This window comes from Phragmites australis, chromosome 19 (genome assembly GCF_958298935.1).
Source record: "Phragmites australis chromosome 19, lpPhrAust1.1, whole genome shotgun sequence".
NCBI lineage: Eukaryota > Viridiplantae > Streptophyta > Magnoliopsida > Poales > Poaceae > Phragmites > Phragmites australis.
The window spans coordinates 1,102,847-1,172,690 of NC_084939.1; the positions used below are offsets into that span (position 1 = coordinate 1,102,847).

General features: G+C 42.2%; 6 protein-coding genes and 1 pseudogene across 6 annotated transcripts; 4 read left to right on the top strand and 3 right to left on the bottom strand.

Moving 5' to 3' along the window:
- Positions 1-274: 274 nt before the first annotated feature.
- Positions 275-1,974, bottom strand: LOC133899975 (uncharacterized). The gene is made up of 2 exons (XM_062341026.1): positions 1,698-1,974; positions 275-770 (listed from the first exon to the last, which is right to left on the bottom strand). The coding sequence occupies exons 1-2, from the start codon at positions 1,830-1,832 to the stop codon at positions 534-536; spliced, it is 372 nt and encodes a 123-aa protein (XP_062197010.1). The 5' UTR covers positions 1,833-1,974; the 3' UTR covers positions 275-533.
- Positions 1,975-6,745: 4,771 nt separating this feature from the next.
- LOC133900417 (uncharacterized) lies at positions 6,746-22,858 on the top strand. Its single transcript, XM_062341550.1, has 27 exons — positions 6,746-6,964; positions 7,055-7,172; positions 7,259-7,374; positions 8,826-8,942; positions 9,048-9,188; positions 9,349-10,040; positions 10,408-10,529; positions 10,682-10,773; positions 10,897-11,152; positions 11,242-11,293; positions 17,674-17,822; positions 17,909-17,979; positions 18,062-18,235; positions 18,534-18,602; positions 18,756-18,860; positions 18,938-19,027; positions 19,522-19,597; positions 19,676-19,778; positions 19,869-19,938; positions 20,036-20,215; positions 20,829-20,951; positions 21,030-21,113; positions 21,203-21,387; positions 21,479-21,617; positions 21,702-21,761; positions 21,997-22,101; positions 22,187-22,858. Exons 1-27 carry the CDS (start codon positions 6,887-6,889, stop codon positions 22,298-22,300), a joined length of 3,681 nt encoding a protein of 1,226 aa, XP_062197534.1. The 5' UTR covers positions 6,746-6,886; the 3' UTR covers positions 22,301-22,858.
- A 2,937-nt stretch (positions 22,859-25,795) lies between these two features.
- LOC133900142 (auxilin-related protein 2-like) lies at positions 25,796-32,090 on the bottom strand. Its single transcript, XM_062341281.1, has 8 exons — positions 31,303-32,090; positions 28,724-30,125; positions 28,501-28,636; positions 28,301-28,398; positions 28,047-28,112; positions 27,733-27,822; positions 26,704-26,880; positions 25,796-26,278 (listed from the first exon to the last, which is right to left on the bottom strand). Exons 1-8 carry the CDS (start codon positions 31,971-31,973, stop codon positions 26,240-26,242), a joined length of 2,679 nt encoding a protein of 892 aa, XP_062197265.1. The 5' UTR covers positions 31,974-32,090; the 3' UTR covers positions 25,796-26,239.
- Positions 32,091-36,560: 4,470 nt separating this feature from the next.
- On the top strand, positions 36,561-38,774 carry LOC133900634 (translationally-controlled tumor protein homolog). The gene is made up of 5 exons (XM_062341829.1): positions 36,561-36,720; positions 37,058-37,131; positions 37,734-37,859; positions 37,943-38,100; positions 38,437-38,774. The coding sequence occupies exons 1-5, from the start codon at positions 36,693-36,695 to the stop codon at positions 38,552-38,554; spliced, it is 504 nt and encodes a 167-aa protein (XP_062197813.1). The 5' UTR covers positions 36,561-36,692; the 3' UTR covers positions 38,555-38,774.
- A 4,914-nt stretch (positions 38,775-43,688) lies between these two features.
- LOC133900834 (WD repeat-containing protein VIP3-like) lies at positions 43,689-46,554 on the bottom strand. Its single transcript, XM_062342086.1, has 2 exons — positions 46,085-46,554; positions 43,689-44,453 (listed from the first exon to the last, which is right to left on the bottom strand). Exons 1-2 carry the CDS (start codon positions 46,427-46,429, stop codon positions 43,830-43,832), a joined length of 969 nt encoding a protein of 322 aa, XP_062198070.1. The 5' UTR covers positions 46,430-46,554; the 3' UTR covers positions 43,689-43,829.
- Positions 46,555-48,311: 1,757 nt separating this feature from the next.
- LOC133901002 (magnesium/proton exchanger 2-like) lies at positions 48,312-50,714 on the top strand (annotated as a pseudogene).
- A 7,198-nt stretch (positions 50,715-57,912) lies between these two features.
- LOC133900594 (palmitoyl-acyl carrier protein thioesterase, chloroplastic-like) lies at positions 57,913-63,137 on the top strand. Its single transcript, XM_062341786.1, has 7 exons — positions 57,913-58,051; positions 59,440-59,996; positions 60,131-60,264; positions 61,677-61,790; positions 61,882-62,068; positions 62,146-62,214; positions 62,417-63,137. Exons 2-7 carry the CDS (start codon positions 59,499-59,501, stop codon positions 62,669-62,671), a joined length of 1,257 nt encoding a protein of 418 aa, XP_062197770.1. The 5' UTR covers positions 57,913-58,051; positions 59,440-59,498; the 3' UTR covers positions 62,672-63,137.
- The last annotated feature ends 6,707 nt before the right edge of the window (positions 63,138-69,844 follow it).

A 69,844-nucleotide genomic window follows, 5' to 3' on the forward strand; every position in this document is an offset into this window, starting at 1 on the left:
GGTCAGGTATTTACTCTGAATTGATATTCCATGAAGAAAAGAAAAATCCACCATACCTATTTGGCACACATGACCAATTGACTTACAGCATCGAGCGCATCTGAATTTGGCAAGTACTAATTTGACACAGAAGAACAACAGTGCTGTACTAGATCTCTGTTCCAAAAAATCTATGTTCAGTTGCTCTAGGTAGCAAGCTCTTGCCATATAGCCGGTGACCAACAGCAAAACAACACATACGAGTGGAATGAACAGCAGAAACCATACATGCAACGACAATAAATATGCTGGCTTCGATTATAGAGGTAAGGCAGGTCCCAGTCGGCCAGTACACTCCATAATATTGCCCAACAATATATTCACGCCCATCTGGTGGCTGCCCAATTTATCAGCTGGGCACACAAAACTGAAGAACTGGCTTAAGGGCAGGCACCATGCATACTACCAGTCCATACCACAAGCCTACTACTACTATCAGGGCATCAAACTGCACATACTAACTAAACAGCGCCACTTATCACTCACTCATTGGCTTATTTCTCAGAAGCCAGTAGTTTGGTAGAAAGATCACTGTCACTTCCAGGTCGCCGCTTCGTGGCATAGAGCTGAATATACACGTCCTTCATCTTGGGTGTCAGCCAGAGCGTCCCTATGAAGATAGGGGATAGGATAAGAACACCTGACCACGGATCCCACCAGTTGCCGGAAACCATGACCATCACTGCCAAGACACCAACGAAAAACAGCAGATACACCATGAAGAAAATGTCCTACAAGCAGCAAGCTCAAAGATTAACAGACAGAACAAATACAATGCTAGCTCTTGTGCGCAAAAAAAAGTGCACATTAATTGACGTGAAGGTAAACTGTATGGAATTCAATTATGAACAGGGCTATATGTAGCAACATATTCTCGATTAGATGGGGAAACAAGTTCAAATGTCAATAGAATAAGGATTTCTAGTAAACACGGTGAGGGATCAGACAACTCAAATACCAAGCACCAGATAGAAACACAACAAGGTGAAAATATTGGTATGCACTTGCTACAAGCACAGGTTCTGACAGTAACCTTGGGAATATTACCCAAAATAGCACAAACATCTTTGGATAAAGCGAAAAGATTAGTATGTATACTTCGATAGGGCACAAAAATCCACTGGAACCATTTATTTGCACTAAATCCATTTAGTAGTGTATCGAAAGGGGGTTGTGGAAAGTGGAAAGTTTAGTTTATAGTAGCATGGTCATCAACTTGAGAGTAGTTACTTAACATTTAAAAAGTAGGATGCGCAGATCAGTACATAACACATATATATATCCAGGAAAGTGATCTGCAGGCCTCAAGTACGTAATTTAGCGATACAGCATTTTGATCGATCAGCACAAAATTGAGATTGAACAGAGTTTTTTTTTTCAATTAAGTTCAACCAGGTTCCTTCCATGTATCATCATCCACGACGTAAAGGAAGTAGCCAACAGCATTCAAATTTCCAGTGAGATTAGAAAGGAATACTAGATGTTGGACCGCACTCCAGATTTGCAAGATCTGAACACTCAATTTAAAGAACCAGCAGCAATCAAGCATTACTGAACATCCCAATTCGCAGCTAGGAGATTCATACGGACAAAAAGAAAGAGGAAATCGGGGTAGGGAGATTCATGTAGCTAGGAGAAGGGAGGAACAGTAGCCTCACTAGCGAGCGCCTGATCAAATCGGCCTTCCGCGGGTCCACGACGGCCAGCTCCTCCTCCCCTGCCGCCGCTTTCACCCCGGCGGCTCTTTTCTCGAGGTCCACCGGATCGGAGCTGGCCCTCGAGTTCGCCGACATATTTCTCTCGCTGCGACGACGACGACCGAACGAAGGCGCAGGAGACCGTCGACCGTTCGACCGGCGGCGGCGGAACCCTAGCGTCGTCAGAAGCAGGAGCGATTCAATTCTAGTGGCCCAGGTAAGCCCGTGAGCTTTTTTTTTCTGAGGTGCAGTCAGTGAATTTTTTATTTATATATTTTTTAAATCCGAAAATTGTAAATATGCATATCCGTTTTCAAAAATATAAAAATATAAAAGAATTGTGCAGTCAGTTCTCTCGGCCAATAGCAAGTTAACAGGTAGTGCAACATCTTTTCCTGCAATTGGCAAAATCGATTGATTGTGTTTTGCATTACAGTCAGTTTTTTCATGTCAAACAGCAAGGAGGAAATCGAGTGCATTTTTGTTGGACTGCGGCCAATTTTCTTAACAGTGCGCCGTGAAATGAAGTATGTACAAACAGACGGAGATAGAGCGCAACATGGGTCACATTGTAGATCCATTCGACAGGTAAACATTCGCAGGCACATACATCACTGCACCAGAGATAGCTTTGCACGACTGTTGCTTTAACATGTCCTAGTGGGTGACTGAGATCAGACAGTGTTGGAGACTGCAGAGTAGCACATTATTGATGTGTTCATGTGAGTGGCGACATGTCGAGGGAGGGCCACTGTTAGACGGTCGCCAGATGATATATACAGGCACATGTTCATTCCTGACAAAATCTAAGCAGCTTGATTCAACAGTAGTGCCACTTGATCCAAAAACAGACGTGAGCGTCTAGTCTAATCATGACGACGACTCATGCTCATCATCAATAGCTACTGATGCGACATGACATCAGTTAATTCTTGACCTGATTGAGAATTTGCTTCATTCCCCTGCTACTAATCCCACAACGTCAATCACCACGTCCCCATCAGCTGGTAAAGCAACCCCCTGCGCAGCAACAATCTCGTCCTGACGGAATCACGGAAGCACGGTGACCAGATGAAATTCTTCAGGCACTGTTGCATGCAGTAAAATCTGTTAGAAATGTGCCCCCACAAAACTAGAACATAGGAGGTAGAAAAGAATCAGTGTTTTCACCTTTGGGTGCTTGAAGATGAAGCCCCGCATTACAACCATGAGAACAATCAACAAGAGAGTTAATTTTTCTTTTTCATTGAAATGCTCCGACGTATACTATATATGAACGGAGGATCATCCGGTGAATTCATTTTCTTCAGTATCGGTTCATCCGGTGTGTACAATTTTTCTGATATCAATCAAAAAATATAAACTCCATTTTCGTTGCAACTTTGACTAATCATGATCGTAATTGCAGTACATATACAAACTCATACCATCTAAAAATCATTAAACCAAATTAACAACATCTCAACTTAGTTTCTCGGTTACGAGCATGTATGTCCCTGTTGCTCTCCTTTGAGCACACTACTACAAAACTAGTCATAAGTATTGTCTCATCAATATTGTTTCAGTTAAAATCGATATTGATAAGATATCAGTGCTAGTTGGTAGTAAAATAAAGCATCAATCCATCCATTTAGATAAAAACCAATGCTGATAACTAGTATCAATGCTGGTTCCTCGTAAGAACCGACATTAATACTACAATTAGATCCAAAAAAATTATGCAATATAATTTTAGCTCACGATCTAGCGTCCGCTCGGCTTGGTCCACCTTATCCTCTCGCTCTCTCGCGTCCTCACTCCTTATCCTCTTGCTCTCTCACCATCAACCTCTCCTCTTCCTCTCTCCTCACCTCGTGGACCACTCCGTCGCCAGCGACCGATAGGCCATGGAGGCGGCCATCCACGCACCCTAGCAAGTCGTCTCACCGCCCGCGATGCCGGCGAAGAAGGTGCCCACGACGATGCCAAAGTCCAGGTGGATCCAAGTGCAGTGGCAACAACCGAGCGGGCGCGGTGACGGCCGGTGGATCCAAGTGCGGTGGCGGCGGATCCAAATATGGTGCGGCTAAGGGATCTAAGTGTGGTGGTCGACGGATCCCAGTGCGGTGGCGATCGAGAGATCCAAGTGCGATGGCAGTAGGATTCAGATGTGATGGAGGCGGCCGAGCGGGTGTGGTGGCAGCCAAGGGATCCAAGCGTATTGCACGTGCAGCAGGATCCAACATTGTACTGTGGTTGCGGCCTTCAAACTGCCGTGTTATCTTGATTTGCAGGAATGCCCAGCAATGCCCGACGGCGGGAGCGGCATTCGATTCCAAGGCGGTCCAAATGCTACTCCCGCCATCGTCAATTTTTTTTTATTCTTACAAATAGTAATTATAATATCTATCTATTCCGTTGGAGATATAAAAAACAAACACCCACGCTCAGGGCCGGAGCGCGGACCGTGGAATTTGTGCTGGGATTTTCTGGACTGCAGATTTGGGTGGACCTAGGTGAGCTCACCTCTTGGGCCAAGAAATACCGGGCCATCTCAGCTGGATGAACTATATGACAAGCATTTTTTTTTCTTTTCTCATGTTCCTTTTGCTACTTTAATTAATTAATTTTTTCTAGACGAAGGAAGTACATTTTTTCTAGCCGAAGGAAGTACATCTTACAATTACGAAATACATGGTTTTTAGATATGGGGATGTTCCGTTAATCAGACATGGATTGATAATTGCGTCGAGAGCTATCAATCGCTTTGCCCGGATGTACGCCGTGATCTTGCTGATAACCCAAGCATCATCTCACGCGCTCTCTCCCCCTGCTTCCATGACTATGCATTCGCTAGATATTTAGAGCGATATGTTTCTCTCCCATTTTTTTTTATCATTATTCTATTATATTATATTATATTATATGGGTAAGCAGAGATAGCTGATTCGTGTTGTGCAGTGGTAGATCCAGAGCCAAAAAGTAAGGAATGAGTTTACTCTTTTCTTATTTTATTTTTTTTCCTATTCCATATAACAAATTGAAGAGGCTCCCTCGGGACAGGAGGCTTAGCGCACCGCGCCCCTGGTGTTGTGCATGATACGGTGCACAATACCTATGAAGCAAAACATCTGTACTTAGAGAAGTAAATTTTATAGAACCCTGTTCAGAAAGACTCTCGTGACATCTCATCCATATTATTTATCTCGTAATTCAATGGTTGAACTAAAGAGCAGAGACGAAATAGGTACATGTCATCACAGTAGAAAAGATCTTTTATAAGATTAGATCTATAGAATTTGTTTTTCATACTTAGGGAGTCAATGTTGTTGGTGCTATGTGGAACCACACCGATCTACTCAGCCACAACGCATTTTCACAAAAGAAAACATTGAGAATATATTGCATGCTCACTTTTTTCCCTCCACGCTGAATCCAACGCTACGTGCCGTAAATAGATTACCAGAAAAGGGAAAATAATATGCGTGCCCATGTTTAGCTTTCTCTGTATATACAAAGTTCACACTGGGACTCTTTTCAAAAGAAATGAAATTCACACTGCTGGGACAGTGACACAGGAAGAGAACTTCCGGACTTGGTCGCTGGAGGGCTGTTGTGCAACTACATTCCATTTGGAGGGGTGATGTGGAAAAGGCACGTCTAAACTAGCAAAAAGCTTTGTCACAGCTTACAACAATGTCAGAGCAAGTGTAATCGAGTATCGTTGACCTTACCCTATTTAGATATTGCCACAATGAGAAAAGGTAAAAGAAAAAAATAAAGACTTTTACCTCTCTTCCTATAAATACCTTCATGTCTTGTTCCTTTTTTTAACTTTTGACATGCATAAAATGCTTTTTATGCTATTGTAGCCTAACCGTGTCACGAGGGATCTCTCCATGTTCAAGCAAGATGTTAAAATAAATACAAAAATGATGATCCTAAAATTTTGATAAAGTGATCACTTGTCTAATTAAATATTCTTTTGCATCAAATTCAACCTACTTGTTTACTTTAGCATCTTTTTACATAAGAGTGACACTACACCTAAGAAAACTTGACTCGACCTAGCTCAGACCCGAAGCTGGACTTGGAAAAACACGTCAAAAAGGCCTGATAATACTTACTAGATGAGCCTATGCAGAGGATAACATACCCTAAACTCTTTGGGCCTAGCTCGAATAATTTTCTTTACACATATAAATGATTGGACGTCAAAAAAATCAGACTCGATAGCTACCGTGGGTGGGGCTGGGCATATATTTTCGGCTCAAAAAAATCAAGCCTTTTGCCAGCCTGACCTGACCCATAATTTGCTCAAGTCTAAGTGAAACCATGATGCAGCACAACTAAGCTCGAATGCTATCAGGTGTAACTATCATAAGGGTCCAATTCTTCAAAGATTTCCAATATTAAAACATAGATGTGTTATCTCGATAAGTATTACGTGAAATCATTCCATTGATAAGTTTAATGTGGAAATAGTCGCATTGGTAAGTGTCGTGTGAAGATCGTTCTATTGGTAAGTGTCACGTAGAAATGTTCCATGGTAAGTGACGTGTGGCGATTGTCCTATTGGTAAGTGCAATGTGGAGATTATCCTATTGATATGTGCTATATGGAGAGTTTATTGGTAAGTGTCGCATGAAGGTCATTATAGTAGCTAGTGCTAAATGGAGATTGTTCGATTGGTAAATGCCGCTTGAAAATCATTCTATTAGGTAGTCACGTGAAGATTGTTCGATTGTTAAGTGTCGTGTGAAGTTCATTCGGTTGATTGGTACCGCCACACAGAGATTATCTTATTGATTGTAAGTACAACGGAGCGAAACATTTGACAATTACCGAATACCTAAAATACAAACACAATTTTGAGACGAAGCTTAAATACAAAGCTATCTATATGTGAACACACAATACCTATCCTATTCAAAATCGATAATCAAACAGTAAAAAGTGCACAATCATACACCACAAGGCAAGAAAGAAAGAGAAATCTCAAAATCTTATAAGAGGCACCTCTTCCTCTCCTCTCGTTGACACAAAAAAGCTAAACAAAACCATTTCCATCGGGAGAGAGAGGAAAATAAAAAAACCCAAAGCCAAAAAGTTCCTCTCGCTCGAAGGGTGGAAAAGAAGAGGAGCGGAAACCCTCGCCTCCGGCGAACGCCATGGTGGAGACTCGCCGGAGCTCCGCCACCAAGCGCCCGTCCCCGTCCTCCTCCGTTCCTCCCCCCAAGCGACCCAAGGTGAGAGCCCCCCGCGGATCGAAGAATCTCGAGTCACCGCCTTCTGATTTGACCGCTCGGCTAATCGATCTGAACCGTGGCCCTAATCAGACGGAGGCTTCGGCGTTGCCGGCGGCTTCCGCGCCCGGGAGGACCGAGGAGGATTCACCGGCGGCAGCGGCAGCGACGAGGAGCACTGGCTCGGCGGAGGACGCGACGGCGCAGAAAGGTAGGGGCTTTCGTGTGTTTCGGCCCCTAGGGTTTGGTTGGATGGGTTTGTAATTGAATTCATGGGGTTTTGATGCTTTGGTGCAGGTCAAGGAGGGGATAAGCCAGCTGCTGCTGTGGCCGAGAGTTCGAAGAGGAAGAAGGAGCAGGAGCAACAGCAGCCGGCTGCGCCATGGGCGAAGCTGCTGTCGCAGTGTTCACAGGTGCGGGAACCGATGGTCGATAGTTCAATAGTCTTGTCAGTGTAGATGTTTTAGGATTCGAAGTTGGCAACTTTTATGCTGGGCTTCATAAAGATTCAATCTTTAGGACGTTTAGGTTGAAATTTTACTCTCCCGTTGGTATCTTGCAGTTTGACTAGACTATCTAGTTCGGAATATTACCAGTTTTGCTGTTTAGAGCTTGGTTCTGAGTACAGCTAGCCAGTTTTCTAAAAGGCGCTCTTAGGGGAGGGTAAGGGGCACATTTGGCTGACTAGGTAGGGCATATTAACTACTGTCTACCGTCCACTAGTTATCCTTCAGTCTGCATATTCGCATTAGCAGCAGGGGCCAGGCAATACTAGTGTTCTAGACTAACAACTAGCGTGGCATTCAATCAATGGCAAGCGGCGTGCCTCTGATGGAGATGAGCCAGTGACAGTGAGGGAACAGGGAAGAAGTGGGGCTGAGACCTGATCTATAGTCTTTTGTATCCCTCACAGTGAGAAGTAGCGGCGGGAGGGTGGCATCGAGCGCCTATGGTTAGGCCAACCTTTTGAACGCTGGAGTTTACAATTCATGGTACCAGGTTGCCTGGTTTTTATGCTTAGGTCCATTTAGGCCAATTTATAGCTGTTCAATGGATTTAGCACATCTGATTTGGGGTGCATTAATTTTTTTTTCTGTTCTATAGCTTGTAAGGATCGAATAGCAATTTGAATTTGTTGCTCTGGAAGTTTTTTACCCTTTAAGAATTTGGGAAACTGATTTTTCAGCAACTGTATGAGAACTTGCCCCTTGTACTATTATTACTTTTATTTTTTTTACTATTACTCGTACCTTTATTATCATTATTGTTTTCTCATCATCTTTTTAGTTGGATCTTGTGGGTTTCATCTCTAGCCTACCCCAACTTGCTTGGGACAAAAGCTTTGTTGCTGCTGCTTCTGTTGTTGTATTAGAACTTGTCCAAAATGTTCTCTTAACTTACCATTTTTTAGTACATTTTCATTTGTTTAAGGTTTTCTGCCATCAATTCAGAAGTAGTCCTGGGTATTGTAGACTTGTAGAGTCGTAGTCACATTTAAAGTTGCTACTATATCAAATTCAAACCATTTAAAGTCATTGTTGGTTGTCTTTGTTAACATGTCTTTCGGTAATGTTCATCTCCTGAATTTTAAAATTCAGTATTTACTTGATTGAAGGCATCCCTTGAATTTCCTGTACAATGATCATTGTCCTATCTATGGGTACTAACTATTACAGTTGAGCAAGGCGTCACATTCGATGTAGCTAGTAGGACAAAATTTCAAAACTTTTGAAATCATTGCTGGTTGCCTTTGTTAATGTATATTTTTCAGTAATGTTTACTCACATTGTCACTCTAATGATATGGAATAATGCATGAAACGTTCTGATACTTCATACTGATAACAAACATATGTGGGCTACAGACTCCTCACCATCCCATCAGTGCCCCTCAATTTTCCATTGGTCAGAGCAAAAACTGTAATTTATCGCTGAAAGACCAACCTGTAAGCAAAATGCTTTGCAAGCTGCGGCGCCTTGAGGTATGTCCTTGTTTTCATGGTTCAATTTCATTATGCGATGAGTGCAGGAACATTCTCACATGTTTGCTTGTAAGTAAGTAATTGGTTTTGATGTTTTACTTTCAGCAAGGAGGTCAATGCGAGTTAGAAGTAACAGGCAAGAAGGGTGTGGTCCAATTAAACGGAAGGTCCGTAAGTGCAGGCACGAAAGTTCCTCTTACAGGAGGGGATGAAGTTATATTCAGTTCGTGCGGCAAGCATGCTTATGTATCCTATTATCATTCTTGTTCATCGAGTCATGCAATTTTCCTTGTATTCTTTTCCATGTATCCCTTTCTTCACTACTCTAGATATATGCAGTATGCAGTTTAATAATGTCAGATCTGTCATATCTGTTACCTTTTTTTTTCCCTTAACCAACTCACAGATTTTTCAGCATCCTTTGAATGACAAAGTTCCTAAAACGGTGCCATCATCTGCTGTTAGCCTTTTAGAGCCTCCAGTTGCTAGTGCCAAGCGTATCCGTACGGATAAGAGAACAGGAGACACTTCAGCTGTTGCTGGTACAGAGATGTTGGCATCTACATCTAATCAGTCGAAGGACCTACCAGCAATTCCTCCTGCATCTGCCGGAGAGAACAGTCAAAGAGTAGTGCGGCCAATGGCATCATCTGCTTCTGATAAATCGAAAGGGCGCGCTGTCAGCCCTGATAAGGAATGTGAGAATGGGGAAAATGCTAATGAGGTTAATTCCAACATTGAAGACTCTTCAATAGATGTGGCTGCAGCCCCTGTATCTCCTGATGTTGCTACGAATGATACCTGTCAACATAATGGCTTTGGGCCTGAAGCTCATCTTGGTGCGGAAATCGGTAAGATTGCAACCTATAAGAGAAGGCCGGTTCTGAGGATGATTGCAGGATCAACTATATCTGAGTTCGATTTTACTAGTGATCTTTTTAAAGCTCTTGAAGATCAGAGGGATCTCATCAGGGATCTTAACGCTTCAGCCAGTGTGCCTCTGAGTAGATGTCAAGCGTTTAAGGATGGGATGAAACAAGGAATTATTAGTCCAAGTGATATCGAAGTTACATTTGAGAATTTTCCTTATTATCTCAGGTGATATGCTTTGGATTTATGTTCCTTTGCTGCTTTGACATTATTCTGTTTATGTGAGATTCTTATCATGCTGTCTATTTGAAATTCTGCATACGACTTCGTTATTTGTCTGCTACATTATAATAACGTAAGGCCACTCATCTATTCTGCTTTGGTTAGTTTTGAGGTTGCAAAAAATGGTGTATCTTTAGTTCTGTATGTCTCATGCAAAACATTTTGTTAGATTATAGCCACATGATGTTTGGTTTTTATTTTTTCAAGTCAAGTTAGGGCAGTTTGCAGACGTACCTTGAAATGCAGCATGTTTTTTGTTGTTTGCTCACATGTCCATATCTTTGTATAATTTATCAATCCTCATATTATGCAGCGAGAATACAAAAAATGTGCTCTTATCATGTGCATTCATACACTTGGAAAAGAAGGAGTTCATCAAGCAGTTCTCTGAAATTTCATCAATAAACCAGCGAATTTTGTTATCTGGTCCAGCAGGTACTTTCTTTTTTGCTGCGTATCTATTGTTTCCATTGATTTAAATTGAGGTCATTGAGCCTTGAGGTATGGCAGTGCCCATGCTTGTTTGGTAATTGTTCCGATGCCTGTGTTAAAGTACTTGTCTAATTTTTCTACTGCAATGCATTTAGGTTCCGAGATTTATCAGGAAACATTGGTAAAGGCACTTGCCAAGCATTTTGGTGCTAGACTCCTTGTTGTGGATTCACTCTTGTTGCCTGGGGTAAGCTCACCATGTATTACTGATACTTACTCCTGCTCATGAATACTCAGAAGTTGAGCAAATGTTGAAGTATTATGTGTTCCAATGTCATTTTCTTATTACTAAAACAAAAAATCCATTTAGGTGCCATCAAAGGATCCAGAATCCCAAAAGGATGTTGGGAAGACTGATAAGTCAGGGGATAAGGCTAGTGGTGAGAAGTTCGCAATTTTTCAGAAGCATCGTACTTCCTTGGCAGACACTGTGCACTTCAGGAGACCAGCTGCACCAACTTCCAGTGTGAATGCTGATATTGTGGGAACATCCACTCTGCATTCTGCGTCTCTACCCAAACAGGAATCCTCAACAGCTACATCCAAGAGCTATACTTTTAGAGAAGGTTTGCTAGCTTTTCATTATTATGTAACATGTCCTTCAAGTTCAGTTATATTTTGCTCAAACGTGATTGTACTGCCACATCTTATGTAGGTGATAGGGTAAGATATGTGGGTCCAGCTCAGCCATCCTCGTTGTCACAAAGGTATCTTTATTGCTAATATCATGCTCTTATTTTAACTTTATTCAATATCTGCTTCTTAGATTTCTGCATTATTTTTCATCAGAACTTCGTTGCTGTAGGCGCTATCGTTTGAGTGGCATGGGAGTTTCATGGAGAGAGAATCTCTGTACTACATTTTGTAAAAGAAATATCGTATGAAGTTTATTGTTTGAGTGATATGAAGTATCTGGCGCACAAGCCTATATTACTGAACATATGCACATACTCAATCTAATCCAATCTGGGCGGTACAAATTGGAGGTGGAAGTTCCCCCATCCCACTTTTGCACCTTTTCATTTTACCAAGTCAAATTGGGCCAAGCCGGCTCAAGTGGGATGAGGGAGCTTCCATCTTTGACTTGGGCTGCCCAGATTGGATCAGGTGGACTGAGATTGAGTTTGTGCATATGTTCACCAATGCCTGTGCATCTTTTACTTCATTTTGTAAAAGAAATATTTTGTTGGGTCCATGGGTGAGATATTGTATCCTTATAAATTATAGGATACTATACTTGGAGGAAAAACCTTTTCCTCGTGAAATACGTGTCTGTAGGCCTGTTGTACATCGATGCTTTCTTAGACAGCGGATCCTCTTAATGCCAATACAATTGTTTGGTCATACTTTCTAGTACTTCATTGTTGCAATTGGGGAATTGAGGTTTTGGACTTCCCGGGCACCCCCCCTCTCACTCTTGTATTAGCACATTTGTGGATAGGTCCCTGTACTACTACATAATCCAACACATACACATCAACACTCCCCCTCAAGATGGGCTGAATAGATCAATCATGCCTATCTTGTTACATATTGTGATACTCTCTCTAGGGCCTAACCCTTTTGTAAGACAATCAGCTAGCTGTTCACTAGACTTTACATGCTCTAGCTTCAACATCCCATTGTTTAGCTTCTCTTTGACGAAAAATCGATCAATCTCGATATGCTTAGTACGATCATGTTGCATCGGGTTGTTGGCGATGTTGATTGCAGATTGGTTATCACAATGTAGAACTATAGTGTCATTCCTCAGCATCCTAAGTTCTTTCAAAAAACCTCTCATCCATATCATCTCACTTAGGCTCAATGCCATTACTCGATATTTAGCCTCCACTGTTGACCGAGCCACAACCTCTTGCTTCTTGCTCCTCCAAGATACAAGATTGCCTCCTACAAACACACAATATCTTGAGGTTGACCTTTTGTCATCAATACTACTAGCCCAATCAGCATCACAATAACCCTCTATATCCAGGTGTTGATTCTTCTTGAACCATAGACCTTTTCTAGGGCTACTCTTCAAGTACCTCAAGATTCGATATACAGCTTCCAAATGTCCCACCTTTGGATCATGCATGTATCGACTTACCACACTCACTGCATAAGAGATATCAGGTCTTGTCTGACACAAGTAGATGAGACGTCCAACTAGCCTTTGATAGGCTTCTTTGTCCACTGGATTACCTGACTTAGCACAGAGATTGTGATGCTTGTCAATCGGTGAAGCTATGGGTCGACATCCAAGCGTTCCTGTCTCAGTTAACAAATCAAGGTCATACTTCTTCTGAGAGAGAACTACACCTTTGAGGACCGAGCAATTTCAATCCCAGGGAAGTAGCGTAGCTGTCAAGATCCTTCACCTCAAAGAATTTTCCTAGTCTCCTTCAAATGCTTGATCTCTTCGGCATCATTTCCTGTGATCACTATGTCATCAACATATACCGCCAATATAGTGATTAGTGATCCCTTGTGCTTATAGAAGACAGTGTGGTCTCCATTGCACTGCAAGTAACCCATATCAGAAATTGCATGTCTGGATTTGTCGAACCACGCTATTGGAGACTGTTTCAAACCATATAGAGACTTCTTGAGCTTACATACATTGCCCGCTGTTTGTTTATTTATGAACCCTGGTGGGACCTTCATGTAAGTCACCATGGAGAAAGGCATTTTTAACATCCAGTTGATGAAGAGGCCACCCAAAATTAACTGCACAAGATATTAGTGTCCTTCCTGTGCTCATTTTTGCCACTGGTGCAAAAGTCTCGTCATAAACAATCCCATATGTCTGACTATAACCTTTTTCAACCAATCTTGCCTTATATCATTCAACTTTACCTTCAGGGGTTTGTTTCACGGTGAACACCCATTTGCACCCGACTGCTCGTTTTCCTGCTGAAAGTGGGATAAGTTCCCAAGTCTGATTTTTCTATAGTGCATGAAGCTCCTCCTTCATTGCTTCTTTCCACTTGGGATCCTGTTTTGCAGCCCGCCAATCACTTGGAATAGGCACGGTTTGTAGAGATGCAATAAACACTTTGTATGCAGGTGAGATATGAGAATAGGACATGAAGGTTGCTATATCATGTTTTTCAAAACCATATCGAACTGGAGGCCTACAAGTTCTACGTTCATGTTGTAAAGCAAGTGGTAAAACTACATGTTTAAGGGTAGAAGAGGAACTACTATCACCTGTTTCATGCTGGATGAAGAGAGCTCCGGGGAGAGATTTGGGACCTGGAGCAACTTGCACTTTGGGTTGTGACATTACATTAGGCTGTTTTGAGTGCTCCACACCCTCCTTCACTATCTCAGCTGTTTTCTCCCCCTGTTTACCAAACCTCCTCCTCTGTTACACCTTCACTTCCTTATTCTTGCCTTCATATTTCTCCATCTCCTTGTTCTTGCCATTGTCTTTCTCCCCCACGAGCAATTGCTCTTCCTGCTCCACACGACAATGAATTGTCCCAACAATCACTTCCTCCCAGGTGCCTCTACTCAGTGCGCCACTATCATCACTTGGTTGTTCCTCGCCTTTTTCCTCCATCTGATCAGCCTCTAGCCGCTCTCCATGGCCTGGAATAATTCCAACAATCATCTCCTCTGCATTCTTGTTCTCTCGGCTATCACACTTTGTGGCAAGAGAGAACATCTCCTAGAATTGAGTAAGATCACCTGGGGTCTTGTAATATGGCTTCCATTCACGGAAAGTCACATCCATACTCACAAACAATCTCCTCCTGATTGGATCCCAACATTTATAAGCCTTTTGATTGGCTGCATATCCCACAAATACATTTTATTGCATGAGGATCTATTTTCCCAACAGAGGGCCGATGATCTTGCACAAAGCACACACATCCAAAAACCTTAGGGGGAACCTTGAACTCCCTGTTGCCCAAGAGTTCAACTGGGGACTTTATGCCAAGAATCCTTGATGGCATACAGTTGATGAGGTATGTAGCAGTGATTACTGCCTCACTCCACAAATACTTTGACACATTCATTTGAAACATAAGTGAGCGTGCTACCTCCAACAAGTGACGATTCTTCCTTTCAGCAACTCTGTTTTGAGGGGAAGTTCCAGGACAAGTAGTCTGATGAAGCATGCCCTGTTCAGATAAGTAAGATTCAAACTCACTTTTGCCATATTTTGTTCCATTATCAAACCGAAGGATTCTAACTTTTGCATTAAACTGTGTATTCGCCATCTTATGAAAATCCTGGAAGCGCTTGATCACTTCATTCTTATGTTTCATCATATAGATCCATGTCATACGAGTGAAACAATCAATGAAGGTGGCAAACCACTTTGCACCACTCATAGCGGTAACCAGACATGGACCCCAAACATCATAATGCATTAATATGAAAGGTTCATAACTCAGAAGACCAATAGCCTTATATGTAGACTGTGTATGCTCGCCTAACTCACAAGCATCACACAAGTCTCCTCTTGTCTATCTTGTTGAACAATTCAGGATATGTTTTACTTAAACCCTCGAAGGATAGATGTCCTAGTCTACGATGGTGCAACAAAATGTCTTCCTCTACTCCTGCATCCACTGCTAAAGTTGTGTCTTCCTGACTAATATACCACAACCCATTACGCCTGACTCCAGTCCCAATCTTCTTCCCAGTTCTCTTCTCCTGAAAGACACAAGAGTTCTCATCAAATAAGACGGTGCACTTAAGCTGATCTATGATAGAACTTACAGAAACAAGATTGACTGGGAATGATGGAACATGAAGAGCAGATGGTAAAGTAGTGTGTGATGTGCATCCTACATACCCTACACCTCTAATAGGTTGGGATGTACCATCGGCAATTTGAATGGTCTCAATATGAGTGTAAGGAGTATATGAAGAGAAATTACCAAGTGAGACAGTCACATGCTTAGATGCACCTGAATCTATGATCCGATCTAAATGAGGATGATATGATGCAAGTGCCTATGCTTGAGTACCTTCGCCTGCACAGGCGTAGTTGGCAAAATTACCAAAGTGAGTGGCAGCTGCTGTCACAGGACCCTACAAAGAGGTGCTCTTTGAATCCTTAGAGGCTCTGCCTTTCCGCTATTGCTCCCATTGCATAGCCTACTCCCCTGTCAGTGTGATGGATATCACATCCTTTGATGATGCCACATTGGCATTATAGCCACCACAACTTCTACCTCTTCCTCCACTACGACCTCCACGACCCCATTCATATCCACCACGGCTGCCACTGCAACCTCTAGTCCCTGTTCGTCCACCATTGTGGTTCCTTGGTTTGGGACAATTGAAACTCATGTGCCCTTTCACTCCACAATTGTAACACTCCCTGTCATCCATTGTTGCATAGCTGATCTCACAGGATTACTACCACCCATCATACGAAGCCTGCTCCTAGACCATGGCTGAAATGGCATCCTCCAGAGTAGGAAGACTCTCGAGGTGACAAAAGGCAACTCTCCTATTCTCAAATATGGGGTCTAGATGCTTTAGGAATTAGATGACTCTCCTATCCTCCACCCACTTGTGCACAACATGTGCATCACTTGGAGTTTCCATCTTGAGTGGAGCATAATGATCCAGCTCCCCCTATAAGTACTGCAGCTCATTAGCATACTATTCAACTGGCCTTTCTTCCTGTCCCACTGCATCCACCTTGTTCTGGATTTCCATCATCATCATCACATTTCCTTTTCTAGAATACATGTTCTTCAATGTTTGCCATATTCTTGCAGCACTTCGCATTGATTCAACCATCTTACCAATATAAGGAGACATCGATGCCATCAACCATGCCACCACAACAGAGTTAGTGGTATGCCACACCCTCCACTTTGTGTTGTTCCTGTCTTCAGGCTTAATACAATCCTCCTCTAGGTAATGCTTCGCACCTTTCCCACTAAGGATTACTTCCACTCTTCTTGCCCAACTCAGATAGTTCTTGCTGCCCTCTAGCTTAATTTCGTTTGGCATAAGCTCCAATTTTCAACTCCGATGGTCCGAACATTATTTTAGAACTAGCCATACCCATCCCCATCATGAGCTCCTGAATCAAGCTCCTCATTTCACTCCTAAACTCACTTTGAGTGACCGGTGACTTCGCCAGCTTTGCATCTTGCTCTGCTTTCTTCTTCGCCTTCATCTCCTCTGGTGCCATCATTGTCATTGGAGCTAATGCCACAAGCCAATTGCCGTGATCGTACCTATCACTCTCAGCAAGCTTCAGCTCACCACAAATTTAGCAAGCCATCTCCAAACAAAGAGGAAGAAACCTCCGTTCCTTTCCGCAGCAACACCACTCCTGTCCAGAAGTAGCACAATGGCCTCTCTCTCCTATACAAGCTCGCAGCCGGCAGCAGCTCCCTTGCCTTCTCTCCTTTTCTTCTCGGCCAGCTCATGCCTTCTCCCCTTTTTCTTCTCGAGCAGCAGCCAGGAGCAGCGCAGCCCCACTTCTATCCCCCCTCGCGGCCTCCTTGCCTGCTTCGGTGCGGCTCTACTCCAGTTCGCTGCACAGAACAGGCCACACACGGGTGGGTACTGACGGCGGTGGCCCGTGGCCTGGTCGCCCGTGGCCGCATGCGGGTTTGTCACCTCCCCCTACCCGCGTGAGTTGGGTGGATGGCGACGACTAGGTGGCGGGAGCTAATGTGGATGACGACGACGGCTTGGCGGCGGACGGCAGCAGCGGACGATCGGTGGTGAACGGCTGCGGCGTCTAGGGTTCGGCTTTGTATACCATGGTGCAATTGGGGAATTGAGGTTTTGGACTTCCTGAGTGCCCCCCCCCCCTCTCTCACTCTTGTATTAGCACATTTGTGGATAGGTCCTTGTACTACTACATAATCCAACACATACACATCAACATTCATATACTTGTAATGCTTATACTAGGTTATGAGTTATGAGGACATTATTTAGTAGAATATGAGAGTTTTCAATAGCCAACTAGATTATGAGTTTGCTTTCTACTTGCGGTCCTATCTCATTCACTCACACTCGACACAAGACACCCTTTCCTCCTGATGACCATATGTTATTTTTCAAGCAATTGTATTATTTCAATATATTTATGAATCATTTGATTGATCTCTAGGGGTCCAAGTTATGGTTATCGAGGCAGGGTGATGCTTGCTTTTGAAGATAATGGATCCTCGAAAATTGGAGTCCGATTTGACAAGCAGATCCCTGATGGTAATGATCTTGGTGGTATGTGTGAGGAAGATCATGGCTTCTTCTGCTCTGGTTAGCTCAAACTTCTGAATCTCCACAACTTCTCTGGCAGTTCTTTCAGTTTCTTTTTGGTTGCTGACCATGTACCATGTCCACAGCTGAATTACTCCGCCCAGACTTTTCTGGTGGTGAAGAAATTGAGAGGCTAGCTATGACTGAGTTAATCGAGGTACTGCCTCTTTTTGAGAATTAAGAACCTGAAAAAAATAAGCGTTGCTGCGTATAATATTATGATTTTCATTTCCTGTCAGGTCATCTCAGAAGAAAACAAATCCGGATCTCTGATAGTGCTACTTAAGGATGTAGAGAAATCATTCACTGGAATTACAGAGTCACTTTCATCTCTGAGGAACAAACTCGAATCAATACCACCTGGTGTTCTTATTATAGGATCCCACACCCAGATGGACAGCCGCAAAGAGAAGGTATATGCATTATCCCTGAGAGAATTAGACAGATTTGTGCTGGAGGGTTTAAAGTTCTCATGGTATTGTGGCATATTGGATCCTGCCCTTCTTTTAGAACTAGCCAGAACTAGGTGAGGCCACTAAGTTTGGCGGCATCAAGTACTGATAACTCTTAGGGGTTAAATTCACATTGCAGACCTGTAGTTTTTCACTTTCTTTACCCCTGGATTGTTCTTTGGCATATCCCCTTCATCAGCTGCCTCTCTTCAAGTGCTAGCAAAAATTTGCTAAGACGGTGCTGTTATATGTTTTGTAGGCACATCCTGGAGGTTTTCTTTTCACAAAGTTCGCTAGTAGCAGCCAGACGCTTTTTGACCTCTTCCCGGTAAAAATTTCATTATCTTATTCTTTGTTTTTCTTCTTGAGATTTCTAAACATACAAGTTTACATTTGTTAGTCTGATGTACCCATGATATTGATTTTGTTTCCCTGATTTGCAATGTTTTGATTTATTATTATATGTTTCTCAAAAATGCAGGATAGCTTTGGTAGCAGATTGCATGAAAGGAACAAAGAAAGTCCAAAGGCAATGAAACATCTAAATAAACTTTTCCCTAACAAAATTTTGATCCAGCTTCCACAGGTGATAATATCCCTTGTTACACTCACTTAAGTTGTTTGATTAGGTGTCTTGTCTAATCTAAAAAAATAAATTTACAGGATGAAGCTCTACTTACAGATTGGAAGCAACAATTGGATCGTGATGTTGAAACCCTTAAAGCCAAATCCAATGTTGGTAGTATTCGCATGGTAAGCTGTGTGGGGTAAAAACACACACAACATTGTGATTGTCTCTAACTTCATATTTGCCACTGTAAACTGTGTATGTTTCTTTAAACTGAAGCTTCTGTGATGGCTGAACTATTTATGGCTTTGGTTTATGCCCAACCTACCATTGAAATGTAAATTCCTACGCAGTTTGTTCTCAAGAGTTAAGATATTTCTTAAACAACATCTATGCCATATTTTTCTAAAGTGATCAAACATGTGTTCGATAGTATATCTTCTGTTTGATACTCTGTTATTTTTTACATCTTTATGAATGCATAATTTTCATCTGTTTTATAATTCTGTGATTATTTTATGCCTATGCTTTTGCTTTCAATTTCGTAGAACGCATCAAATATCCTCATAGAATCAGCTTTTTGACATGGCCAAAATGGGTAGCATGTCAGCCTTCTTTGCTTATTATTCTTGAATTCTTCTTGACCACTATATGATTCTTCATTTGCTCCATGATGCAGTTTCTGAACCGCAATGGGATTGAATGCAATGATCTTGAAGAATTATTCATCAAAGATCAATCATTGAGTAATGAAAGTGAGTACTTTTGTTTTGTTCTTTACATTTTATCTAAAAAATTCCAATTTAAACTTTTGTTACTCCAAACTTTCTTAGACGTGGACAAGATTGTTGGGTACGCTGTGAGTTATCACCTTAAGCACAATAAAGTTGAAACCTCCAACTCCAAGGATGCCAAACTTGTACTCTCAAGTGAAAGGTAGTAATGCTTTTTCCCCAATTTCTTCCTATCGTTCGTTTCATTAATTCCTTCTCTGTGGAATGTTAAATTGGTTACTGTGTACGACAGCCTTAAGCATGGCCTCAACATGCTACAGAGCATGCAAAGTGATAACAAGAGCTCAAAAAAATCACTGAAGGTACAGTGTTACACTCTGTCTCACATATTGCTAGCTTTCTGGTCATTCCTTGAATTAGTACCAAGCGCTCTATTTCTAAATTGTTCCTTTTTATCAGGATGTTGTCACGGAGAACGATTTTGAGAAAAGGCTTTTGGTGGATGTTATACCACCTAATGACATTGGAGTCACTTTTGATGACATTGGAGCCTTGGAGAATGTAAAGGACACATTAAAGGAGCTGGTGATGCTCCCTTTGCAAAGGCCTGAATTGTTTTGCAAAGGGCAGTTAACAAAGGTAGTATCATAAAATAAAATTATGCACAAAGTTAAAAGTTTTCTTTTTCCAACTGTAGGCTTCCCATATCGTCGAGTTTGTTTTCAAGTGTTGAACCCATGGTGTAATAACTTTTAATTCATATGTTTTCAACAGAGCTAAGATATCATGATGCCTTTTTGCCATTTCATATTACTTCTAGAATATACTCAAAGCCAACAAATTTGCATGTAAAAAAAATGAAATCACTTAGCCGCATTGAATTTTCTTCTGTCTTCCAGAATTCATCTGAATACACTATTTCTCTAGTTAATTTGGTGGTGTTCTCTGTAGGGTTTTCGTTTTTCATTTTTCCTATGAGTGGCAAAATACTTTGAAGGACTAAAATTTAGGCTCTTATATATTAGCTAGGTCTAGCCTGGTGGTTAGAGAAGGAGTTGTCCCTCGCTGACTTTTGCACAAAATTCATGGCCTCCAAGGATATCCAACCTTTTTATTTTATGATATTTAATAATAGTAGTATTGAGGTAATCTTAGATATGCTGGAAACTTCGCCTCTGGGATTATTTTGACTTCCTTATCCTGTTGCTCTGGTTGAGATCTTAAACTGCATCCTCAATTCATTCCTTGCCAGCCTTGCAAAGGAATATTGCTTTTTGGACCTCCTGGAACTGGGAAAACTATGCTTGCTAAAGCAGTAGCAACTGAAGCAGGCGCTAATTTCATCAACATATCAATGTCAAGCATTACATCGAAGGTATTCTTTCATCCAAAAGCAACTAATGAGGTTCACTATGTGCTTCTCAAGGCTAAATAGTGTTTTATTTACTTTCAGTGGTTTGGTGAAGGAGAGAAATACGTAAAGGCTGTTTTCTCGTTAGCAAGTAAAATAGCTCCCAGTGTTATATTTATTGATGAGGTATGCAAGCGCACAAGTTGCTTTTGTTACTGCTATTAATTTGTTTGTCTATTGATGTAATCTGTACTAACTGTTTTAAATTTCCTCAGGTCGACAGTATGCTAGGAAGGAGAGAAAATCCAGGGGAGCATGAAGCGATGCGCAAGATGAAAAATGAGTTTATGGTAAACTGGGATGGGTTGCGCACTAAAGATAAAGAGCGTGTACTGGTTCTTGGTGCTACAAATAGACCTTTCGACCTGGATGAGGCTGTGATTAGGAGGTTCCCCCGCAGGTAACTACAGTTTCGTTCAGTGGGGCTGGGTCATCTAATTGCTGCTGTTGATTTCATAGTTATAATCATTGATTGCTGATTATCGTTGCAGGTTGATGGTAAACTTACCGGATGCATCAAATAGAGAGAAAATTTTAAAAGTAATTTTGGCAAAAGAAGAGTTGGGACCAGATGTTGGTCTGGAGTCACTTGCCAATATGACTGATGGATATTCAGGAAGTGACCTAAAGGTATGTTTGGTGATGATCTGCTTTCATTTGTGCTAAGTGATAGAAAGAGTCTCATGGTTTTCCCCGAGTTGTTTGTGTTTTCAGAATCTGTGCGTGACCGCAGCACATTACCCCATTCGAGAAATTCTGGAAAAGGAAAAGAAGGTACGTGACATTGTCTTTCGTTTCTTCTTTCGGTTGCAGCAGGAAGAAGTGATTTATGATACAAAAAATGACAACATTTCTGACAATAGTCAATTAGTCACTGTACTATTATTGTGTATATGATCCCTTGGTTGACATCCTTGTTAGATTCCCACTTCATTCTTCCGCTGCAGTTGGATGCTATGACCGTTCGATTTAAACTCTAAATTGGGTGGTTCTGGTCCATTGTATGCAGGAGAAGAATTTGGCAAAAGAAGAAGGTAAGCCTGAGCCTGCCTTATATGGAAGCGAGCACATTCGTCCTCTTAGCATAGATGACTTCAAATCTGCCCATGAGCAGGTGAGAGCACCTAAGTTACCTCCATTTCAAATCCATCAATGTTTTCTTATTTTAGGAGCAGTTACCTAATATCTCTTCACTGTAGGTTTGCGCGAGCGTTTCAGCTGATTCGGCAAACATGAATGAGCTTCTTCAGTGGAACGACCTGTACGGCGAAGGCGGGTCCAGGAAGAAGAAAGCACTGAGCTACTTCATGTGATAGCGAGCATAAATCATCCAGCATCGAAACCGCGCCATATTGTACAGCCGCCATAGTACCCTCCTTGGCATGTGCGCTCGTCTCGACTTGGCCAGCCTAAACCAGTCGGGTTTTTCCTCCTCTTCCCTCAGCAGACGCGGCCGGCTCCCCTCACTCCGCCCAAGCCCTCCCTCCACCTGGTGTAATTAGATTGTGTACCGAGTCCGAGTTACTTATCAGCTGTTTGGTTCGGAGTTGAGGTTAAGTTAAAATGCCATTTCCCCTCCAAACCTCTCTTCTCCTTTTCAAGTTGACTTTGTTGCAGCCAATGTCCTTGGACTTTGGCTATAGGCCTTTGTGTACCTCTGTACATGTGAAATGAAGGGACATGTTGGCAGAGTATGGTACAGTTTTTTTTTTTTCCTTCAGAAAGTGACTGCTCCTGGATTGGATTGGTGCCATCGTAAGAATTACAGAAAGGCGCCTTTGCTGTCGTCAAATTTAATGTATATGTTGAGTTGCTTGGAGATGCGAGATAAATTGCATCTATACATAATTGCGCGAACCTGTTGATTCTTCTGCGTGCCTGTTCACTTTACTTGCTAATTTCAATATGTAAGCAGACAATTGTCTTGTAGTACATCACAGCCTACAAGATTCGTGAAACATGACCAATTTCCATTCACTTCTTCTGCTATGATAGTATATCGCAAATCAAAACTCGCTCCAAAAAATAAGCAAAATTTACTCCTAAGCACTTGTCACCGTTCAATGGACTACACCTTTGTCTGGAATCCTTTTTTTTTAATATTGTACATTTAACTTATCGTCACCCGCTGGTTGTGTTGTCCATTCAAAAGGTTATATTTTTTTAAAAATGAAGTAACATTATGTTCTATTGCTCTCTAAATTTAAAATACTATTGAAATAATTACAAAGAATTCTAAAAAAAATGTATGTTATAGAGGATACTATTATCTATCTCTAAAAAAATCAAAAAAATACGATTTGTATAATAAGAAGAAAAAAAGATAAATTTCATTGTACACTGTCTGAGAGACTGTACAATAAATTGTCTTTTTATTTCTCACTGTAAAAGTATTGGTTTGAGTTGAATTTTTTAAGGTAGATTATAGTATCCTCTACAACCTACTTTTTCAAAAAAAAAATATATCATATTTCGATAGTGTTTTGAATTTTAAAAGCAATAAAACGTAATTTTTTTAAGCTACCTCCTATTGTAAAGGTAACATCTTTATTTTTTAAAAGATGTTGCCTGTTGGAAGGGCGATATCTTGTTGTAGTTCTTCCATCGAGCGATGGTAACATAGATGTGTAAATAGAATGTACTTTGCAAATATTTAAAAATAAAAAATAAAAAATTATCTTTTACTGTATGCATGAAATGCACCACTCCAAGTTCCTCCGGGCGACGGTGCTGAGCGGGCCGGCGAGGTGAGCCGGCCTGGTACAGGTACCTTGCCGGCGGCCGCTCCTGTTGCTTCCTGGTCTATCCTGTCGTAGGGATGCAGGAAAGCGACAGGGGCCACTGCGGCGGTCAAGGCCGCCGGCGCCGGTACGCCGCCGGGACGCTGTGCGGCGGTGCCAGCAGCGACAGCTAACGGGTGTACTGCATGTGTTGTGATGCAGTGCTCCTGAAATGAAATGCATGCCGTGTTTCGTTGCACTAATTCATCTCTGCACGTGCATGAAATGCAGGATTTGCTGCTACTCGACCAATTGAGAGCTGCATGTTCGGCTTAAATACTTGCCAAACTGTAAATCTTCGTAGAAATTAAAGCAGGGTACACTACAAGAAAAGTCACTGAATCAACCGTGGCGCTAGAGCTCAACTACTTACACAGACTGACAGAGCCAGAATTTATTCAAAGGTAACTAAAAAGAAGCGGGAGGGCTAGAACTCAAGCACATGTGATAACGTTATTTGTTCAGCGAAACCAACCGCTGATTAGCGCTTACACTTGCAGACGTACGCTAGCTAATCTCCGATCATGCAGGGCGTATATACAAATTATTCATATACGCACTACTTAAAAAAGTATATCAGTGCTGGTTGAAAAATGGTTTTATTGCTTGTTTTTCAACCGGCACTCTTAACTCAGTCTGTAACCGGTACTGTAAGTTTTTTTCAATGCCGGTTCATGCCTTCAACTGGCACTGAAAAGGTTTTCGAGCGAAAAAATTAATGAGCAACTCAAAAGAGCCGGCTCAGTTGCCGCTCCTGCCGCCGCCACCGTTGTGCTTCTGTCACTGCCATCATCGCCGCATGTTCAAATCAATTCATCTCATCTATATAAATGCATCTCACAATCAAATCAACTCATCTTAAACTTAAATCTTTTCATATCATCCATACGAATAATTCAACTCAAGAACACAACATAAGAACAAATCAATTTCATATTATTTTGAAAATTTCAATACTCATCTCATGCATCAGGTGGTGTGTGCGTGAACTGAATGACCCATGCATGCATTACTCATCTCATCTCATCTCAACTCAAAAACACGACAAAAGAATAAATCAACTGCCTGAATCTCAGGCCTGGTTGAACACGAGGTATGCGCGCCGCGCTCCCTGTGTTCGTCGTCGCCGGCGAGCTGGGGCAGACGCGGGCGCCCACTGCCGCGTCGTGGGGTTGCACACGTACGTACCGCAGCAGAGGATGAGGCCGTTGCAGTGGTCCGTCACGCCGATGATGGTTCCGCAGCGCTCCCTGGTGGTCTCGATGTAGCCGAACCTGCCGTCGATCCGCGGCCGGCCCGCCGACGTCGGGTGGGAGAAGAAGTGCGGCTCGCCGTGGTCGAGGTATATAGTTGAGGAAGCGTCAAGGTAAGTGCGGTTGGAAAATAAACGTCCTCAAATCCAGGATGTCTAGTGAATTCCCATCAATCCAAGGGAATTGTTGCCCGTAAAGAAAAAAAATCCCTAGGGAATGTGCATACATACTAAATTCCTCTGATAAATGTGTTACAAACGACTATGTCGAAAGCCCTGATGAGATCCTGATCTGTCGAGCGATCCCTTTCAGAAAGCAGAATCTTGGAACTTTAAATTTCAATTGTTGGGTTTCAAAATTTTGATATTAAAACTTAATACCGAGATGATATTTCAAACCTCACCCTTTAAAACTTTGTTGTATTAAATCATGTAACGCTACAATTTGGGCTTGCATGCCATCTCATGTAACGCCCAGTTTGTACGTCCAAATCTAACTAACTACCACATTCAAATTTATGGGGAAAAAAAGTACTTTCTCAACAAAAATCACTATTAAAAAGTCACCGTAATAGATGGCATGGAAATCGGAATCAGTACACAAAATTACCTCATACGATTCCAACTAAAATAATATCTTTGTTGCACTTGACATTTCGTTGCTTGCATAGCAGTACCACCTAGATGTTCTGTACATCGATATATCAACTGAAAAAATTGGCAGAAGCATTGGGGAAACAGGATGAAGCATGGAATCAAGGAGATACAGGTCAAAATCAGAGTAAACCAAATGAAATTTCAAATCAATAACACAATCTGTACAGTGTACATCTCTTTCGGTAAAACCAACGGTAGGCAGCAAGTGTAGCTTGACTTTCTGTGGTCCATTGTACACAAGATAGTAACGGAAAAGAATACAATGTGATCTTGGTTGTATAAGGTAAATCACCCTGTAAAAACTACCCCAAAAGAAAGAGCATGCCATCAGTCCTCAAATGAACAGAAGGCTACATATACATTTAAGTGGTAGTGGAAGTACCATGGACTGAACACATACAAATGAGGACAGAACAGAGTAGAAGGGACGAGCAATTGAACAGACTATGTTAAGCAATGGTAATTTTAGTGGAGGTTTCACATTGTTCATTTGTGTCTTGCTTCCAGTGCTTCCTGTGGATATACAGTTAAGCTTATATATATTCACAGTCACAGAGAGTGCTTCAAAAGAGCTCTTCCGAGTTGAATTTGTTCCATGCTTCCTGTTTACACAAAAGGTGGTGGAAGATTGAGTGAAATGTCACAGGGTCGAACACATGACATCAATAGTACGATGGACACTGAAACAACTCAATGATGTGAATCATAAAACGGTGTAAGAATGGACTTCCAGAACTTGGTCATAAATGTACAATTCATCATGGAATGACATTAGTCCTGATAGTTCCGGAAGCTAAAAGCCACTGCTATATTCTTTCAACAGTTGATCTGTGTGTCAGAATTCTCCTACGCTTTCACAATGAAAGCCAAACAAAGTAGTTCCGGTAACCCTATAGTAGCACACCACACCAACTATGTTGTTTAGCGTGTTATTAGGATGCAATAGTGATAATTCTCCTATACAAGCGAATCTGTACTTAGGTCTTATATCGCATTAAATGTTGTCGCAAAGCAGCTGGATACACACCTTAAGAATATCAAAGACTTTCTCGGCAATATATTTCTGCTGAAGAGTTGCACCCTTCTGTTGCACCTTATCAGGATGGATGCATAATGTTGCCTTTCTGTACTGCTTTTTAACAGCAGCACCAGTGATCAGATCGGTCAAGGATACAACTTGCCATCCACATTCTGGCCAAAGTATCTGTTTAGAAAGAAGGTATATATTAGTAAATGAAATATACATTTTTTATGTACCTTACAACCATCCAAATAATTTGTATAGAAGTATTGAATCAAATGAACTATGAGCCTACAAGGCATTAATTATTTCATCTGAAAGCAATTATCGATTAAATGTTAGATTTACTGGACTTGTATCACTGAGCAAATAGATCTGCATTGTAACATACTTCAAAGAAACTACTGGCAAATGAAACAGATAGTTGAATCACTATCAGGTGAAAGTTTAGAAAATCCATCAAAATTATGATAGTCATGTAGACCAAAAAAAAATGTACTTGGCCACTTATACAAAAATCTTACTTTTACCGGGAAGTAAACTTTACTTTCATTAATGTTTGAAAGAGGGTTGATACTTGAAAGGTGAATGGTTTCTTTTAGTAAAAAACACAGAATATTACAGTAGGTGTAGTATTACAGTTATCAAGCTGCTAGCAGCATTAACCGAAGCTAAAAACACAACAAGCAAATCCCCATTTGTTGGCGTTGACTACATGAATTAGGTCAGCTCAACGAAAAAAGCAAATTGGTAAATTTGAGTCAGGACCATTTGGTCATATGAAGTACCTAAAAAAAGCTTAACTGAATCACAACCAAAAAAAAAAGTCGAAGTAACAATGATATTTGTCGCACACAAAAGGAAATATCAAGCAGCTTTACATAAAAAAATGCATACAACAACAACCAAGCCTTTTTGTCCCAAACAAGTTGGGGTAGGCACATAAAAATGCATAAGACCCAAAAACTAAACATACAACTGGGTAAAAAAAACATGCAATATAACTTCACAGTGGCAAAAGTATCAGTGACTCACGTATTGTAAAGTTGATAACAAAGCACGCAAGTTGCCCTCTTTTCCAGCAGACCACCTCTTAATTTCAAAGTCTAGTGTGTCTCCAATTCTCTGGAATTCAGAAAGTCCAAAAAAACAAATGGACTATTAGCAACCAAGAATGTGTAGCTAAAAGGGCCAAGAGACACTGTGACCATGTGAATAAGAAAATGCCGGCAAGATTATAAAGAAATGAAAATAAATGGAAAAAAGCAGAATAATGTGGACTGTTGAGTGTACATCTACTAAAATACGCAGAATCAACCTGCTACATATATGGGCAACATAAGACTTACATCTCTCTCCGCCTGATCCCTCTGGACCTGCATATCTCGTTCATTCTTCTCAGCCAGAGCTTTCGCCTGGAGATACGTTAAATGATGAACAGTAATGAGAGAATGGAGTAGCTGTCATTTCTTTATAGTAAGGAAAAGGTAGACTGATACACGGAATTAGCCAAATAGATCATTGGCAATAACACTTATTGATAGCAGGAGATAGTGAATATTCTTTTCTTGCTAATTTGAAATCAATTTCTAAACAACATTACCGTCCGTTCACGGGTCCTCTGATGACGTTCTAACCTAGCTCGTCTTCTTTCTTCACTCTCCCCTTCAACTTCTTGAAATACGTCCGATGATGCAGGGGCTGGAAAGACAAAAAAATAATGGATTACAGACACAGCAAAATTAGGAGCACAATATCATTGAAAATTTATAAAATTACTGCTACTTTTGGGAAGACTAATACCCCCAAATAAGTCAGACAGATCATCCCCAAAACCTGTGGCTGATGGCGCTTTTCTCACAGATGCTGAGGTTGATGTTGCTCTTTGTGATCCGTTAACAATTCCTCTACCTTGAGCTCCAGAAGCAAACATAGAATCCTAAAACATCCCACGTAAGCAAAAGACAGTGTTAAATGCCCAGCAGACAGTTTTTTTATATATGAACATTATGGCAGATGTACTCACCACTGTTGGGGTTGGAGCCCTCTGCTTTGGTGCACTATTGGCACGAGCATCCACACCAAAGAATGACTCAAGATCATCTGGCGTGCTCTGTTTTTCTCTTGCAGCAGCAGCAGCTGCTGCTGCCTGCCTTTCTCGAGCCTCAGCAGCAGCTCTTTCCACTGCAGCTCGTTCAGCTCTCTTCCTTGCTTCTTGCTGAACTCTCTCAGCAGCAGCTCTTTCTGCTGCAGCCCTCTCCTTAGCAGCAACCTTCTCCCTCTCCTTGGCTTCAGCAGCGGCCCTCTCCTTGGCTTCAGCAGCAGCTCTCTCCCTTGCTTCTGCAGCAACCCTAGCAGCTCTTTCTTTGGCCTCAGTTGCAGCCCTCCCACGGGCTTCCTGTGTGGCCCTTTGCACAGCAGCACGCTGTGCACGCTGGCAAGCCTCCCTTTCAGCTTTTGCACAAGCTTCAGAAGCTGCTCTCTCCCGTGCCTCCTTTGTAGCCCTCTCCACTGCTTGTCTTCCTCTCTCTCTCTCTCTCTGCTGCTCCAGTTCCCTCTCCTTTTCAAGTCTTCGCTGTTCTCTCTCCATTTCCTCCCTCAGTCTCATTTCTCGTTCTTGTTCCAATCTTTCCTGCCTGTCTTTCTCTTCACGATCTGATGAATTTCTTTCAAACTCTTCATCAAAAACATTGTTGTCATAAGCAGGCATGTGAGATTTGCCCATGGCAAAACCTTCCAGATCATCCATTGAAGAAACCTCTGCTTGCTTTGGTAAATCTGTGTAATGATTGTGATTTTGGCTAGACCGACGAACATGCTCATTCTTCTTTCTATTTGCATTTGCTCCCAGTGGTTTCTGTTTAAGAAGAGGTGGTGATCTGGAAGGTGGCGGAGCACTAGTTGGCCGTGTGAAGAGGGGAATCTCAGAAACTGTAAGCCATACATCATCTTCAGATTCAGTAGATCTTGGTGACTGATCCGTATCATCACCTCGAATATCAGAATACCTTGCAGACTGTGACTTAGGCATGACATTTCCAAGGTCCTCCATAGAAAATTTGCGTGCTGGATTTCCATTCACTGAATGCTGTACAGGGCTGGAATCTTGGGCTACGCTTGACGGGTTACTGTCCTTGGTATGACCATTGATTTCAGAGGTAAACAAAGGATCTGATCCTGGGACCTGGTCAAAAGCACTTGTATCCTCGAATAAACTATCATCAGCATCAGTATTGTTGACATTCTTGCCTTCAGAGTTTGCAGACTTATCCAGATCTTCCAAGGGATCTGTGGATCTCCCTGGGGATGTATATGCAGAACCTGAAGTGGAAGCTCTTTCTAGAACAACAAATGGGTCATCTGCCATGCTAGCTGTTGGTTTAGAAGTTGGAACTGCTGGCTTCTTTTTGTTATCATCATTAGCCTTCCTGAAAATTACAATGAGCATGAGGAGTTGTAAGGACTCAGGAGTAAAACACATAACTGAGAGGATATAGAAGAAACGGGCTAGTATTTGCATAAACACGGAAAGTTAGTGATGTCAACTTTAAGAGAGAGGAAAGATATTTACAACAGCACACTTTAGACATTATTGCAATGGATATACACGTACAAAAAGAGAGTTCATGGGCCGAATATGGGCGAACCCAGGACACTTTAGGCCTATATTTATATAACACTTAACAAATGACAACCAACATTTCTACTGCACAAATGACGCACTCTATAAATATGTTCTTTTAACCATAAGCATTTATGGAAATGGTTATTTACTGAGGAACTACCCTCAAGTTCTCTGATCCATAGATACGAAAATAAAAGATTTTCAATTGCATCAGCAGGAGTTGAGCATAATCAACATTGAACCTAAAGCTTCTCATACTTTGACACCGCTTATGTAACATTATGGAATAGCATGGTATAAAAAGTAGTTGGTTCAACAATGGATCGCAGACACATGGCAAATGGGTCAATTGTGCGAGCAAACATAATTAAGATGATGTATACGTGTAAGATAAGGTTAAGAACGACCACTCATGGCACATGATACCTCTGATAATGGTACGGCATGGTAGGTAACTAATGTTATATAGTCTATATCCCTTCGTTGAATAAGAAAAATTACATAATCTTGTCGTATTTTCCTTCCTGCAGTATTCATTTACATAGACAAAACTTCCAGGTGTAACTTTAGGACTTATCAGGTAAATGTGAGGTTTCCTATGACATATTGCTTGGAAGCAAGCACTGCCCTCTCCCTTTCCATCTCTAAGTTCACATAGGCCCCTCTTCATCACAGGATCACTATAATACATACATTTCTTTTACCACAACCAGTCTAATTTACGCACAAAAGCTCATGTCACATACTGTAACATTAGCCCAATGCATGTAAAGAAGAACAGCAGCTAAATTTGCTCGGTTTAATCGCAGACCACAACAAAGGCTCTGATCTAGCTTGCCTATTTCACTCCGATCCATCCGAGTTCACATTACCAATGGCTCTGATCCATCCGAGTTCACATTACCAATGGCTCTGATCTAAATGAACTAGCACCCATGCCAAATGCAGATCCAAGTGAAGAAAGATTCGATTTTGCTCACCTAATCCTCGGCGGGCTGCTCCCCGCGAACCCCGGGATCAGATCATCGAACCCGGTACCCCCCGTTTCCTCCGCCTCCGCCGCCGGCTTCCTCTTCTCCTCTGTTGGACTCCTCCCAAAGCCCCCAAGAAGCAGGTCGTCGCCGTCGGCGTCAAAATCCACCGACCTCTTCTTCTCCTCCGCCCGCGGCCCGCTCCCGAACCCTCCGAGGAAATCGTCGTACGCCGGCGGCGGCGCGGAGCGGTTGCTAGCGAACACGTTGTCGTACGCGGGGGCCGCCGCCCCGAACACGCCGTCGTCGTACCGCGCGCCGGACGAGGACGTGTTAGAGTTGGATGACCTCAGCCCGGGGACTGCGTCGAAGATGTCGTCATCGTACGCCGGCGCCGCGGAAGGAACCGGCTTGGCCCTCGCTGCCGCCGCCGCCGACGAGGAGCTGGCGGTAGTAGTGCCCCTGAACGAGTCGAAGAGCGAGTCGAAGGAGGAGGCCGGGGCTGGGGCGCCGAAGTGGTCGTCATAGGACGGTGCCGCGGAGGCCGGGGCAGATCTGGGGTTGGTCCAGGCGGCGGCGGCGGCGGATCCAGCGGCCTGGGAGGAGGCGGCCATGGGCGCCGCCTTGCCCTGCGGCCGCACGCCGAAGTCGCGCGCCAGGAGGCCCTCGATGCCGTCCATGGGTCGGGGGGCGGAACGGCCTCGCCGGCGACGGGTGGAGACTGGAGAGAGAGAGAGAGAGGAAGCGAACGCGGTGAGAGATCGGGAGAGAGAGAGAGGTGGGAAGCAGCGCGAAGGGAAGGGAGGCTGGTGATGTGTCTTCTTTCTGTCTTCTTCGCTGGCTGCCTCGTTGGCCCCACCGGAGGTTGCCACGGCAACGGCAATTTTCAAATAACTTTTTTTGTGCTTCGAGTTTGAATTTATATTTTTTAGTTTGTCGACTGAAGCTGACAAGATTTTTGAACTTATAATTAATTGGAAAACCTATTCAAACGCGCCACTTGAACGGGGAATTGGGAAATTCTCGCACAAAGAAATCGGGTTCCCATGTGCTTTTCTTTTTTATATATTTAACTGCCAACTACGCGTAGATCACTAGATCTTGGAAGATTGGGCTACACTTGCACTGCTCAGATTGGCTCAAAAGAGAGAGAGAGGATATTTTATCGAACTGATTTTATTGAATTGGAAAAAAATGTCAACTTGAACCTGTGCACAAGGATTAGAGCTTATTACCCCACTGAAGCCTCTTATCAATTTCAAATCGAATTCGAGTTCATGGACTGATCACACAAATCATAGCTTTTAGGGAGAAACTTCAAATTCGAGTTCATAGAAGATAAATTTTCTTTTATTTTTGCCTTTTCGGAGAAGCACTCTCCAGCATTCAGTTACACAGCAAATGGATAATTCTGTCTGCATCTGCAGAGCTTGGCATGTTAGTTGAGTGTCATTCAAGGCATTAGGCCTTTTTCATCCGAAAGTGATGAATCCAAAAGATATGGCCTTCACCACGTAGCTTTAAAAAGCAGTGGTTCTGTGCAGTCTGGTACAGAAAAGTAACATATTTAGGGTTCAGAAAGCGTTCAAGTAAACAAACTGTCGATCGGTTTTAAATACGGGAACTGTTTGCCTAATTATTTTTTATAGATTTTGCATCCAAAAGGACAACCAGAATTTCTGCGCGATATCTGATATCATTCATAGTAAGCTTAGACTAGAGGGGGTCATGTATCATCACCTCTTTTTTTAATGAATCAACAGATGGCCAAGCGTCCATCTAAACCTTCAAACAAAGGGTGATGTTATACTTCAGAACATCTGAAAATGGACTAAATCTCAATTGACGAATCTAATTTGTCCGATTTTCATCGTATGGTTAATTTTTTCTCTCCAATTCCTCTTAACCTGATACATTGTGCTTAGTCTTCCACTTGATAGAGTGCAAGACTCCCCTGCCCGTCAACCTCCATCGCTTCCAATGGTGCTCATGCTGTCAGATCTGCACCCTCCGCCACGCTAACCCAGCTCCTCCAGGCCGCATCGTTGCCTCCCCCACCTTGGCATCGCCCTTCGTCATCCACGATCGGCGACATCTCCTCTGCCTTGCCCCCACGTACGCCACCACCGCGGGTTTTTGAGGTGATTGGGGAGTGGGGCGCCAGAGTGAAAGACAGAGAGGGGAGCTTGGCGCCAGAAGGAAGAAGAAATGGGAGAGATGGCAAAGAGGAAGAACAGGAGGAAGAAGAAAGAGGTGGGGCACGGACGGGACGTAGTCAGACCGACACACTGGATCGAGGCATCGGCCCAGACACAGCTCGACGAGACATGCTGTGCCGGCCTAACTCTCGGGCCGTGCCTAAACTATCGGACCGCCATTAGACACGGCCTAGTTGACTAGATCGAGCTATAAGCCGGCAACGGTTAGCAGAGATTAGTGCGGTCATGGTGGCAGCCCTCTCCCTGGCCCGTCTCCTGCCCCGCCGCACGTACGTGCATTGCATAGGGGGGATCGGTCGAGTTGCATATATACCTATATCAGCTACGTACTATACCTGCAGAGTGTGCTAATTCCTTCCTTGCTGCTAGCTACACAGGTTTGTCGGAGTACGTACGTCGGCGATGGCCGGCAACAACGACGCCGCCGGTGGCGGCAATCCCAATCCTCCGCCGTAAACAAAACGACCCCCACGACGTACTACTTCTAGCTTCTCGCATAAAAGAAGATAGCAATCTTCCAACTACAGAATTCCAAATGTTCATTCACTTGTTGAGTAGACTAGCATTGCACCGATACTAACGCAAATCCTCGTAAGCGTGTGGAATGTTACAATGTCCAGCAATACCCTTTTCACCCTTGGGATGAGATATCCTCTCGGTGCAGCCGAAGCAGTACATGAAATCAGCATCATATCCTTCCTCACCACCGAGGTACCATCAGGCTTGAGAAACTTACGTCCAACTGCAGCAAACAAACAACAGCTTGCTCAGAATGGATTAATCGCAATAGTTTCGTTTATCTCAACAGAAATAGAGGCAGACTAGTTTGAGTTTGGCATCCGATCGACATAATTCAGATTATGTGGAATTATTTGATATGGAGTGGAACTTTTGTCATAACTTCCTACAGCATGCAAGCTGCCAAGATGCATGCATTCCTATCAAATACTTAACAAATAGCACCATTAAAACATTACAAATTATTTCAACGAGAATAAACAACAAAAACAAAAGAAAACATTTCAAAAATGTGCAAAGCTCCTATATTAGTTAACATATCAACGATAGATGTTACATGTGTGCATGTAAGTGCTCAGCATTCATATGTGTCGCTGCACACTATAAACTGTCACTGTCACTTTTATTTTATTTTCCATTTTGGCCTTTAAGTGTTTGCACTTTCTTTTCCCATCAACAGGGATCTAAAATGCCATAAATGTCCTTCAGGTCATTTGCCACTCTTGGGTGTCTAACCGAACCCACTGCAATCAGATAAACACCAAAATTTGGCATCAGCACAGGCTAATATAACCACGTTAGCATAACCACCCTATTTTTCCATGGTGCATGAACATGGTGATTGCTCACTGCCTTGATTCAGGCATGACACATGCTTACACACTGATCTTTGCATCGAGTAGATTCTGAAGATCCACAGCATTGAAGCGCTTGTACGAATGAAAACTTGCAAACTGTCTGTGATTTCTATAGCTGTTTGAATACTAATGTGGACTCTGGACATGGATTTTCAGTTGGCCAACTGAGATATTCTTAAGCAACGTATACCTACACTGCAGGAACAAAATATTTTCTCAAGATCAAGGTTGCACACAAATAATTGGATGGCAAGAACAGGGACCATGCAAATTGCTTGACTTTTAACAGTAACTTTATTCCAATGTGCTCACTTTACTCTGAAGCTAGTCTGAACCTTATGCTCATTGGGATTGGGATGGCCAGGATTATCCATCCATCGCTATACCCTAGCATGGAATCTGTCTTAGAGCTTTAGCACCTCCCTTTCGGCGCTCAGCTTTTGGTAAAGATGGGATCAACTAGATGTGAAAAATATAATATCACCAAAAGAGGTTTTCGTTCTCTTACGACAGTTATAGCCTCGCAAGTGATGTGTGCAAAAATGGGTCCGGCATGAAATTAATCATTACGGTAGGTTGGTGAACACAATTCGTCCTCATGAACACTTTCATATATTTTTGGATCGAAAACTTACACGCGAAGAACCATTAATTTGTAGCGCGTGAATGTTACAATAAACTTGCCAACCTGATATAAATCCTGAAAAAGTCATATGAATTTGCCATATTTCAAATGAGGGCTAATTAGATGTGTGTTTGTTGGATCTGACATTTTTTTTCTTTAAGATAGTGGCAAATCAATTTAAGCCTTTGAATCATGTGATGCACAAGGACAGATAGCCCAACACATTATTACACCGTTTTAGCATAAAATTAAAAATTCAACAAAATAATAAGATATTTATGTTCCGAGTTGGTTCTCACGTCATATCTTTCCTTACTCCCCTCCTATCTAATAAAATCTCCTAAAATTTGAATAATTTATCCATTTTTATCATCTACTTTCGTCCTCAAATCTTCTCGTCTTGTTATCGGCTACATATATGAGATCTGTTTTACTAAACAAATAAGTAAATAAATTAGGATAAAAATTAGCGAATAATCTCCTTCTTCTTTTTCAGATCCTATCTAAAATCAAACTACAATATCGCTCCTAATATAATCATTTAGTGACGTTTTCATAGCACATAGATATCTCCGTATCTTTAAGTTTATGCTTAGTGTTACCGCATTCAATATTTATATTGTCGTTATAATACATAAGCACTTAGCTAATATAAGAAAAAGTACAACTCGAGCTGTCAAATCGTTTTCCGTGAAATTCCTACGTTTTAAACAACCACATGTAATTATGTCCCGCGAAACTAATACGATCATATGTGGGTTGCAATGGTATTACCAAAAAGGGAAGGACCCTTCGTATCTGTCCCCTTGTCGGCAATACGAGACGCGAAGGCGGCGCGTGCATCCGAGCCGTCCATCTCCGAATATCCGGCCCAAGTATCCCCATCACACGACCGGACGACGCAAAAGACTCTTCTGCCCCTGAGAAACCGGACCCGACCCGTCACGTCTGGAACGAGGAGGATCTCGACCGTCCAAGAAAAATTATTCGCACCGAGCCCCAGGCATCCAACGGCCAGGAGCGCGAACCGGGTGGTTCGCCCCGGCTATAAATAAGCTGCGGTCGCCTCCGCCGCGAGCCCTCGCGCTCCATCCGCCGCTACTTCCCTCGCTCGAGACCTAGGGTTTCGAGCCCCTTTTGGGAGGTGGGAGAGAGAGAGAGATTTGAAGAGGCGCCATCATGCTGGTCTACCAGGATCTGCTCACCGGTGCGTGGCTCCCGCCATGAATTTTCTCCTGATTTTTCTTGGTTTTTTTTTCTTCTGGTTTCTCAGTAGGGGGTAGGATTTGGGAGGGCGCCGTAGTTGGATGTAACTGCCTGTGTGTTTCGTTCGGGTGTTGGAATCGAATCATGTCTAGGTCACCGATCCTGAACCACGAAGGGAAAATTTGCGATTTGATTACTTGTTTGGGCTCGAGCTGTCAGATCTGCGTGTGGGTCTCTATTTGTAGATGTTTTTTAATCGATTTGACTGAATCGTTGCGTGATTTGATGGAAGTAGTGTGCTTGAGCTCGCTAAAGCGATGTTGCTTGATGTGTTGCAGGCGATGAGCTCCTCTCGGACTCGTTCCCATACAAGGAGATCGAGAACGGCGTGCTCTGGGAAGTCGAGGGCAAGGTATGTGCACTCGCCGATTCGCTACGTATCAAAATTTGTTCTGTGTGCTATGCTCGATAGTTTGTATTGGTGCAGTCGTGCAGGGCTTCATTGATTAGAACCTATGGGGTTGTTTTGTACTCGATCTCGACCAATTGCAGCCTTCTAGTTGCTTATTGTAGTATACCATCTACTGTTTTCTTGATTCAGATTCGTCTGATCATTATATGGCTCACTGGTGGATGTCTATACTAATCGAATGCGTGTCTGGCGGCTGTGTGCTTTTTTTGGAGATGTTATTGTGTATGGTACTATGGTTGGCCTTGTTGGTTTAGGAATGTGTTAGGACTGATCAGGATTGTACTTAGGATTTTGTGTTGATTGCTGTGTCTGATGTTACTAGTAGTTTGTTGCAAAAGCAGACTGTCCAAACTTTTAACATTGGCGAAGTGGTGTTGCTTCCCTGTGTACGGATTCCTGGGGATCTAATTTATAGACATTTACATCAATCTGGATGACTGCTTTAATCTTGCTGTCCAGATCTAATACTTTATTATGCTGATTCCATGATGGTAGTGAGTTGTTTTGGTTTGATTCGTTACTGATATAATGAATGCGTGCAGTGGGTCGTCCAAGGGGCCGTTGATGTGGACATTGGTGCCAACCCTTCTGCTGAGGGTGGCGAAGACGAGGGTGTTGATGACCAGGCTGTGAAGGTTGTTGACATTGTCGACACCTTCCGTCTTCAGGTCCCCTCTTCTGCTGTCTTTTCTGTCGCCGTGGATGCTCTTTGCACTGAGTTTTTGTGCTAACCATGCATTGTCGTTTGCAGGAGCAACCTGCTTTTGACAAGAAGCAGTTTGTTACCTTCATGAAGCGCTACATCAAGACCCTCACTCCCAAGCTGGAGGGGGAGCAGCAGGAGATTTTCAAGAAGAACATTGAGTCTGCCACCAAGTTCCTTCTTGGGAAGCTGAAGGACCTTCAGTTGTAAGTTCTATTTTCTCTTTACCTGAATCTGGCAATGGTACTTTTGATATCTAGTGTTGGTCTAGTAATACTAGCTAATTACCAATGTTTCTACGTGTTGCAATATCTATTCTTGAAACCTATACCTTGATGAAAATATTATTGTGCGTTAGTTCACATTGGCATATTGCTTTGTGCTATCATCGAATTCTCCATGCACCAATGAATCTCAGATTACATGTTTCTACCATGCATCATTATGCCACAAGAGTAATTCTACTACTGTTTTTCTACTGTGTTCACGACTGCTTCAATGAAAAATTCAATGTCTAAAGCGGAGTGCTTGATTTGTTGCAGCTTTGTTGGTGAGAGCATGCATGATGATGGAAGCTTGGTGTTCGCCTACTACAAGGATGGAGCCACCGACCCGACGTTCCTGTACTTCGCGCACGGGCTGAAGGAGGTCAAGTGCTAGGCGGTGTTACCTACGTAGTCCCTATTTTTTGTTCTGACCACTGGCTGTCTGCTGATTCTAGCGTGGTCTCTAGTGTCGGAGTCGGTTACTATCTGTTTGCCTGTTCTGGATGTTGAGATGAGCCTTTTGAAAACTATCTGATGATTGAATTATAATGCCTGAACTGTGGTATTTGCTTTGTGATGGGCAAAGATATATGAATCGTGAAACTGTTGTCGTATCCTTGTGTTGCCCACTTATTTTGCATATCTGGTCCTCTTCTCGTTCCTGCTTGTTTCATGAGACTGCAGCAGCTAAGGCTTTGGTAGATTGATTGTTCCATCTATGAATTAAAATTGCGGAGAAACTTTGTCGATACATCAAGTATTGTTCCATGGTAGTGTGCTCACAGCGAGTGACCCCGGAGGCCGGTGTCAGTGTGGCTGGCCCGAGACGTGTTGACCCTGAAAATACAAAACTTGTTATTTTCACCTCTGGTGTTGTGGTTGTTTTGCAACTTTGTTGCTTGTTTATGGTGTCAAGTGATCAATCACAAGCTTAACTAAGATTTGTCACCCGTGTGATTGTGGTGGATGTATCAACTATGAAACTGGAGTCTCTATCTAGCACACGGTCGAATGCTCATAGGCGCTTAGCAAAGGTCCCCCGCTCCCCCTTCCTCCGCTCCGGTGAGCCCCCTCCGCCGCTGCCCGCTGCTCCTACATCCACCGACGACAGACACATCCGCTGTCACTTGCAACCGCCTCCCTTGGCGCCACCGGTGATCCTCCTCGCCTGCCCTAACTAGCTCGGGATCGTTGTTTCTCCAATGCCACCTCCTTGCCGTCTCTTGCACTCTCTTGTCTTGTAAATCATAGGTTGGTATTTGGTACGAAATATCGGTAGCTCTTGTTGGAGAGGAGTAAGCCCGATGGAATCGGTCATGTTAATTCTTAAGATTGTGCTCGAAATGCTATCTCTAAATCTGTTTGCTTGTTCTGGATGTCGACATGAGTGTTTGAAAAACTTGTGGATGGTTGGATTATGTGCCGGGAACGGTGGTATTTATTACACTGTAAATTGTAATGGCCAAAGATAGATGCACCCTGAAGTTTTTCGTGGTATAATTCGCGCTGATTTGCACGTCTCATCTTCTTCCCTTGCTTCTTTAATGTTTATGATAGATGCTGGATGCTTCAGATTTGAAGTGACATGTACGCTGGCTTTGAGTCATATGAGATTCATGCACTTCTGTCAGCTTAATTTGTGGCCTAACAATCTATGATTGAGATCCGGCATTGGTTGTCCGGAAACTGAGAGAAGTAATTATAAGCCCAGTTGCTACCCTAGTTCGTTCGTTCGTTCGTTGTGGTCAAACTGGTCATGCACGTTGCTACGACCTGCCTGAGCGGCCATCGGTGGTATACATTCGCCTCATCTTCAGCTCGATGTAAGTCGCCGTTGGAGGCCATCGTGAACCAAAGAAGAAGGGATCTTCAACGCGACGAGCTCACGTCCGGTTGAAGCGGAGCAAGAACATTCTCAAAACTGTCATCTCACAGTCGCCAGGCAACAAGAGCACCGGCAACGATGAGACACAGACATGAACAGTGTAGGACCTTAGTTAGGGCATTCACTACTGGATCTTCAAGATTTCCGGAGTGTTTTTTTTCGATTGCCCAACGGTTATTGTCCTTGTATAGAAAATTTTCTCAAGTGGCCGAGGGTTTTCTTCTAGTTTAATTTGAACATTTCGCGAGGATGAAAACGAATTAGCCAAAAAAATCACTAACCAATAATTCCCAACAGAACATCACCTTTCGCCATTTACTAAATAACACTAGAGAATTATCTAAATGGACTAGAAAACCCTTGGCCATTCAAGGAAATTTCAAAGGATAAAAACCGTCGGCCATCCAAAAAAGACACTCGGGAAATCATGTAGATCTTGTTGTGATTGTACAACGAATCGTCCGTTGCCTGGTTACAGTTACATCAACAGGTGTTGCAGTGTACCGGCCAGCAGGGTTAAAAAACCGTCGGTAACCGTCCAAAAATCGCGATTACCGAACTTCTCGGTCCGGTCCGGTTTCAGAAACCGAACGATAACCGAAATTTGAATTCAAAAAATTTGAAAAAATAAAAAATTCAAAAAAAAAATCTTAAAAAAAACTAGACACAATTCTAAGACTTTCTATGAAAAAAAATTTCAAAAATAATGTCGTTTGCATCATATTCTATAGGGAGAAAGTTTAAAAAAATGAAAAAAATTGAAGCGTGCGGCTCAGTTATTAACTCACGTTAAGTAAAAGTGTAACATGCAAACACATATTTTTCTTGTATAAAACGTATTTTAAGAGAATCTTTAAAATTGATTTCACTTTATTTAGAGTTTTATTAAATTCTCTATGATTTTTACAAAGTTCACAAGCATAAAGTGAATATGTTAAGAAACAACACTGTAATTAACTTTTTCATGTCTACTATTATTTTTTCTACGTAAATCATAGTATAAATAAGCTAATGAAAGTGGTTTCACTAATTTTTGAGGTGTGATGGGTCAGTTATGAATTAATCTAGTTGCAACACATTTACATAATCATGCATGTTACAATAACTAATTCATGAGTTAATGTATTTTTAAAAGACATAGGATCATGTAATAAGACTAACAAAATTAGTTTCATGATTTTTGGATTAGCAAAGAGTAAACTATGCATTTAATTTGGTTTAACAAATACAATTTCTCACAGAAAATTTTGAACTTTTTTATGAGTATAAATACTTTTATCATGTAGATCATGTTAAAAGGAAGCCAAAAAAATTTGTTTCACTTGATTTGAAGCTCAGATGAATTAGTTATTGATTTTACAAGGTTGATCCCTTTTTTGGGTTTTTTGTTGAACTGCACTGAAATTCGATAAAACCGCTCGATAAATCGAGAAAACCGAGCGGTTACCGACCCAAACCACTCGGTAACCGGCTAATTCAAAAATACGAGAAAATAGCTCGGTAACTGACCCAAACCGCTCTGTAACCGACCAAAACCGAGCGGTTACCGAACAGCTAAAATCACGATTTTTTTTTTCCAAAATTCAAATTTTGCCAAATAATTTTTTCCGATTTTTTTTGAAATTTTGACCGGTAACCGCGGTTATCGCGCATTTTCGGCTACCGCCGGAGCTCGGTAACGTAAACCCTGCCGACCAGTCTCTCGATCGGTCTCCATCCTCCAGAGTCCAGAAGGCTTGTGTCATGTCCTACACAATGCAATTTTGCGTATTAGTTTTGCTAACTTGTGTTTATTTGGTGGATTCAGCATTCAAGGAGAGAGTTGTCTGCCCAACATGGAAAACAACTACAGGAAGAGGAGAGGGGGAAAGTCAACAAAAGTCAAACCCTATTGTAGAACTGGAAGAACTGAACAGACGTTCATTTGTACAGAGTAAGAGGTCAAATGATGCACCGATAGAAGCAGGCAAAATTCATCGTAAACAAAAAGCTGGAGGCACTGGCACTACTAAACATGATACTTCAACATCAGATACATGTTATATTGTCTATGCTGAGAATCTTATCGTGCCTGTGACAACAAATGGAATCAAGAGTACTACAGTTTCTACCAGCTCCACTCCAGCGTCAGACACTGCAGGTGTTAACAGAGGTTCTTTGATTCATAATGTCATGCCTTCAGCAAAGAAAACTGACATTAACATGGTGGAACACAGTGCCCAGAAAAGTGCAGCACAGTCTCATAACACCAGTGCTCCAAAGCATTTGCCGATGGAGAATAGGCAAAGGCAAGTTCAGTCACGGGAGAGAATTTCAAGGGAGAGGTAAAAAAATTCTGAAAGTACAGAAAATATTTCTGAAAGTAGTAATTTTGTGCCGAATGGTCCATCAAATGTTTCTGCTAATCATGTAATAGTTGATCTGTCAGAAGGACATGTTACTGAATTCAGTGAAGGTAGAAATCCTGGTAAATCTGCTGATTATCATGTATATGGAGGAGGGAATACTTCAACAAACAGGCATGGTAGTTCTGCTAAGGTCATCGCATCTAATATTTGTGGACATGGATGGGAAGAACACTCTACATTTGATATTCGCAACAAGGAACCGCACCATACTTAAGACGACACAATAGTACTACTACTAGTCTACTACTACTTAAGGTGCACCATTAAACAGCAATCCCCCCAAATGCACTAGTTCTCATCCTCATCCTCGTCGTCCCTGATCTCGATCTCCTCCATGGCGTACCCCTTGTTGCGGAACTGCTCGAGGATGTCCTCCTCCTTGTCATGCATCGTCTTCATGACAGCGGGCGGCCTCGGCCCAGATGCTGAGGAGTCGCTCTCGTTCCTCCGGCTGGTCCCTGTACAGCCGGTTGATGCCCTCGACGGCGTAGGCAGGGAACGGCTGACGAGGGCGCGCCTTGCGCTGCATGAGGAGGCAGTCGATGTACTCCTGCTTCACCATCACCTGCTTCGTCTTCCTCGTCCCCGCCGGCTTCGCCTTGACACCCTCCATCTCTCTCTCTCTCGATCTCGATCGACGGCTGCGGTTGTGTTGGTCCAGGGGAGACCCAGGGCGCCGGAATATATAGCCCCGCAACCCTAGGCGCTGTCGGATCCCTCCTCCGACTCGGACTCGGACTCCTCCGCTCTACCTCACAGAATCGGAAGCGGACCTATTCCAAACCGGACTGGACACCGCGATCCGGTTTGCTTGCTGCTACCGGATTATCAGTATATTTGTTTCATCTTTTTGTGTTATCTGGATCCGCAGAAGCTACTAATAATAGTTATCTGACGGTGAAGCAGAGGAGAAAACATATATGTATAAAGCAGTACTCCAAACTCCTCATTATGAGTAAACCGTATAAAGCAGTATTTTGAGAAATTAAATCATGTCTACTTTCATTTCCAAGTGTCTCTTCTGAGATAGGTACAAAGGTACCGAAGTTAAGAGAAAAACATATAAACCAGCACCAGAGTGTGCAGACTGTGAAAAAGATTAGAAATTTTCGTCTTAATCACCACTTCACCAGGCAAGAACCGCTGAAAAAATATACTCGAAACTGACACGAGTTGTGATCTCTGGCAGAAAAAAAAGGGAGAAATACGCAACTTAAAAACCTTGAGACAACAAGTCAATAACAGGATGTAAACTTGCTTTACTTGCAAGTTGGAGCTCGATTATGATTGTACATAAGTCCTCCAACCTTCACGGCCAAATGGAAATCTCTGGTTGGAAACAGACTACAATAGAGGCGTTGCAACGGGTATGAAAACTATGAGTAATCGTACAGAGAGATGCTCTTGTCATCTGACGCACTAGCGAGCCGTCCTGCACGGACTCCTGCCCCTCCAGGTGGTCGGAAGGCCACAGCCCAGACCTGGTCCGAGTGGTTGCTCATCGTCTGCACCGACGACCTCATGTTGATGTCCCAAAGCCGGACTGTGCGGTCACTGGAGCCTGTCGCTACCGCCATGCCGTCGGGGCTCACGTCTATGCTCAGCACCCAGCTCGCATGCCCAGACATGGCCCCGATGAGGGTCTTCTCCTTGGTGTCGTAGATGTGGATGTGGCAGTCGTCGCAGGCGGTGAAGAGCACATGAGGGTCCACCGGGGAGAACACCATGGACCTCACCGGCATGTGGTGGCCCTCAAGGTGGTGGAGGAACTTCATGCGAACTGTGTCGTACACAGCTATGGTGCCATCCATGGACCCACAAGCTAAGAGCTTTCCATCAGGGCTCCAGGCAACCGAAAGGACAAACTTGCCACTGCCTGTCTTATCAGGGCGAGCTCCCTCCGGACACGGGACAGCGAGGCTGGTGATTGGCTGCCACCTCTCCGTGTCCCAGAGCTTCACTGACCCACTGCCACCACCAGCGGCTGCCAGAGCATTACCCTGAGAAGGAAAGCATATGGTTTAGCACACCCTGTCAACAACTACATTGACAAAAGAACAGGCAATTTGATAATCTGGAAGTAACAGGAAAGCAGGATAATTTAGTTACTATTTGCCATCATCTGTAGTTCTGTACTGCCCGAGATTACAAGTACAACAGAATGTGCCATACCAGCAGTCTAGGTTTTAGACAAAACAGAATATGCTATTAATATTGTCTAACAATGCTGATTGAGACAGTGCAGGCAAAAAAGATTGAATGGACAGCCACTAACACATGTCAACTGCGTAAAGATCAAAGTCATTCAAATCTACATATTGACCATGCAAGCTTGAACCAGGTTACATTGAATTTGGCACGAACATGTCTGTCAATATGCATATTCAGTATGGGGAAAATATGCTTAAATTTCAAGTTCCAACAAGGTTCAAGACAAGTCAAATCAATTTGTCACAAGATCCAGTATGATCTAGAATGTAGCAAGGTGAATCACATCAAGACAATGTCTAACTTAACTGACAAAAGCTTCACTACTTCGGCAAATCAATTTTTCTAGCAGTACTTGCATACTGTCCAAATGAGACAGGAATCGGATCCATGTTATAACAAATACAAATTAGAAGTATTCGATAACAAGCTTTCTTAAATACAATTAAGCCTTTGAAACAGTCTACAAGCAAAAACGAACTCCCAAATTAAATTCACCACCACAATTATTGCAATTTTTATCAAGTGAATGTACTGACAGCATGTGAAATAATGAGAAACTGAGAACTGCTTTATCAAACAGAATCATCATGAGACCCTGATACAGCATCATCATGAAAATCTAAGCAAACAAGATGCCACAAAGAGGACTGCACAAGCTTTGCGACAACTGTATAACTACTTACTGCTTTGCATTATTGTTCGCAATCCATCTTCTATGGTAAGTTACAGCAATGTAGAATCATCAGTAAAATTAGGTAACTAAACAAACCCAAAGAGGGGATCAAGTGACACTGTGCCAACTGCCAACAAATGCAGGACAATGAGCAGCGATAAATGTGCGATGGTCTAGACATGCCTTATTCTTGAATCTTGATGAAGCAACAAACAAGTAGATGGGCAGATATGCCTTGTTCATTTAACAATCGCATGCATTGTCTATCCAAAACGCCAACGGCACACAACTTGAATTTATTGTAAGTACTACGTTTGTCTTCAACTCTGTAAAAGACAAGTTCTCTTACCAAGGCTAAAATACTAGTTATCTTACCAATGACACATTTTCTCATGGCAGCCTACACTGCAACTTGCTAACTCATATGAGAAGCTCACATTTTCACCATCTGGTACACTAGCAAACCACTGCAAATCAGAAAGCCCCAACATCCAAACCAAGGTCGCACTTTTATGGCAATCTATGCATCAACTAAGAAAATCCAAACCAGGACAGCACTATTCCGGCACTCTAAGCTCTAATTAACTGAAATTACAGCATCATCTCACTAAAATCCCACACCTTTCATGCATACTTCTCTCATCGACTCTACTAAAGTTACCGCAAAAGTCGCAAAAAGCTGCCATTTTTGCCTCAACAACCCCTCAGCCCCAACACCGAGGAAAGAACAGCATCGCTCGCGCTCACCTTGGGGTGGAACTGGACGCCCCAGACCTCGGACGGCGGCGCCTCTAGCGTGGCGACGGAGGCGCCGGAGTCGACGTCGAAGACGCGGACGTAGCTGTCGAGCGACACCGCGGCGGCGAGGCTTCCCGCGGGGTGGGCGGCGAGGGAGACGACCCCGAGCGCGTGGCCACGGGCGGGGCCCCCGGCGGCGGCGAGGTCGTCGGGGCGCCAGACGCGGACGGTCTCGTCGAGCGCGCCAGTGAGGAGCAGCGCCGTGGGGCGGTGGTCCGAGGCGGGTGCCCACGCCGCCGCCCAGATGGAATCGTCGTGGGCGCCGTCCACCGACTTGAGCCCCGCGAGCTTCATCTCCCTGGACCGGTCTCGATTTCTCTCGGCTCCTCGTCGGCGAGGAGGAGATGAAGCGAAACCCTAGACTGGTGTTGCTTGATCTGGTTGGAGGTAGGCTTTGTGCCTTTGTGGGTTTTAGAGAGATGATCACTTTTTTTCGAGCAATCTTTAACCTCACAAGAAATTCCTAATAAATTATTTCGAGCAATTTTCAGAGATAATCTCACAGGAAATCCCTAATTAACTCGGTGTAAGAACAACTTATTAAACTAAATAGTTACCTATTTAACTAGTTAAATGTCTATATGTGTTATTGTTATCTCCATCGTACCGTCTATTAGAACTATTCTTGTCTCACGTTCCAATATAATTATGTCACACACCAAATATGTCTTATCAAAATAAATTCAACTCTACTTACATACAAACTATTTTATCTCCCTCGACGATAATATGATGGATATGCATAATAATATCACCACTTCTTTTGGTGGTGGTGATTTGTAAAACTTTTGGTATATATGCAAGTTACCTTTATAAGTGAAAAGATAACAATAAAGGGATTTAATAATTTCTTATACGTTAATTTGTTTGTTTGAGTGGCGGGAAGAGGAGCACACATCTGAATCGGCAAGTAATCGAAGGGAGATAATGAAACTTATATAGTTGTGTTAGTGTTGTTTAATAGGCTAAATCTTTATTGTGTTGTTCTATTGTAGGCCGTATTAAGACGTGACACTTTCTCATGCGTGCAAGTAGAATTTTCTTTTCCTTTTCCTCTCAACCTTTTTTTGCTCTTGGGAGTAGCATTTTCGCATTACCCAGGGACAAGAGGAACAAATTTAATTTGTCACACACCTACCATGGATCACAATCAACTTCCAGTGTTGTCGTTAACGTGTGCCATGAGATTAAGATCCAACGGTCACCAAATTAAATAGACGAAAAAACATGCTATATTTCGCTATCCATGTGACATATAAGAGATTCTTTAGATGAAGAATAGACATGTGGAAGCCATGAACTAAGTAACACCTTTGCAATTCTAGAAATTATATATCCCATGGACAAAACATTTTCGCCAACCTATTCGAACTTAGAGCATCCTTATTGCTTACTGGTTCATGCATTTTGACGGTATGAATTGTTATTGTATGCACAAACAAATTTGTAATCTCGTCGAAACACTTTTCACGATTCTTACTTAGGTTTTAATCTCGTAGCAATATGGAAGTAGGTGGTAAAGTTATGTTCGGATCTGCCTGTGGAGGCATTTTGCACGGAGGAGCTGAGGATAGCTTTGACCGTAGTAGATCGTTAAGCAGAAAATGGCAGCCTGCATAAGAAAGTCGAAGAGGGAGCGATCTATGAAGCATCACAAGAGTTGCTTCGTTTCCTTTTATATCAATGTCAGTTTGGACTTTTGACTAATTGTATCTTGCATTATCATTTCTTGATACTGTTTCGTCATTCACCAGATTTAGAAAGGAAACAAAAACAAAATAATTCCACGCCAGGATGTGAATTATTTTCAACATTTTTCTCAAAGAATTATTTCCTTCCTAGAATTTAGATCAAGGGAGGTATACTAAACAGGCCCTTAAGTTGCTTGTTCCATCATTTGGGGTACAATCAGTGTGTGGCCTCAGAAGCAGAAGCAGCGTTTCACTAATCTGAAATTCCAAATGCAGTAGCAAGAGACCAAAAGGAAGGCTTCCATCACCCACCAAAACTGTTGCCACCAAAACTGTTGCAACCGACCAAAAGTAGCTCACACAGAATCCGTGGCCTTTCTCGCATCGCATTCGCATGCACGTGCACGTCGCCGCCCTCCGGCTCCTTCTCCGGCGAGTTGTTCTCTGGTTCTTTCCCGGCCCCGCCGAGTAGTGGTAAGCTGCCAATCACTCCTCCCTCTCCTGCGAGTTCGTGTGTGCTTTTGCTTTCCGGTTTGATCCGTAAAAAAATCACCTCCCAACTCTTGGGAAGAAAAGGAGATCTCTTTTCTCTTTTTTTTTTCTCTCTAAAGAAGCTGGGTAGGATATCAAATTTCCCCATGTTAAAAAATCGATTTTTAACCTTCCAATTCGCTCTTTCAATCCGCAGTCTTAGCGCATCTCTCCATCCCCTCGCTGGAAGAAGGGGGAAAAAAGATCACGAAGTCTCCAATCTGCAATCGGCTGGATTGGGTAGAGGAGCGAAGGGGCCGCGCCGCCAATGGAGAAGAAGAAGGCAACCAAGCGGGCGACCTGGTTGCACGCGCCGCCGTGGTTCGTGGGGATCCAGCTTCCGAGTAAGCAGCCACTGGTGCGTTCTTATCCCCTCCTGTTTCTCATGTCCTCCATGGCATCTCCAGATTTCGCCTAGCCATTGACCACTCGTGCTCTTCAGGAGGTAGCAGTTAAGTTACAAACATTTTTCATGCCAATATATTTCTGATGGAATATGTGTGCCAATTGGTGTTGTGACAGGAGCTAGCAAGAAATATTGGTGTTGTGATGGGAAGCACTGCTCCATATGACACTTACCTACTGTTCTACAGCGAGACCCTGCTTCCGAATGGCGTCCGGGCTTTCCTCTACACCATCGCTCTCGCCTACTGTTTCATTGGGTTATCCGCAATCACCGCCCGGTTCTTCAAATCGATGGAGAGCATCATGAAGCACTCCCGGGAGGTAGTCAGTGTAGATCCACGCACGAATGAGCCTGTTGTGAAGCATGAGAAGGTGTGGAACTACACGATCGCGGACATTGCTCTCCTTGCCTTTGGTACCAGCTTTCCCCAAATCTCCCTTGCCACGATCGACGCGATCCGTAACCTGGATCACCTGACAGCAGGAGGTACAGTGATCAATTAATTGAGGTGAATCTTTTTGCAGTGTCATATGCAAGCGTAGCACACTAGCAGGTTTGTTATTGATGATTTGCAGATTTTTGTCCAGGCACCCTTGTGGGTTCTGCTGCGTTTGATCTGTTTCCCATACATGATGTCTGTGTGGTTATGCCAAGGGCTGGCTCTATGAAGAAGATTTCAGATTTGGGAGTTTGGTTAGTTGAGCTGTTCTGGTCATTCTGGGCATACATTTGGCTGTATGTTATCTTATAGGTAAGTTATATATTAGTGGCATTTTGGACAGAGACACAGTTTCCGGAGCGATTTTAACAATACTAATTCCTGTTATAAATCCTTTGAAATATTTGAGACGATTTTGCACATTATTTTCATATGTTGAATTAAATTTTCAGAAGATATCGGTAGCCAAAGTAAAAAATTCCCACCGCATGCATAGTTCTGCTATGCAAGTGCATATGGTTACAATGATAGGTACATTGCCCCACTTGCAGGCGTGGACACCTAAAGTGATCACCCTCTGGGAGGCCTTGCTGACAGTCTTGCAGTATGGATTACTTCTACTTCACCCATATGCACAGGATAAACGGTGGCCATATGTGTCAATTCCTTTGTAGATCCTAGTCCCTGAATACCTTTTCTTTTGCTTACTTATCCTATGGTCTTACTAAGCTTACAGATCAGATGAGCTGCGTCACAGGTTAGAACATGCCCTGCACAAGTTTTATGTTCAATCTGATCACCAAGATGTGACTGCACGTTTGCTGACATGAAAATACACTGTTTTGTGCAGGTGTAGGTCCATATGTTATAGCATTCACAGCATTGGCAGCTGGAACCTCATGGCCGGATGTAGTTGCGAGCAAGATAGTCACCGCAGACTCTGCAATAGCCAACATCACTTGCAGGTTCATTTCTGCACAATTCCTCCAAAATCAGTTCTCCACATTCCCTTTCTCATTGTCTTTAATTCCTCAAATTGGAGCCAAATAAACTGACAACAATGGCCTGTTGCAGCAATTCAGTGAACATATATGTTGGCATCGGCGTTCCGTGGTTGATCGACACAGTTTACAACTTCTTCGTTTACCAGGAACCACTGTACATCGACAATGCTGCCGGTCTCAGCTTCTCCCTTCAAGTCTTCTTCGCAACATCATTTGGCTCCTAGGCTGTGGGCTTGGGTGACATCGGTGTACTTCATGATCCTTGGGTTGTTTTTGTTGTACTGTCTTCTCTGAGAGTTTCTGGAGTAATATAGACTGAAAAACAAAGGAAAGTAGTGGGTTTTCAATTTTTTTATATTTGTTACTGTTGGTTTTCATATTCACACAAAAACATTTATGGCGGCGAAACTTAGTGTCCTTAAAATCAGGGATTTTACATACATGCGTTTGAACTGTTTAATGATTATTTAAACAGGAAATCTGTTGTGTAATATAATAGAAGTAGTTGTGCCAGAAAAAAAAAACAGTTGCACAACTCTTGATTGAAGCTGAGAGTTACTTGTATTATCATACACTATGTAAATGTCGAGGCTTATATAGTTATATGTAAGTTGTGTTAGCGTTTCACTATAGTCACTTCAGTCTAAAATAAGTGTCACGACACGATATCTAAAATACAACTTTGGTTGCTATTTTTTTTTATAATATATTAAAAAATATAGCAAAAATATACTATTGTAAAAATATTTTTCGAGACAAATCTACTCGTGTCATTTTCAAGTATCTAAGCTCAATACAGAAAAAGTAATTTATAGTCAATATTTGAAATAGTTAATTGTACGTAACCTAAAATAATATTTATTTTGGACTAGACAAAATAGTACGTTTTTGGGATTATTGGGAGTACAGCGGTACATAGGCTACTTCTGGAAATCATATGTTATTTACCGATGACTGTATAAATGATGCAAAGTAATAATGGTATTTGCCAGTGATTGTATTAGTTCCTGTATAAAATGCACTATGAGGAGAAAAATAAGACTAAAGCTAATTTTTTGGAAGCATTCGATTTTGTATTGCCTTGTGTATCTATAAAGTGCATGATTGTAGGACCGAGAATGATAATTAGAGGAGGTTAAATAGACGTCTTAACAAATTTCTTTCGAAATAGATGATCTTTTGCTATTTCTCATCTAACGTATCTCAAAACGCTCAAGCAGAAGCAAAAGAATTAGAGAGACAAAGCAAAAAGATTAGTTCTATAGTAACATGACTCCACAGATGGAATATGAACTATATGTTCCATTTCAGACCATTACATGTGTCTTTGTGTTAAAAACTCGCAAATTTCATATAAACTAGAAGATGGACACCAGACAAGGTTATCTTCTAAGATGATAGTCTAGTGGCAAGGGGATTCAAGACCCACTCAAATATATGTGTATGTGAGTGTTTAAGCCACTAGCAAATAACTCTGAAAAAGTGAATAACCGTAGCTCAAAGAAAAAAATCACCGAGTAAAAAATCTCTCCAAGTTGATGATCTAGATGCAAGGGTACTCAAAATCCATGAGCATACACTCGTATGTGAGTTTTTATACCTCTAGCAACAAAAAGAATGACCTTACAATATGCTGAAATTTCAGCCCAAAAATCAAAACGAAAATTAAAACCAAAAAACTTGCAAATTTGCAAGAGAACTAATAGAGTGAAACTAGAAGGAGAGGAATTCAAGCATATGCAAAAAAAATATAAACTTCATTACTCAAAGAGGTTAGATCTATTTTAAGTGGATTATAAAGATTTATCTCTCAAAACTCTTACATATTAAATAGGCTAAACACTCATCATTCTCTCATCTAAAATCCTAACTCTAAGGCTCTCAAATTGGTGACATAAGAGGGCTCAAGAGGCTGATTCAAAGTTCTCTCTAACTCCATCCCTCTATTTATAGGCCTAGAAAATTTAACCTTTAAGTTTTCTAACTTTTTTTCTAAAATATTCATATCTTGTAGTACACTCTCATCTAACACTGAGTGTATTTTGGTCTATTTTCTTCTCGATTCATCGAACGACCGCGACACCTTCACGACTTAGTTTCGGCTCGACGTAAGCTTCGCGATGGTACCACGTACTCCTCCAATCCTCCTGCGATTTTGAGGCAAAACCGCGAAAACCCTAGCACGCTTCTCAAAGCGTGACTCGTCACTTGCTTACATCTTAAGAAAGAACTCCAATGTCGACATGTCTACTCCGTCTTGCAATCCTGACCGCCGACATGTCTCTTCCGCTCCCGATCCCTCGAGCCACCTTGTCATTTGCATCGGCATCCCTTCGCTTAACTTTGTCAACACACCGTCTTCATTCATTTTTCAAGCTTCGTTTGACCTCCACGTATATCGCTAGGATCACCCTTAACTCCGTCAGACCTACTTGATCGTCCGGCACCAAGCACCCCTCTTGGTCCCGATCACCCGCTGTCGACTGGTAAGTTACATCCATCACCTGCACACTATGAAACAAGCAAACACATTTCTCTAACTCCACCTCCGGTTAGTCCAAAACAAAATCATCAGTTAAACCATATTAAAAGCTTAAGCAATCCACAAATCGACAATCCAAATCGACAACTTTATTAATCACTCATCACAAATAAACTAAATCATATTTCAACTTGGTTTGTTAATGATAACAACTTTCATGCTGATGTTTTGTGAATAAGCAGGGAGACAATTCATGCTATTTCATTAAAAGAGAATAAGTAATGTACACAATAAATTAAAGAAGAGGAAAAACTAGACAATACAAATTCCGGTTCTGTTGCTTTTGTGACAGCAAGGCACTCCTCGATCGATGATTGCCGTTACCACTGTTAGTTTCTTCTATGCGTGAAAATCCTCCAGAGTTGTCACTGCAATACAATGCTGCTGATCCAATTTATGTGGCTTTGGAGCTGACAATTTTGGAGAGCAAGAGATAAACCGTGGTATGCCTATCCGTGCTAATGTGAAGAGTGGGATATGGGATAATGACTCCTGCGTTGTATTTTATTGTGGAAGAAACCATTAACATTGGCGTGATTTGTTTACCTCCGATATCTCATGGAAGTGCTAAGGCAGCTGTACCAACATTTCACTTCACTCCATAGAGATGGAGCGAAAATGAGACGATGCATGGTATTTAAGAGCTCCAAATGCAGGAGAAATATCGTATCTCACCTCACAAAATTGGGATGATTTTTAATTAGTCACCCGAAAGAGCTGAGGTATCAATCATCATCTACTCCTTGTTTTGGGATGCACGCAGAACACATGAACTGATTACACTTGATATTAAATGAGATTTTCTGGGCTCATAATCTTGAGGAAAACCAGCTTTCATGTGGCATTGAAAGATTGTACGAGAAGAGGAAACAAGAGGACCAGCAGAAGATGATGAACAATAAAGATAAGAGGGACTGTAACAACTGAACTCATGTTTGGATTTCAGATCAAACAGTAGCGAAACGGAACACCTGAAGTCCAAAAGAAGAAATAGTTTGTATCTAATAAATGTGACAAACCGCACAAGATTCAATCAATTAGGATTTGATAAAGTGCAATTCCTAGAATTTACAACTCTCACAACAAATGAGTTGAATCAAACTGCAGAATCGGATTGATCTGGCTCTTGTCACGGCCTCAAGAGCTTGGTCCTTATCTCAGTAAATTTTTGAAGGATTTAAAGATGGAAAAAAACAATTACTCCAGGGTTTACTTCTACTTTAAGACGTTTGATCTTGATGAACGAAGTGATGTTCTGCCATCAAGCTGCTCCTGTATTCCTCGTCTCCTATCTTGAATTTCAGCGAATTCTTCAGGATCTCCTAACACGACAAGCACAGCAGTCCTTTGCTTTCTCTCGCAATTGTAGCAGCCACGGGTAGTCTTGTAGAACATCGTGCTTCTGTTGCCGCAATTTGGTTACCGTCAAAATCGCATCAGCTGACTTGTCACTTGCCAAGAGCGCAGCTAGCTGTACCAACTACCAACTGCCAAGCAAGCATTTCTCTCTTCTATTCAGATAGGTGAGGAAAATGAGAAAGTGCAGGGTATTTAACAGCCTCAGTTTTCATAGTACCTCACAAAACTGTGGTGATTTAGCTTGTCATTCGGAAGGGCTGAACAGTTATTCCTATCAATCATTCACTCCTCGTCCATTTAAATACCAAAAATAAAATTAATCATTTTTTGTACTAGACTACTTAACAATGTTCATTCTTGCATTCGTGTATGCAAAACGTATGAATCAATCTATGAACTAACTGCGATCATGATCCTTTCAGTCTCCTCCGATTTCATGCAAACTTGCTGCAGCTTTTGTGATTCAGCTTTACCTGTGTGAATGCAGCAAAGATTGTTCCAATTATGTTGCCAAACCGCATCATTCTAGCATACTCCATTTCCTGTACATGTGTATTCCCTATTGAGTAATACATTCTTGTTAATAATCATAGGAATTGTGCTGAACCGTTCTAGGTACATTAATTGGTTCCATACACGCAAACTGACACTCCTAGTTGCATCAGCTTTTGTATGCTTGTTTAATTAGACGAAACACCATTTCATTAAAAAATTTGACAACACCATGATGCCAATTTAGACTAGTTTTCTCAATTGCAATAAACAACCTTGCTGCCTTGAGACAGCTTGTGGTAGACAGAACCACTTCAAAAATCTAGATTACAAATGAAAAGCCTATACCAGTACTAGTCTTCAGTAGTGTAAGCTACTCAACTTTTGTCATTCACACAGCACCAGTTCTTGTATGCTTGAAAACCCATGCGAATGGACATTATTCTCCAGCCAAAAATGCAAAGTTACCAGCCATGCCTGACAAGGTGGCCGGTTGCAGCATCTGAAAACCCTGTTGCCAAACTGTGCCGGAGATGGGGCACTGAACAATCAAGCTCGACGATGAATCTAGACGCGTTTTGTACCTTGTCACCAAGCGATCCAGTGTCAGATCAGAGGCCGGGCGAGAAACTTACACTTGTTAGGTGCCCCGGGCTTCCAGGGTATCGCCATGCAGCTCATGGATTGCACACAAATCCACAGCAAGGTTTGGAAACTTGGCAGTGTACTCTCTACGGGAGTTCCAGTTCCATGTGATCCTTCCAATGACTTCGGGCTGCAGTTGGACATCATTTTGGATTAGAGCAAATCAGGGAACAAAACCAATCAGAGAGTCGGATTAGTACTACTCCTTACGTATCGTATTTTTCAGTGGAAGAAGCCATTGCTATTGGCACGATTTGTTTCTCTCCAATGTCCCATGTGCATGGCCCATTGAAGTGTTAAGCTAGCTGTTACAAGCATTTCACTTCGCTTCACTTGAGAGAGAGAGATGCAAGAAATGAGATGATGCAAGCATGGTATTTAGTGCCCCTCTGGGAGGAGCGAGAGATGTATCTGACGCTTCGATCTCGCCTCACAAAAATGGGATGATTTGTGTAGTTGTAATCAGTCATCTATCTAAAAGAGCTGAGGTATCAATCAATCATTTACTCCTAGCATTGCCATGCATGCAGAACACATGAACTAGTAATCTTCATCGACGGGTGAAGTTTGCCTCAAACGAATGCAATGGCTTCAGAAAACTTTGTATAATCATGTTGCGCCACTTAACCCCTTGTATACTGGCCAAATTGTTGTGTCATTTGCTCTAATCCCCCCTCATGCCCTCTTCCTACTAGTTTGGACGCACGGGCAAGTTAAAACCTCACTACCACATAAACATCAATAGCAGACGGAGTATCACAGACAATTTACTACCACTTGTCACTGATAAAATACACAGAGATAGTTGCTAAGGAGACATGTCTGTAACATGACCTCCCATCTCGATGTGCTAGAACTCACAGACAATTTTTAGAAATCCAAAACCGTATGTGACAATATTACAAACGGGTAGTTTCTACAACCGTCTGTGTGTTTGGGCACACAACACAGACGGTGTTGAGGAAAACCTGCCTGTGATGTTGTCATAGACGATGTCTTCTAAGATTCATCTGTGGCTGTGATGTTGCCACAAATGGTGTCTTCTAAATCCGTCTGTAGTCTTTACCTTGGTCCCTTCGCATCCCATAAAGACGCGAGCAATGCAATTTCCCAATGCTTCTCGTTTGTGATGTTGTCACATATGATGTCTTCTAAGATCCGTCTGTAATTGTGGTGTTGTCACAGACAGTGTCTTCTAAATCCGTCTATAGTCTTTACCTTGGTCCCTTCACGTCCCATAAAGCGACGGGAAGTTCAAGGGACACACAAACCCTCATCTCCCTCACCTGCGCAAACCGCTTGTCTCCCTCACTTGCGCAAACCGCTTGTCTCCCTCACTTGCGCAAACCGATTGTCTCCGGTCGCTACTCTCCGAATCCTTGGCTCTCCTTCGACAAAGGTATGTTCAACATTGATCCCTCTCCGGTCGAATCCCGATAGTGTAGTGTAGTGTACGGTGTAATATCATATTATAACCTCTTTTGAACTGTGTAATATCGGTACACTAGGTTTATGTAATATATTTAGCATATGTACTATTTTCAGTTTATACTTTCCATCTACGTAAACTCTATGTTTATATCATATTGAGATTATGGAATGTCCAGAAAGCAACCAGGGAGCAAAATGACAATTGGGGGGAGGAACACATAGACATGTGTTTTATAAACTCGTCTGTTTCTATCATACCGACACACACTGCTTTTACAAACATCCATCTGGGATATTGTCACAGATGGATTTTGTAATCAATCGACTGTGTCTATTTGGTACACACGGACGGATTTTGTAGTCATTCGTCTGTATTTAAAGACCCTTTAATATTTTTAAATTTGACCGCTCATTTTTTAAGATTTTTTTGGCTTTCCACACACAACCCCTCGATATAAAGCAACGAGGAGTGTTCTTCTTCTTTACTCGTCATATCCAAGTGTTCCACTTCATTGAGAAGTGAGGAGTGTTCTGCGTCGTCACTCACCATCAGCGTTGGAGAAGCGAGATCTCGGCGAGGCCCGAATCCCTTCCGTGCACCAAGTTGAGTATCATATGGTTTAATTCGTAGTTTAGTTAGAGTTTATTCAGTTTTCATTAGTTTGATTTGTGCAACTGATTGTACAACCTTGTTTTCTTCATAGATCTGCAATGGTGCAATTCACAACAACCAAGAGGTGTACCGTAGTAGGATGCAGGGTAATTTATAAGTGCTCTAAGTGGAGGCGCGCGGCATATCTGATCTCACCTGTCACAAAACTTCGATGATTTTGAGGTAGATGTTCATCCGAAAGAGCTTAGCAATCATGCATGCATCATCGAGCGGCGGGAGATCTCTTATCTAAAAAAAATCTAGTTTTTTTAGACAATTTTTTTTAAAAAAATCTAGTGGCGGGAGATTTGGGGAATGGAGAGGGGCTGGGCCTGATCGTCAGTTTCCGTGTGGGCCGAGGCCTCCTCACGTCGCGATTGCGATTGCGATCACAATTCGTGTGGGCTGGTCTGGGCTGGGCTGGGCTGATCTGGGCCTCCGAGATGGTTTGGGCCGCAAGTCTCGTTTAGTGGGGGTCATTGCTGTGTCAATGACATGTGGGATCAGACCCCACCTATCATTCAATAGCGTATTGGCACGCTAGGGTTTTTTATTTTGGCAAATTGGCAAAAAAAAAAAAAAAGAATAGGGGAAGGGGACACTCCTCTCTCTATCTAGTATCTACCCCCTCGAGAGCGGCAAGGAGGAGGAGGCAGGAGGGAGAGCAGCGTCTGGGGGACCTCGCCTCGATTCGGGCGGGCTCGTTCCGTGGAACGCACGTAGGGTGAGTTCTCGGCGATCTGGTGGCGGCGAGCCCTCCTAACGATTTGGGAGTTTGCGATGGATTGGTTAGCTGCATTCTTGGTTCCCTGCTAGATCTGGCGATAGTGATGATTCCGGCGCGGAGACGGGTGTCGAATCGGTGCTTAGTTTGTAGCTTGCATGTGCCTCCCTCCATGGCGTTCGTGTGGCGGGAAAGCTTGGATTTTGGGGGATTTTTGCTCCAATATAGTAGGCTTTGGTTCCGCCCAACCAGAGCGTTGAGGTCTTGGGTGGAATGGTGATGGGCAAGAGTGGAATACCAATGTTGGGGAAACAGAAAAGCTCGAATATTTGGGCGATTCATTGTTGCAAACTTGCAATGTTCTTCTGTTCCTCTGAAAATTGGGTGCATTTTGATCAGCTTATCTTGCTTAATTCTATGGCGGTATTTGAAAAATTGATACGCGGCTACTCGGGCGGTGTGCTCCGCGTAGCGCCTAGCACACGAATGCTCTGGAACCGCTTCCAGGCGCCAGGAAGTGTTGGTATTGCATGTTTGGCTGCTTTGTTCCTGAATTTCATGTAACGGCAAGCAAAATACATGAAATTTGGAATATTCAAACAGTAAATTAGGTATGTATGCATGCAGCAATTACTTATGAGTAATGAGCAATGGTCAATGGGATAAGTAATTTACTATGGTTGACACGTTGAGAGTTGAGAGTTGCGGCATACTGTATTTATGCCCCCCTTAAAAAACCAAAAAAAAGAGAGACAGCAGCCTTAGTGGGTAGTCGGCTGCGGTGGTGCCCAGGCGGATGGTCAGACGCACCAGCCTGCCTCACCACCCCCTGCCTAGGCATGATTTTGACCGTCCAGGTGGGGGTGAACCTAGGCAGACCGATTGCATCAAAAGTGGGGCCGACGGCCGGTGCCGTCTAGGCCAATCTTTTATGCACCATGATTCTATGGACGTTGGACGTGTGGTTGCTTTGGTTCGCTTTCAGGGATTCTGAACTTGGATGCATTTGTTCACCCAAAATAATTTGGTTCTGTGCCAGGTTGCAAATGCTTAGTTATTTTGAGCAGTGTACATTCTGCCAAGCAGGTTCAAATGAAGCTCAAGTGATTTCAGAATTGAGCAAGTTTTTTATTTGAGTTTCAAGAAAGCTGTTTGTTAGCTTTGATTTAAAACTCAAGTATGGGAGTTTTTTGGGTTCATTTACTTCTTTCTGTAACAAGCTGGAAAATTTGAGTCGCACTGTGCTTATTTTCCGTCTGGGATCTCTCTAACCTGTAATACATTCTACTTGTTTTTGGTTTCTGATCCAAGACAACAGCAAAAGAAACCGATCATGAATGCAGACATACCCTCTTACAAAGTGCCCCTTTTGTTGATTATTTCTTCAGGTTGACACCTCTAGTGTGTGATTGTAGAGCAAATTTGGACCCTCAAGTGTGGTTCAATCATGGCTGGATCCCTTGCCGCCTCTGCATTCTTCCCAGGGCCAGGGTCTTCTCCACCCTCAAAGAATACTACTGGTGAATTACCGGACAATTTGAGTGTGCGTGGCATTGCTGCAAAGCCTAATCCACCTCCTGGGAAAATGCAAGTAAAGGCACAGGCTCAAGCCCTTCCCAAGGTTAATGGCACCAAGGTTAACCTCAAGACTGCAAGCTTGGACATGGAGGAGACAGTGCCTCGTAGTTCTACAAAGACTTTCTATAACCAGCTGCCAGATTGGAGCATGCTTCTTGCAGCTATCACGACCATCTTCCTTGCCGCAGAGAAGCAGTGGACACTCCTTGACTGGAAGCCAAAGAAGCCTGACATGCTTGTTGACACATTTGGCTTTGGTAGGATCGTCCAGGATGGACTGGTTTTTAGGCAGAATTTTTTGATTCGGTCCTATGAAATTGGTGCTGATCGTACAGCTTCTATAGAGACATTAATGAATCATTTACAGGTGAGTAAGTGACATGACTACACTGTTCAGTTCCTAGTTTTCTCCATTTCTCCTTTCTTTATAGTCTACAGATTGAACATTGAGCTTTGTTTCTTTGTAGCTGGCAGTAATTTGATTTTTTTTTTTTCATTCAGGAAACGGCTCTTAACCATGTGAAGACTGCTGGTCTTCTTGGAGATGGTTTTGGGGCAACGCCAGAGATGAGCAAACGGAACTTGATATGGGTTGTTAGCAAAATCCAGCTTATTGTTGAGCAGTATCCATCATGGTACTTTTCTGCGATTCATAACAGTTATTATTTCTCTGTGCGAAGAACCTCTTTTTCTTCGCCTTCAATTCCATTAATGATCATAGCATCTCTTTCCATGTACTTGGCAAGGCACCTCTTTTCCCATTTTCATTTTTATTCTATATTTATTTTGTTTTTCAGACTGTCTTGTTTGCATAGCACTTTAAAGTTATTTGTGTCCTTGCCACATTTAGTGTTGCTTGTTTCAGGAAGTGTGTTATTATGATAGTAGTAATATTCGGATAAACCAGATCCATATTTCATGGTCCTACTTGGCATACGATAGTGTTGTATGTATTGGTTTGTCTTGATCTCATACATTAGGTGGTTGATGAAGTCATATTTGTTGTTTAGATGGTAAAAAGCTGCTGCTAAATATGGAATGAAAATTTAACCACGGAAGTCATTTTTCGCGGGCTTCGCATAAGGAAATGCTGTTTCTTTTCACTTTCATTGGACCAATAAAGGAAGTACCATCAGCTCCGCCTTTGCTATATCAAAGACAGATTTCATTACCAAACTAACCTTACCTTCTATATGGAATATTACTACTTTAAGAGGGCCGTGCACATGCTTTCCTGGAGATAAACTGAATGAAATATAAGTAAGCGATCTCTTTGCATTTGAAAATAAAATTAACCACTTAGGTAGGTTTATTATCTATTTGCAGCAGCAAAAGTTTCAATGCCTCAGGGGTTGAGTTTGTCAACGTTGTGACTTCTGTCATCATACTTGATCTCTTGCTTCAGTGGTGGCTAAAAGGAGCAGAGCTACAAGTTAAGGATGTAGTATTCTAGTGTTAACTTATGCTTCTGGGAATAAAATGGAAATTAAGTGTTATGTGCATGCTTGGCTCATGGTTACAATTTCTTTGAAGGAGTGATGCTATAAATAAGGATCTGGTGATACTCCTCTCCATAAACACTCTTGCAGGAATGCAACACCTCATAATTGCTGATTATATTTAAGCATAATAATAAAAGCCTATTTGTTTTGAAAACGTAGAATATTGCTTATGAAAGAATAGGACATAAATCATCACTTACGAAAGAACGAACAGCAAGTTAATTCCAACAGCAACTTCAATGATCATTCCATATTTGTTGCCTAAAACTGCGCGATTATATGGTGCTCGTTCTTTGCTTCCATATATTTTTGAACTAAGAGACATCGCACAGGGCATGACACCTATGGGGATTAGAAAGTTTCCTGTTATTGGTATTGGAGTAAATGATTCCATAAGTGTCCAGAGGCCCAATTAAGTCTGCTGATATGGAAAATGGAGATGCAATTCAAATTGCAAGTTTTTTATCTGTTCATATATTTGAATGAGACTATTTTCATATTTCAATGGAAAAATGAAACTACCTTTCCAATCTGCTATGTATTAGGGGAGATATGGTTCAAGTTGACACATGGGTTGCTGCTTCTGGAAAAAATGGCAAGCGCCGAGATTGGCATATACGTGACTACAACTCTGGCCGAACAATCTTGAAAGCAACAAGGTTTTAATTCCATCTATTTCATGTATAATTTCTCTGATATGGGCATTCAACATGTAGTCCATTTTTGTTCCCTTTTGATCCTTGTTTGCAGTGTTTGGGTGATGATGAATAAGAAAACTAGAAGACTTTCAAAGATGCCAGATGAAGTTAGAGCTGAAATAGGCCCATATTACAATGGCCATTCAGTGATAACAGACGAGCAGAGTGAAAAGTTAACTAAGCCAGGGAACAAAATTGATGGTGATGCTACCAAGCAATTCATTAGAAAGGGGCTTACTGTATGTTCTCTTGCGTGTCTACATATGTCTCTTCTCATGTTACAAGATTTCTCATGGAAATACGTTGTCTGCAACAGCCTAGGTGGAGTGACCTTGATGTCAACCAGCATGTGAACAATGTCAAGTATATTGGGTGGATTCTTGAGGTGATTTCTCTTCTCCCTTTTATTCATTGTTTAGACAAAAGGGAATTATCTTTATCCTGGTTGTGTGGTTTTTAAGTAGACAGTGTGTCATGACTTCATTTTCATTTTCTAGAGCATCCGGCCTGGTTGCCTGTAATAGGCATTATTAGTAGTGTCGTCCCTGGACAGATTCCTGTGTTTCTTATCATTCTTTTCTTGCCAGAGCACTCCAATTTCAATACTGGAGAAGCATGAACTTGCAAGCATGACCCTGGATTACAGGAAGGAATGTGGCCGCGACAGCGTGCTGCAGTCACTCACCATGGTTGCGGGTGATTGCACCACCGATGCCAAGCAAGAGGCCGCCGCCATCCAGTGCGACCATCTGCTTCAGTTGGAGTCTGGAGCTGACATCGTGAAAGCACACACGGAGTGGCGACCAAAGGGAGGAGCGCGCTCTGGATCTGAGAGCATGTGAACACTCCCATGAAAAGCCATGGGAAACGGAAAGTTGGCGACCACCTTGATCCATCCTGAAGCAAGATCAGAAGGGGTTAACTCGTCAGATTGTTTCTCGTGTGAAAACGAGTTGTAGTTTTTGTAGTGGAAGGGGGTAGGGAAGGAATATGGGGTGGCGGTGCGGTGCGGTGCTGCTCTACTGTATTTGCTAAAAATATATCTTCTTGATTCTTTTGTTGATTTTTTTTACCTCCTTTCCTCTTCTTTTTTGCTGCTAGACACAGGTTGTTTATGTGGAAGAAGTTGTTTCAACCATCTTATTTATCCAACCACTCAACAAAAGAACTTCCTGGTTGGGGCCTTCCAGTTTTCAGGCTGCATTTTCTCCTTTGTTTCTCATGTAAGGTTCAAGTGTTCGACTGTAGCTGGAAGAGTGTACATACAACAGCTCTTATGTTGTTATTAAGTTGAGGTTTGGAGTCTGCTATGCTGCGTCAACTCTCTGAACGTCAGTACTACATTAGGGGTGTATTTGGTAGGGATCCAGATTCACGTAAAAACATTTCAGATTCAGATTTTTTCTGAAAACATTTCTCTGTTAAATCAGAATCACTTGTTGAAACTATTTTGCTACCAGCCGTTTCAGATCTAGATTCTTCATGGAAATAACTATGAATTAGAATCGGTGAGAAATGCTTTTTTATGTGATTCTTTCTCGTAGCGTTAAAATGAGAAACGTTTCAGGTGTTTCAGGGTGAAACGTTTCTTGTTTTTTAGCGTCTGGTAGGGATTCAGGAGAATCTGACCAGAATTAGAAACGTTTCGTCCATCCAAACGGGGCCTAGGTCTGCTACATCGTTGGCATTGTGATCACCGACGCTAGCTTGTCGACACTCCGGCCAGCCTCCGACGGTGTTTGGCGGTGGTGGAATCACTGGTGGTACTACAGAGAACACGCTGGGGCGAGGTATATTAACATATTACAAGCCAAGAAGCATACATATGCTGCAAACAGAAGAAACGTATATATGTTGCAAACAAAGCAACCATGTTAGAGAGCCTGACCTAGCACCTACCTCTCGGTAATATATATAGTTCTCAGGAAGATTTCAGGTACCGCATAGAACAAGCACTCTGTGCCAACTGCTGTACATTCTTGATAGAGAGATGAAGATGCAGAATAATTACAGAGAGGCTTCTTGTTCAACTACAACTACTGGCGGCCTCTATTGGTCTGAAACCCTCTGTTTGTGCCCAGAATTTTTCTGCCATTCGGCGGATGGAGTTCTGGTGATCTATTGCCATCGCTGTTGTTTGTTTATCTCCAATATCCCACGAAACTAATTGTCAAGCTTCACCTACGCGTTTTCTTCATGAAAGAAGGCAAACGAACAAGATTATTTAAGTGCTCTGATCAGTGAAGCAAATATTTTGATTCTCTCGATTCACAAGATTAAGATGCATGATTCAGTTTTAGTCATTCGGAACAGCTGATCAATTGACACCGACTCTTTGCCCGCTGCCACACTTGAAGTGTTTACTTCGCATTGGTAGATGTTCAGAAAACATGGATACTTCAAAGAAACCTCACAAAATTGGATGCATGGTTTAGTCGGTATTTCGAAACTGCTGATCAATTTTCATCAATTCTCTGCATGCTGCCAAATTGAAAGTGTTTACTTCGCCTTGGTAGACTATGAGAACACATAGTTAATCCAAAGAAACCTCAGAAAATTGGGATGCATGGTTTAGTTCGTCATTCGAAACTACTACCAAGTTTGAATTGTTTATTTCGCATTGTCCTTTTTCTAAGAGTTGAATGCATAGCATGACAATGCAATGGTCCGAATTTTTTTATTGAATTTAATTAGATTGTAAATCTCCCTATAAACTTCTAGAAAGCTCCCTTTTGATGTCTAGGATCTTCCATAAACCCACATCATTAGGAATCCTCTCCCATTTTTGTGACTTGTAAATCTGTTGCAAAGCACGTGTTGTATTGTATTCTTATTTAATCCAAACAACAATGGAATAAACTAGGTTTAATCAAAGATTGCAAAGATTTTGACATTCTCAATTGATGGTGGCTCTTACTTTTAAGGCCTAAGGACCTATTTGGAAAGGCAGGGCAAGGATTGAACTCCCTATGACGTAGTACAAATTTGAATTAAATCTTAAAAAAATGCTACAACATTCCTTTCCAAACAAACCCAGGTTACGAGTGAGAAAAGGGAGTACGTTTGCATCCTGAGTGCCATATGTTTAGTCAAAGAACATATATATTTATGCAAACAGTGAAGAACAAATGTTCACTTTGGAGGTGGTTTCCCCCTCTGTTATCCTTAAAAAGAAAAGAACAAATGTTCACAATTCATAACAAAGCATGTCGCCTGACCTAGATCCAAATAACATAGCTTTTTGTTTCCATCAGGGAAGATTATAAGTACCATGTGGCCTCGTTCATCCATCTTAAAGAGACATTTTTTCCATGCATGACGGCGAGAGGGTTTGAAGAGAGATAGTGATATTTACTTTCCCCTAATAACTGGACACAAGATAAACTTTGCTGTTGGTTTCAAGTGACCTTCATTCAGCTGAAATCCTCTGTTGCAACTTGGGTTTGTTCTATCCTGTTGAATACCTGCACCGAGATGAAACCATCAGACTGAGCTTGTCTTGCCGTCGTCGTAGTTTGTTCATCTCCAATATCCCAGGGAATTCAGGAGTTGGTTGCACCTATCACTATCAGCCATGCATTCTCTCCATGGAAGTTGAGAGGTGCAGACCACGGTATTTAAGCACTCTCATCAGTGAAGCAGAGATGTAGTGATCATGATCGCCTCGGTTTCTCTCACCTCACAAAATTGGGATGCATGATTTAGTCAGTCATTCAAAACAGAACAGCTGATCAATTGTCATAAAATATTTGCCTGTTGCCAGATTTGAAGTGTTGACGTCGCATTGGTTGACATGCAGAACACATGGGAGATCGAGATCCTTTGTTTGAGAGTTGAATGATAAAGATCTTTCAAGAGTCAGGAGACCTAACTGTCTTTCTTCATGGAAAGAATCATGGAACTGCATTTGTTAAGCGAGTACTTAGGGTGCCTTTACAGTGGTCATTAGCATGTGTAAAGTGACGGTATGTGCTTAACAGGTTCATAGAAAGAAAATGTTTTTTTGAAGAAACAAACATGGACGACCATGTGCCAGAGAGCTTCCTAAGTGCCACCAGATTTCTGAACAAATTAGCTGCCTTGACAGATCCTGAAGCAAGATTAGGAAGGGGGGGGGGGGGGTGCTCGCTGCTGCTGAATCTGTCTTCTTAGTTCTTTTGTTCTTTTTCCTATTTTTTTGTTTGACTATTTTCTTCACTTCTCTTTAGCTGCTGGAGACAATTTGTTGGGTGTGGAAAAAATTGTTTCAAGCATCTTATTCATCAAACTACTCAACAAAAAAACTTTCTGATTTCAGGTTTCAGGCTTCATTTTTTTCTCATGTACGGTCCATCTGTAGCTAGGATTGTGTACATACAACAACTCATTGTTACCATGCTGAATTTTGGAATCTGTAATCTGTTGGAACTGAGTGACGTTGCGACGATCATTGCTTGTCATAAGGAAGTACGCAGCTGTATTGGCTATGGTATTCCAAGTTTGCAAGACAAAGGGCATGTCTTCATTTTTTTAAAAAAAAATGGGACGACGAAGGACAGGGCCCAACTGTGCTTTAGTTAAATTACGCGAATTTTGGTTTTCCATAAAAAATATGCTAAGAAAATAGCCAACACTACTTTAGCAAAAGTAAGTTAAAAACAGTGACATGCGCCATGAGACTAAGAAACTCTAAGGTTAGACGATCAGGCATCGGAATATTTTTATTTTATTAGCCCATTTTAATACTAACCTCCAACTAAATTTCCAACATCTATCCTTTTGGCCACACCACGGCCCATGGCATGGCGAAAATGGGCTACATCATGGAAATTTAGTACTGAGAGGGCATACAATCTGGAGCTATGATAGTTCATAGTTCATCGTAGTGGTATAATATATTACAATCTGGAGACTTACAATCTTTGTGTTATGGTAGTTCATCGTAGTGGTATAATGGATGACAATCTGGATGACAGAGAGGCTTCTCGATCCTATTACTGTAAAACATTGGAAAGTCACCGTAGGAATAGAGTACAGAAACACCGTAGACCCAAAATAGTGGAACTACCGCCTCATTTGTCACTCCCAGATCACAAGCTTCTGGATCAACCAAAGATCAACAACTCACCCCAAAATAAGCGTCTTCGCCCCCAAAAAAATGGGCATGTTACATCCGACGAGGCGACGACATTTGCCATGCTCCATGACTACTAATTCTTCTCTTCTGCTGATTAGATTAACTAATCTTGAGAGACACAGCAGCAGCAGCAACCCACATCATCCAGATGACGACTAATTCTCTAGGCTTCATGCTGCTTCTTATCCTTCTGATGAGATTGGAATGTGCAACGTTATTATCTAGAACTAGCAAAGGCTGCGAATAATATCGAATTGTAAGCTTTAATTTGAAGAAGAAAAAAGAAATCACATTTTCAAGCTCTTCTCTTGCCAACTTCGGGATACAGTAAAGAACAAAACACGGGTCAGACAAGATTATAGAAGTATAAGAACAAACACGGACCGTCCAGAAGTTCATGTTACTGCAAGTGGGACACATTTGTCAGATTAACAAATCTACGATAGAATCTATAGTTTTACAATAAAATCGAGGCTAAATTTGTAGTTTTGTGAAACTATTGTTTAAATATGTAATTTTACGATTTAAGATAGTTTTATCAAAGTATTTGTAGTTTTATGAGCTCCTGGACAGTTCGTTTCACGAGCTGCCAGCTGCTATGAGACTACAAGCGGGGTCCGATCGTTATGGTAATGGGTCTATGAATAGCTCCTCTAGAATCTATAGTTTTGAGATAAAATCAACGTTAAATCTGTAGTTTTGTAAAATTATTACTTAAATTTGTAGTTTGTGATAATTTTACTAAAGATATGTAGTTTTGTAATAAAATTGATATTAAATCTGTAGTTTTGTGAAACTATTGCTTAAATATGTAATTTTGCAATAATTTTGTCAAATATCTGTAGTTTTGAAAATTTTACTCTTTTCGTTTGGTCATATGTAATTAGAATAGGAAATTGAAGAAGTCACCAACCGCGGTAAAATTTTACCAAATTTCACCAAACTCGTATGACCCATCAATCAGCGTGCTCAATTTTCCTCCGTGCCAGCCCAAACACGGCCAAGCTTTACAAGTTATGCCAGAGTCCACCTGGGAAGCAAGTCGATTCTTCTGTATGCAGCTCAACGAGGCAATATTGTTCGAAAACTTTTTTGGTGCTAATTTGTCGATGTAGATATAATGTGCGTAGCCCAACCCATTCATGGAGATAATTGAAAATCTACTTCCTGCTTCCATGATCGTCGGTAATCGTGTTGTTGCGGGATCCCATATCTTCGGCGAGCAAGATCAAGAAGTTCATCACCGTCTTCGCCTCAAGGAATCGACAGTAACAGGTCGTTTATCTAGGATTTTTTGAAAAATCAACTTGAAATATAACTTAGTTTATATATGATGAGCGATTGATAATGGTGTTGATTTGTTTTGATGATTTTAAGATTGTATGGGTATGATTATGTACTGTAATTATGATCATAACTAACAAAAATTACAGAGAAAATAGAATTGGTGTGTTTGTAACTGAGTTCAGAAAAATTATACACGCTAGATAATCCAACGCTGAAGAAAATGAATTCCCTGGATGATTCGACGTTCTTATGCATTACACGCAGGAGCATTTCAACGAAGAAGCAAAAATTGGAGTTCACGCTGGATGGTCCGGCGTTGGGCATCAGTTAACGCCGGAGCTTTTCTTGTAGAGAGGCTGCAAACTGCCTCTGACGGACTTATATACGCCAGATGGTCTGGCGCTGAAAAATGCGTATGTCGAATGCTTCATCGGAGTCATTTGTTCAGAGATGGTGCAAAACGGGTTCCGGTAAGAATGAATACGTCAGGATGGTTTGGTGATGTGCATGAATACACGCTGGACTATTTCTTGCAGAGAGGATTTCAGACGGCCTGGTCTGCTGAGTTGAACATGCCGAATGATCCGATGCTCAAGAAAAGTGAATATCGGATCATCTAATATTCATGATTTTACAGAGATGTGTCATTTTTGTAGGGATTTTAATTTTGATTAACTTGTAACGGAGTTAAATGGTGTAATATTATGCAAAAACATTTTTTTGCGCTAATTTGCCCATGTAGATATAATGTGCGTAGCCCAACCCATCCATAGAGATCATTGAAAGTTTACGTCCTGCTTCCATGATCGTCGGCAATCGTGCTGTTGTTGCGGGACCCCAGATCTTCGGCGAGGAAGATCAAGAAGTTCATCACGGTATTCGCCTCAAGGAATCGAGGGTAACAAGTTGTTCATCTAGGATCTCCAATGTACATGTCCATGATCGAGTACCCAACTCAATGCACATGAGTGAAGATGGATCTGATGCAAATGTACAACTCGATCCCATGTGTCGCATGTACCTACGAGTAGGAGTAGCTAAAGATCGATCGATGGCGGGAACGTGGCGTGCATGCATGCATGTACGTACGTAATTAATTTGGACGTTTATTTGCGCCTGCTTCTCCTCCTATTTATGGTCCTGACGAATGTCATGGCCCTTGGGAGCTAGTAGCTAGAACCTAGTTAGATTCCATCGGATCGATCAATAAAATATCCACAGACAGAGACAGCCCAGTCAAAGCACAGAATTTGTTCACATCACATGAGCCAAGGTGGCAAAGCCGTTCAGCTCGGCTTGCTCATTTAGTCTTTTGCATGCCCACACTTGACAACTAACAACCCTGACTTAATCCCCGTTTGGCAGGTTTCAGAGATTCTCCTATTTCTGTTTCTGATTATACTCTCACCAGAAATAGTTGTCTAAGTGAATCGGGATTATTTTGTGTAATTGTTTAACTAGTACGGTGGTTTTGAATTTTCGAAATAATACACCTAAGAGGAGAGAGATGATTATTGTGAGAAACATCATTTCGTGTGATTCTCCTGTTACTGAAAAAGAATGATCATTTCACTCTATTTCTTGTAAGAATAGAAACCAAATTGCCGTTTTG

What these genes read in the sequence shown, in the direction of transcription:
- LOC133899975 (XM_062341026.1), bottom strand. Translation starts at nt 1,832, where the DNA reads ATGTCGGCGAACTCGAGGGCCAGCTCCGATCCGGTGGACCTCGAGAAA. An exon ending in ATTTGATCAGGCGCTCGCTA is followed by an intron (nt 771 to 1,697) that starts GTGAGGCTACTG and finishes TGCTGCTTGTAG; the next exon opens with GACATTTTCTTCATGGTGTA.
- LOC133900417 (XM_062341550.1), top strand. Translation starts at nt 6,887, where the DNA reads ATGGTGGAGACTCGCCGGAGCTCCGCCACCAAGCGCCCGTCCCCGTCC. An exon ending in ATTCACTCTTGTTGCCTGGG is followed by an intron (nt 10,774 to 10,896) that starts GTAAGCTCACCA and finishes AAATCCATTTAG; the next exon opens with GTGCCATCAAAGGATCCAGA. An exon ending in ATTCAGGAAGTGACCTAAAG is followed by an intron (nt 21,618 to 21,701) that starts GTATGTTTGGTG and finishes TTGTGTTTTCAG; the next exon opens with AATCTGTGCGTGACCGCAGC.
- LOC133900142 (XM_062341281.1), bottom strand. Translation starts at nt 31,973, where the DNA reads ATGGACGGCATCGAGGGCCTCCTGGCGCGCGACTTCGGCGTGCGGCCG. An exon ending in TCTGTCTGACTTATTTGGGG is followed by an intron (nt 28,399 to 28,500) that starts GTATTAGTCTTC and finishes TTGTCTTTCCAG; the next exon opens with CCCCTGCATCATCGGACGTA. An exon ending in AAGTCTTTGATATTCTTAAG is followed by an intron (nt 26,279 to 26,703) that starts GTGTGTATCCAG and finishes TTGTGTAAACAG; the next exon opens with GAAGCATGGAACAAATTCAA.
- LOC133900634 (XM_062341829.1), top strand. Translation starts at nt 36,693, where the DNA reads ATGCTGGTCTACCAGGATCTGCTCACCG. An exon ending in TCTGGGAAGTCGAGGGCAAG is followed by an intron (nt 37,132 to 37,733) that starts GTATGTGCACTC and finishes GAATGCGTGCAG; the next exon opens with TGGGTCGTCCAAGGGGCCGT. An exon ending in TCGACACCTTCCGTCTTCAG is followed by an intron (nt 37,860 to 37,942) that starts GTCCCCTCTTCT and finishes TGTCGTTTGCAG; the next exon opens with GAGCAACCTGCTTTTGACAA.
- LOC133900834 (XM_062342086.1), bottom strand. Translation starts at nt 46,429, where the DNA reads ATGAAGCTCGCGGGGCTCAAGTCGGTGGACGGCGCCCACGACGATTCC. An exon ending in GCGTCCAGTTCCACCCCAAG is followed by an intron (nt 44,454 to 46,084) that starts GTGAGCGCGAGC and finishes TTTCCTTCTCAG; the next exon opens with GGTAATGCTCTGGCAGCCGC.
- LOC133900594 (XM_062341786.1), top strand. Translation starts at nt 59,499, where the DNA reads ATGGCTGGATCCCTTGCCGCCTCTGCATTCTTCCCAGGGCCAGGGTCT. An exon ending in GTTGAGCAGTATCCATCATG is followed by an intron (nt 60,265 to 61,676) that starts GTACTTTTCTGC and finishes GCTATGTATTAG; the next exon opens with GGGAGATATGGTTCAAGTTG. An exon ending in TCATTAGAAAGGGGCTTACT is followed by an intron (nt 62,069 to 62,145) that starts GTATGTTCTCTT and finishes TGTCTGCAACAG; the next exon opens with CCTAGGTGGAGTGACCTTGA.